Genomic DNA, 72089 nt, shown 5'->3' with positions numbered 1-72089 from the left:
ATAAGAATTCATTGCTGATTCAGTTAATTACTGAACAAGTGACCTAAAAGCAGTACCACATATATACTGCCTTTGTTGCAAAGCTTTTTTAAAAAGAATGTTTTTTTTTCTCAATTGCATGTAAAACAATTAGTTTAATTAATTAATTTTTCTAACATTGATTTTTTATAATTTTTGAGATCCAAATTCCCTCCTTCCCTTCTCCCTCTTTGAGAAGACAATTTGATATCAATTATACATATGCAGTTGTGCAAAACATATTTCCATATTAGTCATGTTGCAAAAGAAAACACAGACCACCTCCCCCCCCCAAAAAAAAATAAAATAAAGTTATGAAAGTATGTTTTGATCTGTGTTCAGACTCCATCAGTTCTTTCTCTGGAGGTGGATAGCATTTTTCATCATAAATCCTTCAGAATTGTCTTGTATCATATTGCTGAGAATAGCTAAGTCATTCACAGCTGATCATGGTACAATATTGCTGTTACTGTGTACAGTGTTCTCTTGGTTCTGCTCATGTCACTTTGCATCAAATCATATATGTCTACCCACATTCTTCTGAAAGCATCCTGCTTGTCATTTCTTATAGCACAATAGTATTTCATTATAATCATATACTACAACTTGTTCAGTCATTCCCCAGTTGATAGACATCCCTTCAATTTCCAATTCTTTGTCATCGTGAAAAGAGCTGCTATAAGTATTTTTATACATATAGATCCTTGTCCTTTTTATTTGATCTCTTTGGGATACAGACCTAGTAGTGGTATTGCTAGGCCAAAGGGTATGCACAGTTTTATAGCCTTTTGTGCATAGTTCCAGATCAAGATCACTCAATGTCCCAATTTTTCCACATCTCCTCCAACATTCATCATTTTCCTTTTCTGTCATATTAGCCAATCTGATAGGTGTGAAGTGGTTTAATTAAAACAACTTCAGAGTTGTTTTAATTTATTGCAAAGCTTTTGACTCAGTTCTGAACTCATGGGTTATTTACTCCCTCTCAAAACTACCTTGAATTCATTTTGTCTATACTTCTATATTATGTACAGATTATGTACTCTGTTAGAATGTAAGCTCTTTGAGGATCTGTCACTTTTGTCATTGTATCTCCATTTTTTTTCCTTTTTGGAGGGCAGTTGGGGTTAAGTCACTTGCCCAAAGTCACACGACTAATAAGTGTGTCAAGCATCTGAGGCCAGATTTGAACTCAGGTCCTCCTGACTGTAGGGCAGATATCTCTATTTTTTTTTTTTACCATGCCTGACAATATATTTTCATTGATTGATTGTGGCTTTGCTTGGTTTCCCACTGTGCCTTCCCTTTTAAGGTTAATTTGTATCTATGAATGTACCTTGTATGTTCTTACATGGATTGTCTCTATTCCTGCCCGATGATCACATGAGAGTTTGGGAGTAGATAGGCTTTCTTGCACATATGCCCACTGTTTGGGGCTCCTGGAGACCTCTTCTGTTTTGTATTTCTTACCCTGAACATGCATGACCAAATAGCAGTCCTGAGATGGACATTTCCAAACTTGAGGCCAACTTCATGAGTTTGAGAGTTTGGGGGTTCTAGGTTCCTCAATACAAACAACAGCAGCAAGAGGAGTCTGCTGAAACTGTATTCCCTGCTTGGAGAAAATGACCACTGTAAGAAAGATGGACACCCCCCCCAAAAAAATAAATAAAATTAAAAAAAAAATAATAAAAAAAAAAGATGGACCCAAGCTCTGGTCTGAATGACCAGAAGACATGGACCTTGAGAGAGGTGCTCAGAAAATGCCAAGCCAAGATCAAAGTAACATGTCTATTCAACTGTCTCTCTAAGTGCTACACATTTTAAGGTTTTAAGTAACCCTTTTATAGATTGTGAATTATAGATTACTGTATCATGCTTTAATTCTTTGTCAATGGGTACTTATGAGTCTTCTGTGTTTTAAATTCTCTTTTTGTAATGGAGAAAAGAAATGGTTGTCCTTTAACTTACCTACCTTGTACATTGAAAACCTTTCTTATCCTTTTTGGGGAGACTCTAGACATGAGTAAAGCCTGAGTTTAAGTGATTTCCATCAGGATTCTGGGGTGGAGGCATAAAGAGCCAGATACAACAAGAAAGAGCCTGACCCTTCTCTGTAGACTATTTTTAGGAAATGTCCTTTTGCTTCAGTATGATCTCATGTGTATAATTCTGACTGGCTGCAATCCAAGGGGAAATGGGAATTTGTGGTCAATAGAATGTGCACTCCAACAGATTTTAGATATACAGATAGCATACAAGGGTCTTTCATGCGTTTATTCTGAAATTTACACTCTGTGCCCTAGCCAAGGTCAGGACCTGCAATGGGGTTCTGTCCAGTGAGTTCTTTGGCACTGATTTAAGCCTCCAAGGTCAGGAAGGGCCAGAAAGCTCTTGTGCAGGTAGGGGAGATAAAGTAAAGGGTGCTAGTAAGAGGTCATCGATCTGATCCTAGAATTAGGAATTGGAAGGAACCTTAGAGAGCACAAAATCAGAGATCTAGAGCTAAAAGAGATTTTTGAGGTGAGCTAAGCCTTTTTTTTTTTCTACAGAAGAAGGAAACTGAGATGTTAATTGATTAAAACCTGTCACACAGGTATTAAAGTCCACATATGCAATTCTAGTTCGAGTTTTTTTTTAGTCCAAATAGAAGGCTTTTCCCATGATGCCATAGCTGGAAGAAGAGAAGTATTATTATTCCCATTTTACAGAGGTGGAAGAAATTGAGACTCAGAGGCTGAAGTGTCTGACCTATGATCACACACTACACTGTGAGTGCTGGATGCAGGATGGCTTTTTCCACAATACTTCAATGAGACAGGATGCAAGCAATAATATGGGGGTGGACAAACAGGGGTTAAAGTTGGCAAAATTCTCCCATGTTGCTGCATTCCGTGGGTATAGGCGTGTTTTTAGAACTAGCTAACCTCACCCTTCAGCTTCCTCTGAATTTTCCTCAGCTGGGGAATTCTTGTCTCTAGCAGGTTCCTCTCCATGACAACTGTTTCTAAGCAGCAGTAGATAGTGTCCATAGGCTGTTCCAGGGCAGGGACTGAAGCTTCTGTTTCTTCTTTTAATTCCTTTCTTAAAAAATCATTTAATTTTTTAACATTAATTTTTAAAATTTGGGTTTCAAATTCTGTCTCACCAGTCTCTCCCCCTACCCATTGAGAAGGCAAGTAATATGATACCCATTGTACATGGAAAGTCATGCAAAACATATTCTACGATTCCCAAACAGAAAACAGTGGAATATTGATGCACCCACAGAGAAACGGCCATCAATGTCATTAACTGGATAACTATTTCTTGTCTTCTTGGAGCCTGCCCTTTGCAGCAGAAATATCTATCTGAAAGCATCTTTCAATGTCATTGCTGGCTTTGGTTTCAGCTGTTTCCTGCCATGGATCATCTCTCTTTTCACCTAGAAATTTCCAGTCTGTAAAGAGTCATGTTCATTTTTCCTAAAATCTATAATAGAATTTTGAAAGATGAACCATTGTGCCTCAGTCTGGCTAGGAGGCACTTGTATAATGGAAAGAGAAAACTGGAAAGACAGAACATTTAGGCTCATATCCCAGCTCTTGTATTTTTCAGCTGTGTGATCCTGGTCAAATGAATCACTTCACCTTGTTTTGATGTTATCATCTGTAAATGAGGGATAATAAGTTGGATTATATACTTAGATGATTGGATTGCTTGGATAATAAAACATAGATGATTATAATTGTAGAATTGTAGCAAAAGCACATCATAAACCTTGAAGTGCTAGCAAAATGTTTTGTTCAAAATGATATATATTGGAATTTCAGAGAGGCCAAAATATTGACTTCAAATTTTTTTCCAAAGATCAGTATTACAGCTTTGGTTAAAAAATTTAAAAGCTCATCTTCAAATCTCAATTTCCCATATAAATAAATTCTAATCATCTAACTATGATTATATAAGAAAGTGAGAATGAATGGATGAACAAAAACAATCCCAAATGACTTGGAGTTACTAGAAAGTTGTATATGTTGAAATTAACTGAATTAAAAGCAAAAAGTTACCGAGCAAATTTAGTTCATTGTACTGATGTTCAGTACTAAGTTTTTAATAGTTTAATAATAAAAGAGTAGCCAGTCAGGTTACCTGATATTAGTAAATAATAATAACAATAATTATCTGTACTTTGATATGAGACAGTTCAGTGGAGGAGTATTGTATTTTGAAGAGACACTATTTTGAAATTTTTATTTTATTTTTTGTTTTTACATTGCCTTTTTTTCCTCAAATATATTCCTCCTCCCTCCCCTCCCCAGTGAGCCATACCTTGTAACAAAGATTTTAAGGAGACAGAAAGACAGAGACAGAGAGCAAAAGGGGAGAGGGAGGGAGGGTGAGAGGGGAAGAGACAGAGAGAGAGAGAGAGAGAGAGACAGAGACAGAGACAGAGACAGAGACAGAGACAGAGAGACAGAGAGACAGAGACAGAGACAGAGACAGACACAAAGAGAGACAAAGAAAGAGAGAGAGAGAGAGAGAGAGAGAGAGAGAGAGAGAGAGAGAGAGAGAGAGGAAATGCAGCAAGATTAACCAAAAGACTAACCAGCTACAAGAGTATGTATATGTAATGTTCCACACTCTTGTAAGTCAGCCACCCACTTCCGCAAGGAAGGGCGTGAAGGAGGGACATTTTCTTAATCTCTTCTCCTATGCCAAGTTTGGTCATTACAATTATATAGCAATTAGTTTCGGTTTGTATGTTCTTTTCCTTTCCATGCTGTTTATTGTGTATATGTTTTCCTGGTTCTGTTTGCTTCACTCTGAGTTCATATAAACCTATCTCTGAACTCTTCAGTCATTGCTACTTAGGACACAGTAATTAATATTGCATTATATTTATTGTACTTTGTTTAGTCTTTCCCCAATGGAGAGGTATATGTTTTGTTTCCAATTCTTTAATAAAATTAGTTTTCTTTTTGGGGAGAAGGGGGTTAGGGAGAGTGGTGCTAGTCTGTGGTGAGTAGACATGTGATTTAACTCAGGGAATTTCCAGTAAGCAAATGCTACCTACCAGGGAAGATTGGCATCTTTTCTGAAATTTATAATCATAGTTGTCTGGGCACTGAGAAGTTGATGACTTGTTCAGGGTCACACAGGTACTGTGTGTCAGAAAGGGAGCTGGAACTATGTCTTCCTGACTCTGAGGCTAGCTATTTCCCCACTTCTCTATAGCTATCTCTCTTTAGCAATGCTTTTTTTTTTTTCCGACTACCAGCAAAATGTCATTTAATGTAGTCAAGGGCTGGTCCAGAAAGACTAACCAAAAAGCTGGTAAAAGCTTTGATCCCTCTTCTACTAAGGGGTCACATCTCTGGGTTCAGACACAGATGGGGTTCAGTCCTAGAGGGAGCCCGGGCTCTAAAGACTGAAGTGAGATTCTTTCTTGTTGTCTCTGTTCCTTTACCTCACTCCTCACCCCCATCTAGGAGTTCTGGGTAAAACCATTTAGAAACTTAGGTTTGGTTCATCTAGGATCTTTCCAAAATGCATGTACTCAATGTACAAGGTAGGTCAGGTGTCAGAGACTATTTCTTTCCTCCACTACAAAAGAAAGGCTTAAAACACAAAAGAATGCTAAGTATACATTGACAAAAACTTAGAACATGTTACAACCCTATAGGAGGAGCTATGTGAAACAGTGGATAGAGTGCCTGACCTGGAGCCAGGAAGATTCATCTTCTCAAGTTCAAATCTGGCCTCAGACACTTTTTAGCTGTGTGACTCTGGGCAAATCACTTAACCCTGTTTGCCTCAGTTCCTTCATCTGTAAAATGAGGTGGAGAAGGAAATGGTGAGCCACTCCAGTATCTTTGCCAAAAAAAACCCAACTAGAAAAAAAAAATACAGGGGGTTAGGTGGCACAATGAACAGAGCACCAGCCCTGGAGTCAGGAGGACCTGAGTTCAAATCCAGCCTCAGACACTTAACACTTACTAGCTGTGTGACCTTGGGCAAGTCACAACCCCAATTGCCCTCCAAAAACCAAAAAATAAAAATTAGAAAACCCCAACTGGGGTCAAGAAGAGTTGGGCACAACTGAAAAAATGACTGAACAATCACCTATAATTCCTTCTATATTATTCTAGGAGAATGATTCTTAAATCACTGAAACATGAATTACTTAGTGAGACTGTTGGATAGACATCTCACCTTGTAATGGGAATGCAAATTTGGAAGATCTTCCCTGCCCCTAGGCTAAAATGCACCAGAAGCCTGGGGAGGGAGGTTTGTTTTTCAGTAGATACTTCTTGATTGGCCAGTGAGTCAATAAGGTTGTTACATTCTCTGAGCCAGGAGAAGGCTATATAAGCCCTGATATGTACCTTTGTTTTGGGACTCACTTTGAGAAGTGTTCTGTGATTTGATCTGAATTCTGGGAAGCCGTTGTTGAGAGTCCCCCGGCTTTGAAAAACCCAGATGTGGAAACCCAGATGTTGACTGGGTATGGATGTAATGGTTGGACAGTTTGGAAAGCTGTCTACTTTATCTGTTAATGTCTTGATAATTCTGTCTGTACATTTTGAAGTTTGGGGTGCTGACCTTTTTCCCCTGACTGATTAAAGTAAGCTTGTTAACCCATTTTGAGTTGCTTTCCTTTAACAAAGCAGATCCAAGAACCTGTATGGGCAGCAAACCCTGAGGACACGCTTGGGGTGCTTGCTGCTACACACCTTTACCTTGACTCTGTACTTTCTGAACACCTCACTCAAACTCTGTCTTTTGGCCAGCCAGGCATCTTCCTTAGGGTAGTGGTGGGAGGTGGGGGGGAGGGGGTTCTATTTGTTTGTTTTGTTTTGAGAAGGATATATGTAGTTATAGAAAACTCCTGATGACAGTCAGCCCTGCTTGAGGAACCCAGGGATTTCCAAATTCTCTAACTCACCAAGGCTCCATTCAAAGCTAGAAACATCCATCTCATCCATCTTTTACTGTGGTTTGCTCTTTGATCCCTTATGTTCAGAGAAAGAAACACAAAACAGAAGAGGCAGCCAAAGCCCAGGATCTGTAGCCTAAACAGTACATGTGCCTGCTGCCACTAAAGCTTTTGGGAAGGAGAGAGACCTTACTCTACTGCCCACCCATGGGAAGGAAGCCCAAGAGAGAGGCTCTGTAAAGTCCCCACACTCCAGGCACGGAGAAGGCCAGAGGCTGGATGTGAACCACTTCTTTCAAGGTCTACTGAGCAGGCAATTCTTCCTAGCTCTTTGTACTGGCTCAGTGGTCAATACTCTTTGATGCATTCTCCCTCCCCCTGGTGGTGTCACATCATCCCCAAATCCTTTGGTGATGAGCAGATGGATCCTTGGAAATGGACAGGACAGTTCAATTCAGTTCCATGTATGCTTCAAGAGAGGTGTGCTCTAGCTAGAGCAGATCAGGCAGGGGCCTTGATAACTCCCCCTGTGATAGAAATGTAAGAAAAAAAGGAAATTATGACAACAGCAAACATTCTTCACGAGTTTTCATGCAATCACCCAATTAAAAAAGCAAAAAATAACCAGCCATTTAACTTTCAGTTCATCGATTGAGATGTTTTGATTTTTATTTATCACTAGCTATCTGAAGAAATGTTTCATGGCGTAATTAATAGTTTTGTTGCTCAATCATTTTCAATTGTGTCTGACTCTTCATCATCCCGTTTGGGGTTTTCTTGGAAAGGTATTGGAGTGTTTTGCCATTTCCTTCTCTAGCTCATTTTACAGATGAGGAAACTGAGGCAAACTGAATTAAGTGACTTACCCAGGGTAACATAGGAAGCATCTGAGGCTAGATCTGAACTCAGGAAGACATTTCCTGACTCCAGGTCCAGTGCTCTATTCACTGAGCCACCTAGCTGGCCCATGTACACATATAGTGAATACAAAATAAAAATAATTTGTAGTGGAGAAAGGAACAAACAACTGAGGGTCCTATATTTTTGTGTAAATCTCTTTATATCTCAGACATCAGAACCTTATCAGAGATGTTTTGTACAAAGATGTGCTCACGACCTCCTCCAATTCATGTAAAAGGTGAATCTAAAGAAACTTTGGAGCTACAGAACCTACAAAATGACACAGAGAAGCTAGCCTCCCACTGAGGACAGCCTGGTGGGGTGGCAGCGGCCAGCACAGCACTCTGGGAGCCAACACCAGCCTTGAAGGAGCCCGAGGGTTTACCCCAGGGCGGGCCTGACCAGCCACCTGCTAGAGGGACTTCAGATCACCAGCAGCTGTGGCGGTTTCCAGAATTATCAACCCATAGATGCTAAGGACACAGTGAGAGGTCAGTGCAGTGTGGACTTTGGGATCCAGTAGTTGGGAGAATGGTTGGCCTCTGCTCCCAGGGCGAGAAGCCGCTGAGGAGTCAAGGCTGTGCAGCTGCTGCCATGTGGCAGCTTCAGCTCCCGGTTGGCAGTTTGCAAGGGGACCAAGCAACCAGTCTAAGGTGTAATCACTCTTGCTTTAACCTGCTTGGATCTGGATTGCAGTCTAGGGTGGAAGTCCTGGGGTGTGTGACCAGCTTGCCAGAGTGTGTGGAGGCTTCAGAGAGGGCACCTAATACCTTCGGCAGCTGAGGAAACCCCAGCATTTGGGACAAAGCTCCACTGTCTGGTAGCAGAGTCCTACTATGGCAAAAAGCCCAAAAGTCAAGTAATTGAGTGGCAACATGAGCAAACAAGGGAAGCAAAGTAAACAGAGCAACCCAACATTAGACTCCTATTTTGGGGACAAAAAGGATCAAAGCATGGAACAGGAGGAAGACAGTGAAGTCAGAACTCCTGCACCAAAAGCTTCAAAGGAAAATACGAGCTGGTTACAGGCCATAGAGGACCTTAAGAAGGATTTTGAAAATCAAATAAGAGAAGTGGAAGAAAAATTGGGAAGAGAAATGAGAATGATACAAGAAAATTATGAAATGAGAGTCAACAACATGGCTAAAGGAAATAACACCTTAAAAAATAGACTAACTCAAATGGCAAAAGAGGCTCAAAAAGCCAATGAGGAGAAGAATGCCTTAAAAAGCCAAATTTGCCAGATGGAAGAAGAATCTCAAAAGCTCACTGAAGAGAATCATTCCTTCAGAATTAGATTGGAGAAAATGGAAGCTAGTGACTTTATGAAAAATCAAGATGCTGTTAAACAGATCCAAACAAATGAAAAAATAGAAGCCAATGGGAAATATCTCACTGGGAAAACCACTAACCTGGAAAATAGATCCAGGAGAGATCATTTAAAAATTATCGGACTACCTGAAAGTCATGATCAAAAAAAGAACCTAGAAATCATCCTTCAAGAAATTCTCAAGGAAGGGCGGCTAGGTAGCTCAGTGAGTAAATCACTGGCCCCGGAGTCAGGAGGACCCGAGTTCGGATCTGGCCTCAGACACATAACACCCACACACAAAAACTATCTGTGTAACCTTGGGCAAGTTACTTAGCCCCAACTGCCCTCCAAAAGGCAAAAAAAAAAAAAAAAAAGAAATTCTCAAGGAAAATTGCCCTGATGTTTTAGAACCAGAAGGCAAAATAGAGGTTGAAAGAATCCACTGATCACCTCCTGAAAAAAGATCCCAAGAAGAAAACTCCTAGGAATATTGTAGCCAGGTTCCGGAATTCCCAGATCAAGGAGAAAATATTACAAGCAGCTAGGAAGAAACAATTTGAATATTGTGGAAACACAATCAGGATAACTCAGGAGCAGCTTCTACTCTGGGAGATCAAAGGGCTTGGAATATGATATTCTGGAGGTCAAAGGAGCTGGGATTAAAACCAAGAGTCACCTACCCAGCAAAACTGAGTATCATGTTTCAGGGGAAAATATGGTCATTCAACAAAATAGAGGACTTTCAAGCATTCTTGATGAAAAAACCAGAGTTGAATAGAAAATTTGACATTCAGATACAAGAAGCAAAAGAAGCATGAGAAGGTAAACAGGGAAAAGAAATCATAAGGAACTTATCAAAGTTGAACTATTTACATCCCTACATGGAAAAATGATAATTGTAATTGATGAAACTTTTCTCAGTATGAGAATAGTTGAAGGGAATAGAAATGTGTGTGTATATATGTCTATATACATATATGTCTATAAAGGAGGGTATATGGGCGTATGTATACATATGTGAATGTGCGTATATATGTTTACAGGTATACATTGATAGAGGGCACAGGACCAATTTAATAGGAAGGGATGATACTTAAAAGGTCATATTAAGAGGTGAGAGAGGAATATAATGAGAGGAGATGGGAAGAGACAGAATAGGGTAAACTATCTCATATAGAAGAGGCAAGGGAAAAATGATTACAATGGAGAGGAAGAATAGGAAGGCAAAAGGGAATGTGTCAACCTTATTCTCGTTGAATTTGGCTTAGGGAGGGAATGACATACACACTAAAAAGGGTATCTCACCCTACAGGAGAGTAGGGGGGAAGGGGATGAGAGGGTGGATGATGGAAGGGAGGTCAGACTGGGGGGGAGGGAAGTTGGAAGCATCCACTTTTGAAAAGGGACAGGATCAAAGTAGAGAATAGAACAAATGGGAGGTGGGATAGGAGGGAGGGAAATATAGTCAGTCTTTTGCATTATATATACACTATGGAAATGTTTTGCATAGATATGCATGTATAACCAATACTGAGTTGCTTATCTTCCCAGTAAGGGTGGGTGACAAGGGAGGAAGGGAATAAATCTGGAATTCAAAGTTTTAAAATTAAATGTTTAAAATATAAATATATTATTAATATTATTTTACAGGTAACTGGGAAATAAGACATACAGGCACTGAGGCACAGAGATCCACTGTGCCCTACTGGAAAGTCAGAGGGGGTATAGGAGAAGATATGGGAGAGAGCAGATTAGAGGATGGGATATTTTGAGGTGGTGGGTAGGGGAAAAAAGGGGAGAATATTTGTAACTCAAAATCTTGCAGAAATCAATGATGTAAACTAGAAGTTAATAAAGCATTTCATTAAAAAAAAAAGATGTGTTCACAATGTACAGTTTCTCTATTTGTCCTAGCTCTACCGTTGACTTTATGCAAAAGTTTCCAAAGGGTTCATGTAATTGAAATCACTTGTTTTACCTTTTGTGATCTCTAACCTTTATTTGTTCAGGAGGACCTGAGTTCAAATCTGACCTCAGCCACTTGACACACTTACTAGCCATGTGACTTTGGGCAAGTCACTTAACCCCAATTCCCCTCCAAAAAGAAAAAAAAAGGAATTCTCCCATTAGCTATAGTTATGAAAGATGCTTCCATTCCATTTTCCTCCAGTTGTTTTTTTGGTTTTTTTTGATGATGTAACTTTTTACATTTGTCAAGTGTCCATTTGGAACTTCCCCTGGTATACAGGATAAGCTGCTGGTCTAAAGCTATTTGTCACCAAGCTGCCTGCTGTCTACTTCAGTTTTCTCATTGCAAAATGGGGATAAAAACAGTATCTACCTCATGAGGTTGTTGTGAGGATCAAATAAGATCATATTTGTAAAGGACTTAGCATAATACCCAGCACATAGTGTGCTTAATAAAGGCTTATTCCTTTCCTTTCCTTATATTTTTTTCTCCTAGAATTTTTTTTTGTTGCTTTTTGGAGTGGGGAGGGTAGGGCGATTGGGGTTAAGTGACTTGCCCAAGGTCACATGGCTAGTGTTAAGTGTCTGGGGCCAAATTTGAACTCATGTCCTCCTGACTCCAGGGCCAGTACTCTATTCACTGCTCCACCTAGCTGCCCCTTTCTCCTAGATTTTGCTGATGATTTTTGTGGGTTAATTTTGTATTCTTCTACTTTACTGAAACCATTAAGGGTCTCAATTAGTTTCTTTTCTGATTCTTTGGGGTTTTCTAAGTAGATCATTTGTAATGGGAATGCAAATTTGGAAGATCTTCCCTGCCCCTAGGCTAAAGTGCACCTGAAGCCTGGGGTGGGAGGCTTGTTTTTCAGTAGATACTTCTTGATTGGCCAGTGAGTCAATAAGGTTGTTACATTCTCTGAGCCAGGAGAAGGTTATATAAGCCCTGATGTGAGGCTTTGTTTTGGGGGCTCACTTTGAGAAGTGTTCTGTGATTTGATCTGTATTCTGGGAAGCCGTTGTCCAGGGCCCCCCCTGGCTTTGAAAAACCCAGATGTGGAAACCCAGATGTTGACTGGGTATGGATGTAATGGTTGGACAGTTTGGAAAGCTGTCTACTTGATCTGTTTCTGTCTTGATAATTCTGCCTGTATACTTTGAAGTTCGGGATGCTGACCTTTTCTCCTGAACAAGGTAAACGATATATGTCTGACTGATTAAAGTAAGCTTGTTAACCCATTTTGAGTTGCTTTCCTTTAACAAAGCAGATCCAAGAACCTGTATGGGCAGCAAACCCTGAGGACGTGCTTGGGGTGCTTGCTGCTACACCATTCTGTCACCAAATATGAATAACTTTGTCTTTCTTTGTCAGTGTTTGTGACTTTATTTCTCATAAAATTGTATTAGATAATAGTGGGGAAAGGAGACATCTTTGTTTTCTATGCTTTATTTCTTAGGCCTGCTTCTCTTATTTCCCCACTGCAAATAATATTAGCTTTGAATTTTAGATATGTATTTTTATAATAGTAAAAATGGTCTTTCTATGACTATACTTTTAATGTGTTTTAACATAAATTAGAGTTGTACTTTGCTAATTCATGTACTATGTTCCTTCTTTATTCTCTGTTTTTCTCAGGATGGTAGAGTTTCTGCAGTACTAACTTTGAAGTCCTTCTATTTTATTTTTATATCACTGCATACTGCATGTAGAAATATACTGGTAAATGTTTAACAATCAGTTCTCTGGGACAGTGGTGGGAGGTAGGGGAAAAGTACCATTGACATACTTTTAAGTTTAATCTGCATCATTCACATTTTCTCCATCACTTTTTTATGTCTAGATAATTTACAAAACAGTAAATCAAGTTCTACTTTATAGTATTTGCTGATTTGGGGGGTGTGAATGTTCACGCTGAAAATTTAACAATCAAGCTCTCTCAAATCAGTATTAGCCTACCTGCAGCACACCGCTGACTGTGTTTTACCCACTATTGTCTCCTTTAAGGATGTGTCTCATTCTTAGAAACATCAATTCACGAAGGAAGCAAGGCTGAAAAGGAGTGTCCTGAGATGGGTGTAACCCTGAGATCTACCCCTGACCTTTAACAGGCACAGCTCATAAGACTTTTCTCACTTTGAAAAATTGCTCATTTTTCATGTGCATACCCTTTGATCCTGCAATACTACTACTGTATCCTGAAGAGATTATACAAATGGGAAAAAAACCCACATGTACAAAAATATTTATAATAGCACTCTTTGTGGTGGCCAAGAAATGGAAACTGAGGGAATGACTATCAATTGGGGAATGACTGAACAAGTCGTGGTAAATGAATGTAATGGAATACTATTGTGCTGTAAGAAATGATGAGCAGGCAGCTTCAGAAAAATCTGGACTTATATGAACTGATGCTGGGTGAGGGGAGCAGAACCAGGAGAACATTGTACACAGTAACAGCCACATTGTGCAATGCCTCCCTTTTTTTTTTTTTGCTTTTTGGAGGGGGGAAGGCAGGGCAATTAGGGTTAAATGACTTGCCCAAGGACATGTGGCTAGTGTTGTGTCTGAGGCTGTATTTGAATTCAGGTCCTCCTGACTCCAAGGTTGGTGCTCTATTCATTGTGCCACCTAGCTGCCCCTCAATGACTAACTTTGATAGACTTGGCTCTTCTTAGCAATGCAAGGTTCTAAGACAACTCCAAAAGATCCATGATGGGAAATATCATCACATCCAGGGAAAGAATTACAGAGTCTGAATGCAGACTGAAGCAGTCTACTCTCTCTTTTGTTTTGTTTCTTCTTTCTTGTGCTTCATTCCATTCTTCTTTACAACATGACTAATGTGAAAATATTTAATGTGAATGTATATGTAGAGCCTATATGAGATTGCATGCCATCTTGGCGGGGGGGTAGGAAGGGAGAGGAAATTTGGAACTCAAAAGTTTGTGGAACTGAATGTTGTAAACTAAAATTAAATAATTTTTTTTTCTTTTTGGAGGGCAATTGGGGTTAAGTGACTTGCCCAAAGTCACAAGGCTAGTAATTGTGTCAAGTATCTGAGGCTCGATTTGAACTTAGGTCCTCCTGACTCCAGGGCTGGTGTTCTATTCACTGTGCCACCTAGCCACCCCTAAATTTTTTTTTAAATAAAAATTGCTTATTTTTCTTTGAACATAATAAGAAACAAAGAGACTCGTGACTTTTACCACATTTGGCCTATGTGAATACTTTTTTTAGGTTGAACTATTTTCTTTTCCTTTCGGGGCAAAGCTGCCTCCTATTCCCCATACCTCAGTCTTCCCCCACTGTTATTTTCATCTTATCCTACTACAACCCCGCTCTTGTTCCGAGACTAAGGAAATTACTATCCCTTCCAATTGTCTCTTAGCTCTTTGTATAACTTCCTATTGTGCTATCTCTCCCACAAAAGAGATCCATTCACTTACAAGGGATCATGGGATTTAGTTCATGGGGTATTAATCCATCTCTTCCTCAATATCTTTTCCTGATTATGTTCTTAAATTTTTAGCCCCTTAGGACTTAGCTTTCTCTTTGTTAAAGGGCAAATATATGTTTTATCAATACCAATATAGTCCAATACTTTAATGGGCCATTGTCTTCATTAATTTAGTTATAGAGCAATTGATCATCTGTAAATAGAAGTTCTTGTGCCCATGGAAAATTCAGTTGAGCAGGGAGAAGGTAGAGTTCAGAGGGCAGTCCACTCAGGTCAAGTGTAGTCACAATTGGAGAGGGGATGGCTCATTCCCCAGAAACTCCAACCAAAGCCTTCATGGCCATAGAGCCATGGAAATATTTGAAACCTTCAGCTATGTTTACAATATTTAGGCTATTTAGTCTTCTCCATGTGTGTATATCTATACGTATGTATATTGCATATATACATATATCTGCAATGTGTATGAATATCACATGTGTACATACACATGTGTGCAATGTTACCTCTGTTTCATTGTATTTTTATTTTGTTACAGATTTCCTAAATACATTTTAATCTGATTCAGGCTTCTACCTAGATTTCTAGGTAGGGGGAAATATTTGACTTCTTCATTTAGATATAGAAAATTTTAGCTATCTAGAACAATGCAACATGGTTTAGAGCTTACCAGGTAGATTTATTGCTATGTAGTTATATATTTGATTTCTACTTTCATAGTGATAATAATAGAGTGATTCCCCCAGTTTGATTCTCACTATTTAGGATAATACTTAAAGAATGTGAGTGATCTAATTGTTTTTTTGACAATGTAGTTATAACACTGATTTCAAGTTAGATTTCTGTCTTCTGAAAAGTAATATTGGGTTTCTCAAGTTATGTCTCTAGTATTCTAGCTATCTGTATCAATCCAAAATAATTGGAACTGACTAGGAGTGGTTTGACATTTCCTTCTCCAGTTCATTTTACAGATGAGGAAATTGAGGCAAACAGGAATAAGTGACTTGCCCAGGGTCACACAACTAGTGTCTGAGGTCTGATTTGAATTCAGGTCTTCCTTACTCCAGACTCTGGCACTCTATCCACTGTACTACCTTAACCTCTCTGAACATCAGTTTGCCCATCTATAAATTGGGAATAATAATAATAAGACCTACTTTAGAGAACCAAATGAGATAATAAATGTAAAGAGCTTTGCAAACCTTAAAACTATTATTAACACACTCAGGAGGTTCTTGCAGTATGTCCATTCTCTTCTAGAGGTTACTATTTCTATCTTGTTCTTTCCTCCTAGAGATTCTGCTTCATGTTTTTCAGTATTTATTATATTGGGCCTTTTTTTCTGACTCATTTCCTCAGATTTTTCTCCTTTTACCTGGTGATTTTTCCTGTGAGATTTTCTTTTCTTTTCTCCCTTTTTTGTGCTAGTTCTGGTGCATTTATTATTGTTTTGAAAGGTACAAGGCAGCTGACACTTTCTTCCCAAGCCCTTTGAACTGGAATAAACATCTCAAAGGCTGAGTCAGGGCCAGTGCCAGCAGGAAATACAGAATTCTTTGAACACAAGCCCTTCCCATCACTGTACAAAAAACCTAAATTAGTCATTTTAGAATGACATAATTGAGAAAAAGATTCGTTCAAATATTCTCTAGAGGGGGCACAAACTAAAATAGACCTAAACAGTTCAAAGATTTCATAATTTCATTACTGCCGGTGCTCTCTGATTGTATAGATCACAACCACCAAGGCTAGGGTATAAACACATAAGGGCCCGGGATCAAAGTTTCTTTTAAACCACAGGCTTTTTGCATGAGTATATTGGAGACTGATAGCTTGGGCACTTCATCTGAAGAATTAACAAATGCCAAAAACAGCTGTTGTCGAAACGTTTCCTGTAATGTAGCATGAAAAACATTAATGACAACATAATGGTAGAACCCTAAATAGTAAATTTAAAGCAAAATAGTTAACATAATCTCTACTGATGTCCTCTTTGGGTGCCTGTCTCAACAAGGCATGGAAGCAACACTGGGGCTTTGAAAGCTATGCTAGTAAAGTCAAGTTACAAAGGACATGAGTGTGGGCCCAGCCACAGATTGTATGTATACTGACATTGAGGAATAGCCTGGTTAAATGGAGATAGGCTTGTCGCCAGAGGAGTGGTCAGCAGGACATGATTTTGGCAGGGTCGTATGGAAACTAACATTTGGAGTAGCTGAAATTTGAAATGGTAGGATCAAAGATCTTTTGAAGTATTGAAGATATTGAATATAGGGGGCTATTGTTATTGTATTTGTATCTCAATATGATATATCTCACTATGAGTCTATCAGACCATTTTATACCTTTGGAATCTTTTGATCAAATTCTGAATTAAAAAAATTTTTTCAAAGTGAATGCCAATTTGCAACACTTCTTTTGGGTTAAATTATTATTTTTAAAGCAGGGGATCTATATATCCTACACACACACACACACACACACACACACACACACACACACACACACACACACACACACACTACACTACACAAAACAACAAAAATTTAACCCTGCAAAGAGACTGAAATAAGATAACTGTGTGCAATAAGATGTGCAATTCTGCTACTTAGGTCATGCAGTGAATAGAGCACTGGCCCTGGAGTCAGGAGGATGTGAGTTCAAATCCGGCCTCAGACACTTGACACACTTACTTTGGGTAAGTCACTTAACCCCAATTGCCCTGTCCTTTTCCCTAAAAAAAAAAAGAAATATATAAAGGAAACAGGATGTTATGAAGGTCCAAACTCATAGGGGTAAAGTTGGTAAAACCTGTCACAATATTAGAGTAGCACATTTGTGAGAAACTGATTGTTGTCAAGAGACGGAATATATTCTTCTAGAAGGTAATCCTCCAGTTACCCAGGGTGGTGACATATACAGATCCTCCAGCATTTGGCAGTGCTCTTCACACAGTAGGCATTAAAAGTATGCTGAATGGATGAAAAGGTATCAGTTGTATATCTGACCATATCTGTCATAACATGTGACCCAGAGAAAGATTTTTCATCGAGAGAAGTCCCCAGGACTCCATTACAAATATGACCATAAGCCTGAGGTGCAGGACAATTGCATCACAAGGAATAGACTGTTAGTGGTATGAAGACATTTTTGAGAGAGTGAAACCAGATGGAGGAGACACTGTAATGACAATATCTGGTGTGTTTCTAAGAGCCACGAAGCAAGAAGAAATAGCTACCCACAGAGGAGAGTTGAGTCAGAGGTACCTGATATCAGCAGGCACAATCTTCAAGCAAGGATGCCTACATTGAAAGCACTTCTTCCACTCTGATTCCAGAAAGAGAGAGAGAAATATCTATCCTCATTTGGGAAGCATGAATACTGGGGGATACTGATTCCCATTCTGGGGAAAATCAGGAATGAATTTGTACTCATTGGGAGTGTTACTAAGGTGTAATTTCACCTTTTCCCTTGCATTTTAGTCCTGATTAAACGTTTTGCTTTTAAAATGCATATTCCTTGCCTGATTCAAACTAAGGGTCCCCAACTAAATGAGATAGGAATTCAAGTCAACTGAAGGTCACATCTTCCAAAATATCTCACATGGAAACCTGTGGTCCTTAGGAGTCTAGAGTCAAGTGAAGCACAAACAGCACTGGTGAGAGATAGTGAGATACAGGGGAAAAAGTACTAGATTTGTAAACAGAAGCCTTGGGTTCGAATCCTGACTCTGCTTTATTACCTGTGTGACCTTGGGCAAATTCTTTCACCTCTTTGGGCACCATCAGTAGGGGCACAGGTGGGGAAACATTCATCTCAAAGTTCCTTCCAATTCTTGATCCTGTGATCCTAAGAAGCATAGGTAAAGTGCTGTGGAAACCTTAAATGTATTAAAATAAGGTGAAATATCACCATCATAAACAGATTCATACTGAATCCACTGTGTGCCTTCCATTGGATTGGGCCCATGAGAAGAGTCACCAAAGACACATTATTTTTTTTTTGGAGGGCAATTGGGGTTGTGACTTGCCCAAAGTCACACAGCTAGTGAGTGTGTCAAGTGTCTGAGGATGGATTTGAACTCAGGTCCTCCTGACTCCAGGGCCAGTGCTCTATTCACTGTGCCACCTAGCCGCCCCCCAAAACACATTTAATACAAGAGTACACTCAGAATGGTGCCTGTCATCTGGGGCCATTTAGTGAAGGCCATGAGTGAAGCCATCTTTAAATAAGCTTCCATTGTCTCGGTATTTGCCAGAACACCATAGTACTTAAGTCATTGCCTTTGCTGGGGCCTGGGAAACGAGCTTTCTACAGAACTTTACAGGGAACAGTCATAACATGCCACTGCCTTATCTTCTACAGGTGGATTTTTCCAACATGGTGCTTATTTGGATAAAAAAGAACTTAAATTGTGCACTTATCCGATTTTTGCTTTTGGAGATGGCATGGATTGCCCAGAAGTAGCAAGTTACCCTTTAGTTTTTGCTACTGTAATAACAGGCACTGTACTAATAACTTCTGAGAATACAGAGTTTTATAATTAATAAGGCCCTTCATGATTTACAGAACACTGAACAGGAGAAGTCCAGCTGGAGAATTGCTGGCTGTGAACACAGCAGATGTGTATTCTAGCTATGGCTCTGCCACTAACACACTAGGCTGCCTTGGCCAAGTGCCTTTTCCTCAATCTGGGTTTGCTTCCCACATGAAGGGGTTGAAGACAGAATATTAGATTATGTCATGAGGACGTGTGACATAAATAAGGGGTCTGGCGTATGGTCAGCAGGTTCTTTCAGTGGACATTCTATGGCTCTACAGGTCCATGGTCCTTTCCAGCTCTGATTCTCAGCTCAGGCACTAGATCCCTTCTATCCTGGACATGCTGGTCCTCCCCAACTCTTTTACTTTGGATTCTCACTCTAAGGTAGGCAGGGAAGACTGTCATCTTCACTATAGTTTGATATTTGCAATTCCTTGTTACAAAAGCAAAGGTGAAGTGATCTCTATAAAAACCACCAAAAATAAGAAATGGAAAATATAGAATTTTTAATTTAATTTTTTAAAAGTGCAGATAACAGAATAATTTACACCAAATGGAAACATATGGGTAAAGCCAAAATGGAAAATAAAACATTTATAACCATGAACAAATATTTAAAAATTCAAGTACTGACATAACCAAAATTAAGTCCTAAAATCCAAAGATGGTTATTTATGATGCTACAGAAAATTGAGAGGAAGATTTTCTTTTAAAAAGAATGATATAAAAAAAACTTTTTTGTGTGAACATATAGACATCAGGGTCAGTTCAAAATGACCTTGAAATTATTTGCTTCTGTTTATCTGTGGCATCGGATAACATTAAAATGATTGCTTAGCTCAAATATTTATAATTCAGGAAAAGATCAAAGCCTCCTCATTTCCTATCAATTCTGTCAGCACATTTATACCTCTAGTAATAAACACAGTTGACAAGAATCAAGTTAACATTTGGCATTAAGACGTGACCATTATTTTTTAAAAGCTGATCTGATCGATTTTGATTACAGTAATCACATTTATGTATTCAGTTGCTAAAAGTGTCCTTGTCAACAAAAGCTCTATAAAATGAAAAAAGATATTGAGAGCAGTATTCTGGAATATAGATCCCTTAGAGAAACCTGAGATATAGAAAGAAGTGACTTTCCTAAGATCACACAAAGATCAAAGGTCAGAGCCAGAATTAGAATTTCCCTCTCAGTTTGGTGCTTTCCCCATTACACCATATGGTCTTTCCTCAAAACCAGATGTCCTCAACACAGATGACAAAGGCATACAAATTCAGCAGAGGTTAGGACTAAAATTTGTCCTAAAGGTGAAGGCACAGATCTGCAAGGAGCTCTTCTCAATAAAGCTCCAGAACCCTTGACCAGAATAGTCAAGGGCTATGATATTTTAAAAACCAGCTCCCTTTAACTTCAACCTTCAAAGGGTCCTGACAATAAGCTTCAACCTATTGTGAAACTGGAAACATTTTCTTTCTTTCGTGAATTTAAGCCAGATGTCTTGAATTTTTCAACATATGTTCTGTAATTTTCTTCTTGAGAAGAACACAATATTTATATGAAAACTTTCAATGAGCCAATACCAGAGTACTGGAACTCTTCATTCTTACTTTCCAGGGGTTCATGTTGAAAGCCCAATGACACCTTATTTGGTAGCACTGCTTGGCAACTATTAATCAGTGCTGGTCTGTCCCCTCACCACTGGGATGATTTAAGCCAGTAAGATAAAATAGCTTCTTTTACTAGGTCAACATGCATGTTGCTGTCACAGCAGCATGGAGATCACAGGCTATTAAGTAATCTTAATGGATTAAAGAGCCCTGTTGAGGCTTGCAGGTGATCCAGGCTTTTCAAATGCTATGCTAGGGGAACATAAGCCCTGGCAAGCCTTAATAGGCTGGAATGGTTTCAACAACAAGTAACAGATCTGTTTTTCTGCTGTTTAGTTCAGAAAGACTCATCAAGCAGCAGTTGGATTAAATGGCCACTGGGTAATGAATTTTTCAGCCACCCCAACTCTCCAGTGCCAAACTAAGGCATAAAAGAATTGTGATGTCCATTACTAGGAGGAAGGCCCACCTGAGAAAACCACATGTCATTAAAATATTTAATGCAGAGTGGATTAAGATAACATAAAACACGTGATGGGAAGCAGCAAGATATGACAGAAAATAGAAAAATAATGGTTCATGAATCTGGTCACTGGGGTCTTGTCCTGGCTCTGCCACCAACATATTGCTCGACGTTGAGCAAGTCCTCCTCTTTGGACCTGTTTCCTCACTTATAAAACAGGAAGCTGGACTCAATCTCTAAGGTCCTTTCCAGCTCTGACACTCTAATGAATATGGATTGAACTGAATCTTTGAAGAAAAATGTGATTTCTCAGTTACATTTTAAAAATAAAATAACCATTTTTATTTTCTCTGCCTAAAGATAAATATTTAACTACTTCTTTTAATTAAAAAAAGAAAAGAAAAACCAAGTAAGACAAACAAACAAAACCCTTCCCCAAAAACCTTTCCTGGTCTTAAATTGCAAGCCTTAGCAGCAGAGAATAACAATGCAAAGTCCTCAAAGCTCTCAATATCTGAATCTTCTGATCATCAGTCTTTTCATACTTCCACAGCTAAAAAACACTCCTTTTCCACTGCCCTTCATAAACACCCCATTTCTTCACACCTGCCAATCATTTGCTCTCTAAGTGGAATTTAACAACTAATTCTACAGTGAGAACAAATCTATGTCTCTGAAGCAAGGACTATATGTCTACCTCCCATATTTAACATTTACCTCAAAAATATTTTTCCTTTCTTAAAATCTATTTGCCCTTTTCTGGGCTGTAGAGGAAAAGAGACCAGAGGAATATAATCATGCTGTTAGTCACCATGTCAGTCAGCTGGGAAGTTCAATTCCTCTGCTATCTCCATACTGACTAGGGTATGGAAGGGTCTTAAAAAGCCCTGCAGACAGGCAGCAAGTGGAATGAGATGGTGACAGAAATTATGGCAGTCTGAGAAAAGTTAAAACCCTCTGCAATGTGCTTACAATTTTGAATGGTGTTATGGTATAAGAACACTGATGATTACCGTAGCCTTTACTACAGGTTTTAGCCCAAAGTGTAATTTTAAAGCAATTCGATTAGTTGAACTAGCAGACCAGAATTTATGAGTGTTTCCTCTTTTCAAAGTAGTCATCCTTAGACAGATAACACTCATGGCTACCATTTTGCCCTTGTTTAAAAACACAGGAGCTCAGAGTTAAAAGGAATCTTACAGGCAATTCTAGAAACCTCTTTTGGGACACTTAGGACCAGATTAACCAGCTACAGAAGAAAACCACTTATTATTTTAGAATCACAGCTTGTTTGGAACTCAAAACTGTCCCAACAAGCAGTATCACCCAACTTCATTTGCTAGACATGGCTCTCAATGTTTCAAAAATTCCAACTACCTTTCAAGGGTAATGATATGCTACAAATGAAAATGTTCAAAAGACTAGGAGGCAACTTCTAGAGAGGAGTTCCAGAAATATTTTGAATAGCAATACTTTCACTGGGAGTGTACATTCTTTTATATTTGTTAAAAAAAAAAATCCCACAACTTTTTAACTATAGCACAGTCACACTTCAAACTTTTGTTTCAAAGGATATTCATTTCAAAATAAGTACTAAGTATCTCTTTAAAGCTTTGGCAACCAACATGATGTCTGATTAGCATGTGAATATATACTCTGGGGATAGTTATCATAGCTTAATTACCTCAGAATGTAAATGATTACCTGACAAGGGAAATGCCAGTTACTTTAAAAGTATGTGCTGGGGCAAATCTGGCGCAACGAATTATAGAGTATCTTCTTTGACCCCCAAATTGCCAACTCAGGAATTAAAATGACCATAATACTTATCTCCATCAGGAAGAAAGTCAAGTGGAGCAAAAGCAAGCTGAGACCTGTGAGTTCTCTGGGCCACACCTCTGCCCCAAAATATCTCTTCTGCAATCTGTTGCAGTTCATGTAAATTACTTTAATTGCTTGGGTTGTTGTGGGAGGGAATACAAAAGTGACCTTCAATGGAAAAACTTCTGAAAGACTTTTTGTTACACTCAAAAAACATTTTTTTTAATCATCCACTTATGCTGAGTTTGTGAGTCACTTCCATATGATACAATGATGTTTGAGGTAAATAGGCTATCACAGTCACAACAGTCCCTGATCCTGATGGCCAGCACGGGAGCTGGTGAAGGCAGAAGTAGATGTGCTTCTAATCTTTCTTCACCTGTTTGAATCCAAGCTTCCTCCAAATTCTTTCTAGGGCCACTCTTCCCATGAACAAGGTGATAGTAAAATTACGTTTGTACCAGTCTCTAGATTTCACCACAAGAAAAAGAACAAGGAACATTATATATTATATATAATAGTAGCTTATGATTAATATTCTAAGCATTAAAGACTCAGCACCAAATAAAAAGAGTTCAGCTTACCATCCTCTTTTGTTAATAATTTTCCCCTTTCCCTAAAATGCCCAAAACACTGAATATTTATTACAAGACAAGAGGAAGGAAATGGAAGGCATTTATCATGAAAGAGGTCTTTTTTAATCACCTAACATTCAAAAATAATATTTTTGAAAAAAATAATTACAGGGAATCACAGAATTTCACAGCTGGAAGTAGGTGTGCTAGAATACCTAACAGAATATCCAGCTTCCACTCAAGCACCTCCAGTGATGGGAAGTGACCTCCTGCAGGGGCAGCATTTCTTACTCTGAAGCAGAGATTTGCCTTTAAGCCTTTAATGACTTGGTAGCTACGCTGCTGATCCCATGGAGCTTGCAGTACACTAAACCCCCCAGCCTTTGTTCAACTTTAGCTCTGTATTCTCCATCCTGTATTTATGCAGTTGATTTTTAAAAATCCAAATGCAGGATTTTACATTGACCTTTATTAAATTTCATTTTATTAGACTTGGTCCATCATTCTCCTGAGAACTTTATTAGCTTACAAAATGAAGCCGGGTTAAGCCACTTGTCCAACTATCTTTGCTTATTCTGGTGATGTAAGCTCCATTCCTGACTTGGGTTTCCAGGAAAAAAGGAACATTTGTGGCCTCTGGAGGAAATGAAGAAATTCTATGGATTTTCTATACACTTTAGAAAGCTTTCTCTGGGAAAAAAAGACTCTGGAGATGAATGACAAGGGGTATGTTGAATAGGCAACGAAGTGCTTGGACGAGCTCTGTCGGAGTTGATGGGGGATGCACTGCGTGCATCCACAATGCCTGATCCTGGCACCCTATTTACAGAAGCAACACATTTCATACTCAACGAAGAAAAGAAAGGGTCCACCTCCTCCCCAATAATGGTCAGAAAAGTGCTTAGATTCATTTATCACTGATGCTGACCTGAGAAAGATTATAGAGGTCCTTGTTTTCATTTACTGGTTTCTCAATTTTGAGTTTTTCTTTCATTTTATTTTCATTCCCCAAAAGGCAATCTTGAAATTGCCTAAATACAAATAATACTGATGCATTTCATACACAGTCTTATTTGACTTTAATGACAGATGCAAATTTTAGCATATTTTTGAGGGTTATCTAGTTAGTTCCCAATTTCAACTGGTAATGCTCATATAGAATCCATAGCTCAAGGAGAGGGTCCCATATTCTGAAAGCTAAGCCTTTCAGAGCCAGAATGCTAATAAGTATGTAGGTCATGCCATTACTTTCAGCCAAATGAGCTGATGAGTGAACACAGGACTTCTGTTCTGGAACAGACTCACAGTACTTTATCAGCACTTGGGACAGAAGGAGGAAATAAAAACAAGGGCTCAAACACAAAGCAAAGAGATGGCAAGCAGATGATATGAAACAACACATTACATAAAGCTTTTCATAAGTTACTCTGAAAACTACACAACCACCCATCACACATGAGAACAATATTTAAATTTCTATTACTTCAGGGGAGGGCCTGGGAACCTAACCACAACTTGTAACATCATTTCTATGAGAAAATGTGCTCTGAATTCTAAACAAATGATGTGTAAACTTTGAAATATGTTGTAGTGAACAGCATATGGGGTTAAGAAACTGAAAACCTGGACTCTATCATTCACTCACTATGTGACCCTGGGCAAGAAGCTTCCTCTGTCTAGGAGAACATGGGCTCTGAGGCTCTACCTGTTGTGACATTCTATGTCCTAAGGTCCCTGCCAGTTCTAACATTCTAGGATTATGTAAATTTGTGAATTTATTTATGGATGACCATTTAAAGGGGAAGCAGTGCCTTAATGAAACTCAGTATGAGAAGACACTAAATATTTTGTCTGGATTTATTCAGAATAAGTCTGTCACACATGAGACTGACTTTTACATCACTTTTCATCAGAAGATCATACAAATGTAAAATGTGAAGTTATGCAATTGCTGCTAAGACTGCATTGCCAATGTTCCCTGTCACTTCATGCACATAAGTAATAAACAGTATTACATTATTAACCTACTATGAAAACTAAGCACACATGGATGGGGATTAGTATGGTAATAAAGACTTAAAATTATTTAATAAAATTCATGTGCATTATTATGTCTAATTGCAAGGACATTAGACATAATTACACGTAGCTCACATAAGTGACTATGATTAATGAAGGCTGACTTGAATTCACAAAAGGAATCCCACCAACTTCACAGTGAGTTGTGGGGGTTAGCAGCAAAGCTTCACTCTCCTGCATACTATATGACTAACAGACACATCCCTCAGCTTCTGCAGACACATTTTCTTTATTTTGCTAGAGAATAGGAGGAGAGAGCAGGAAAATACTAGGCCCCTAAAAAGGGAGGAAATGTTACCAAATGGGTAAAGAGATAAAGAAGAGATTCAATTTCACTTTCAACTTTCCATAAAAGCTTTACCCAGAAAGATTTTAGGTCACTTGGGATCATACATGCAAGTGACCGTGGAGAACGCTGCTATGTGCACAAATCAGAAACTGAAGACAGAAATTAAGTACAACAGATACTCATTTGACTAAAAATCTGTTTCAAATCCTGGCTTTGCTACTTTAGCCAAGTCACTTCACCTACAGCAGCCTCTGTTCCTTTATCTATAAAACTGAAGGGTTGGGCTGGAATATTCCTAAGATGCTTTCTTATCTGATATTTCTCAGACCTTTAGTCTTTTTGTTGTAGCATAAAGAAGGCCAAAATAAGATTGTTTAAACAGATCATTTCATTGAAAAATTCTGAGAAGTAGGTTGGCAGTAGTATGTCTCTTGCATAAGATGAGATTATTAAGTTTAAAAAGACTATTTAAAAAAAAATTTTTTTTAAGCAATTGGGGTTAAGTAACTTGCTCAAGGTTATACGGCCAGTTATTTCTGGGTGTGGTGCTGAGTATCGCCCAGATTTGATCCCCAGGTCATCCCGATGCTGGAGCCAGTGCTCTTACTTGCTGAGCCACCTGGCCGCCCCTAAAAAGACTATTAAACTGTGAAGTAATACCGTGTTTCCCCGATAATAAGACACTGTCTTATTAGTTTTTTTGGACAGAAAAACATCAAAGGGCTTATTTTCAGGGGAGGGCTTATTTTAATGAACATTGACAGCAATTTTAATAAACAGGTAAATGTGAACAAAAAAATGTACCTTTATTCAATAAGCAAATCACTGGGGAAGAACAGGATGACACGCTCACTGCTGCAGCTCTGATTGGATGCAGCTTGGAGCACGGCGTGCGTTTCACGGGGGGGGGAGATGGTGCATACAGAGGGTACCGTAATGTAGCGTGTAGCGCAGGGGATCACCTTCACTACAGTAGCAATCTCAATAGGGCTTATTTTCAGGGGAGGGCTTATTTTAGAGGAATCTTACACAGTAAGGGGAGGGCTTATTTTCGGGATAGGTCTTATTATCAGGGAAACACGGTATGCAATCATAAACCATTTGGATTTAGTATTCCTCAACGGTGTTAGAATAAAAAGGATACACCTACCTGTTATAGTACATATGCTTCTGAAAATTTTTACTTAAGAATTCCTTGTAAAAATCAGCCATTTCTTCTGCATTCAATGTTATTTTTTTACCTGAAAATTAATTTAAACATAAAACAATGGTACAGGTTTAGGGAGAAAAAGATTTTACTACTGTAACTGGGGTGTAGGGTTCAGTTTTGCTTCATTTAAAGAATTATAAGGAAAATTTATAACTTTAGATTTATATCTCTACCACATAAACTTTTTACTTTTTAAAGACCATGAAATAAGAAATACAATGCCATTATGAGAATGTAGTCACTAGATGAGACTCTGCCCTTTCAGGCATCTTAGTCTGAAATTCACCCTTGTGTACATACAGGGTTGTGTACATATCATACAGGTTTTTTATCTTATTAGAAACAACTGTGGTTTCAGGCCATTTCTCAGGGGAGAAGTTACTGTATCCCATCAAAATGACTTCCCAGTTGCCAATCCTTATTGGCCACTTTATTATACAACTCTAAAACTGAAGGTACCTTCAGTATTTTTATCTCTTATTGATAGTAGACCCTTCCATCAGAATAGAATTAAGATACACTGAGTGGGGAAGAGCAATTGTTTCAGGATACTTACACTATGTGTCTGTGTGTATGTATGTATACATACATATATAACATATACATACATACACACATACATATGTAACTAGATAAATCCCAAAACATATATATATATATATATATACACACACATATGAACTCTAGAACTAGAGTTGGCAAACTATGGATCTTGGACCAAAACTTGGGGCCTGCAAAAACAGGTGAGTTTTTACATTTTTAAATAAAGTCTTATTGTATTAAACAATGCAAAAACTATTCTTAGTTCATAGGGCACATAAGAAGCAGGTCTGGGTTGCAGTTTTCCAACCCCCGTCAAGAGCCACACAAAGTGTTCTAAAAATAATAGTGACCATATGCTTTTCTGTCTTTGGTATCTTTCTATTCACATCGAGTCTAGGGCTCTGCAAAGGTCAGGTGTTTTTGTTGGACAAGGTGTGTATTGGTTTGTTGGAGATGGGGAAATGACAGTACTGTGGGAACAGTAAGCATAATAAAACAAAAAAATAAGATTGGAAAGGCAGATTGGAATCACACCCTGGAAGGTCCTATGTAACAGACAATGTATATTTTATCTTAGAGAAAATAGGAGATACTGAAGATGTGGGTTGTTTAATTTGGTAGGATTTCCAACCAAGACAGCTACTGGAATGGCCTACCTACTCCAGCATAAAACCTGATCTGTAGCAGATCAAATAATGACCAAGAAATCAAATGAGAAATTACAGTGCTTTCTATTCTAGAACTTCACCAAAAGACAGCCAGTAGCCCACGAGTGACATAAATGAGGCCAGTAGCAAAGCTGGCACCAGTTCCAGCACAGGCAAACAAGCCGGACACTTCCCAGTCAGATAAGAGACTGCCCAGAGACAACACCTATAGAACGCAAGTTTCTGTGTTCTGAGATAGCAAGAGCAGAGGATTCTCCAGAGAAAGCCCCAGGGAGGCTGGAAATCCAAACTGTGGAGGTGGGAAGCCCACATGGTAGACCCTAGCCGCCTGCAAGGTAGGGAACAGTGCAGTCATGACAGTACTCAGACCAGGCCAACCTAGGTACAGGTGATCAGAAGGCCCTAGCATTCAGTCCTACCAAAGGTCCCTCAAGATCGAGAGCTCCGAAAAACAAACATCCAAGAAGGCCTGTCCTCTGGAGGTAGAGTTTAGGACAGGAATCCAGGTGACCTAGTGGTGACACTGAGCAGTACCCCAAACTGAATCGGGGAGCCCTACATGAAACCTTAATTCAGGAACTGAGGCTGGAGAGATGAATAACCTCAAGCAGATACAGATTACTCTACAGGCATGACCTGCATGAAAATCCAGCCAAGGAGACTAAGGAGTGGTAAGATAGGTAAGAGGAGAACCAGGAAAGAGCAATGTAACAAAAACCTAGAGAAAAGAGGGTATCAAGGGTAAAAGGACGAAAGAGGTCAAGAAAGAGGGAGACTGAGAAAAGGTCAACAGATTTTGCAATTAAGAGATAATTGGTAACTTTGGAAAGAACAGTTTCAGTTGAAAAATGAATGTAGAGGGCAGATCCAAGATGGCAGAGTAGAAGCACAAATCTGGTGTGAGCTCTTGCTCCAATCACTTCCAACACATGTAAAAAAAAATGACTCTAAACAAGTTTTAGAGCTACAGAACCCACAAAGTGACAGACAGAAACAAATCTCCCACCGAAGGCAGGCCGACAGGAAGGGGCTAACGCACCGAGGTCCCACGTGAGCCGGGTGGTTCTGGCCCCAGAGTGGCCCCAACCAGCAGTGGCCAGAGCAGATTTCAGGAGTGAATCACCAGCAGCTGTGGGTTTTCCAGACTTCTCAACCCATAAATGTCAATGATAAAGTAAAAGGTCAGTGTGCACCTCTGTTAGAACAGGGGGACAGAAGAGTGCGGTCCAGCCCCTGCCCCCAGGTGAAAGGTGGTGGAGGCATGGCAATGACTGCAGCTGCTGCTGGTGTGGCTGCTTCCCGAGTTCCTGGCCTGCAGATTGTAGGGGGACCAAGAGACTATTCAGAAGGTAATTGCTCTTGCTTGGTTTAACCTGCTTGGGTCTGGATTGCGGTCTTGGGTGTTGGTCCTGGGGTGTGTGGCCAGTGTGCAACAGCTTGTGGGCTGCAGGGAGGGTGCCCTGCTAATAGCTCTGGCAGCTGCAAAAACCCCAGCGATTTGGGACAAAGCTCTCTACAATCTAGAAGCAGAGTTCTACCGTGGCAAAGAGCTCAAAAGTCAAGTAATTGGCTGGCAAGATGGGCAAGCAGAGGAAATGCAATCAGACCATAGATTCAATTTTTGGGAACAAAAAAGATCAAAGCATGGAATGGGAGGAAGACAACAAAGTCAGAACTCTTGTATCAAAAGCTTCCAAGAAAAATATGAACTGGTTACTGGCCATGGAGGAGCTGAAGGAGGATTTTGAAAATCAAGTAGGAGAACTGAAGGAAAAATTGGGAAAAGAAATGAGAATGATGCAGGAAAATCATGAAAAGTGAGTCAACAGCCTACTAAAGGAGACCCCCCAAAAATAATGAAGAAAATAACATCTTAAAAAAACAGACTAGGGGCGGCCAGGTAGCACAGTGAGTAAGAGCACCAGCCCCAGTGTTGGGATGACCTGGGCATCGAATCTGGGCTCAGACACTTAGCACCCACCCAGAAACACCTGGCCGTGTAACCTTGAGCAAGTTACTTAACCCCAATTGCTTTAAAAAAAAACCAAAAAAACGGACTAACTCAAATGGCAAAAGAGGCCCAAAAAGCCAATGAGGAGAAGAATGCCTTAAAAAGCCAAATTTGTCAGATGGAAAAGGAATTTCAAAGACTCACTAAAGAAAATAATTCCTTCAGAATTAGATTGGAGCTATTGGAAGCTAATGACTTTATGAGAAATCAAGATACTATAAAATAGATTCAAACAAATGAAAAAATTGAAGGCAATGTGAAATATCTCATTGGAAAAATCACTGACCTGGAAAATAGATCCAGGAGAGATCATTTAAAAATTATTGGACTACCTGAAAGCTATGATCAAAAAAAAGAGCGTAGACACCATCTTTCAAGAAATTATCAAGCAAAATTGCCCTGATATTCTAGAACCAGAGGGCAAAATAGAAATTGAAAGAATTCACCAATCCCCTCTTGATAAAGATCCCAAAAAGAAAACTCCTAGGAATATTAAAGCCAAATTCCAGAGTTCCCAGGTCAAGAAGAAAATACTGCAAGCAGTCAGGAAGAAACAATCTGAGCATTGTGGACACACAATCAGGATGACCACAAGACATAGCAGCTTCTACATTAAGGGACAGAAAGGGCTTGGAATATGATATTCCAGAGGTCAAAGGAGCTAGGACTAAAACCAGCAAAACTGAGTATAATGTTTCAGGGGAAAATATGGACATTCAATGAAATAGAGGACTTTCAAGCATTCTTAATGAAAAAGCCAGAGTTGAACAGAAAATCTGACTTTCAAATACACGAAGCAAGAGAAGAATGAGAGGGTACAGAAAAAAAAAATCATAAGGAACTTATTAAAGTTGAACTACTTACATTCCTACATGGAAAAACAATAATTGTAACTTATAAGACTTTTCTTGGTATGAGGACAGTTGAAGGGAATATATATCTATATCTACACATACACATATGAATATATAGGAGGGTGTATGTGTCTATAAATACTTATGTGAGTGTGGGCATATGTATGTACATGTATACATAGACAGAGGGCACAGGATGAGTTCAATATGAAAAGATAATATCTAAAAAAATAAAATTAAGAGGTGAGAGAGGAATTTATTGGGAGGAGAAAGGGAGAGATAGAATAGGGTAAATTATCTCATATAAAAGAGGCAAGAGAAAACTATTACAATGGAGGGGAAGAGCAGGAAGGTGAAAGGAAAGGGGACAACCTTACTCTTATTGGATTTGGCTTAAGGAGGGAATTATACACACACTCAATTGAGTATCTTACCCTACAAAAAAAATGAGGTGGGGGAGGGGAGGCAGCTAGGTGGCCCAGTGAATAGAGCACCAGCCCTGGAGTCAGGAAGAACTGAGTTCAAATTCAATCTCAGACACTCTACACAAAAACTAGCCGTGTGACCTTGGGCAAGTCACTTAACCCCAAATGCCCTCCAAAAATAAAAAAAAACAAACCGGGGGGAAGTAGATAAGGGGGAGGGATGATAAAAGGGAGGACAGATTGGGGGAGAGGGTAGTTAGGAGCAAACACTTTTGAAAAGGGATAGGGTCAAAGGAGAAAACAGAATAATTGGGGGGTGGGATAGGATGGAGGGAAATAGAGTTGGTCTTTCACAATATAACTACTATGGAAATGTTTTGTGTAACTACACACGTACAACCTATATTGAATTGCTTATCTTCCCAGTGGGGGTGGGAGAGAAGGGAAGAAGGGAAAAAATCTGGAATTCAAAATTTTAAAAACGTTTAAAAAAATTTGTTTTTTACAGGCAACTGGGAAATAAGATATAAAAGGCACTGGGGTACAGAAATCCATCTTGCCCTACTAGAAAGTTGGGGAGGATATAAGAGAGAACAGATTGGGGGAAGGTAGGCTTGCTATTTTGGGGTGGGGGTAGCGGAAAGATGGGGAGAAAAATCTGTGACACAAAATCTGGTGGAAATGAATGCTGAAAACTAAAAATAAATAAATAAGTTGAAAAAAAAAAGAAAAATTAATGTAGAAGCCAGACTGCAGAGAGTAAAGAAGAAAGTAGAGGCATCAATTGTAGATAATCTTTTCAAGGAATTCAGTCACAAAAGTAAGGAAAGATACAATAGTTAACAGGGTAGAAAGATGAAGTGGGGTTTTTTTGAAAAAAGGAGAGACGTACATGTTTGTAGGCATTAGGGAAAAAGTCAACAGAGAGGGAGAGACTGAAGATGAATGAGAGTGGGGATGACAGAGGAGGTAAATCTGCTGAAGAAGATGAAGAAGTTGCAGGCAGAGGGATTAGCTGTGGCAAGGAGATGGTGACCACCTTTTTCTGGGAGACAGAGCTTAAGGAGATAGTGGCAGAAAGCATCTGAGTGATAAGAGATGAGGGAGAGGAGAGAAGAGTGAGCTCACAGTGAATGGCCTCAATTTCTTTTCAGTAAAATATGAGGGTTTTCAGCTGAGAGGATGGGAGGAAGGGAAGCCTGAGGACGGATGAAAAGGTTTAGAAAATCTGTTCCTGTGAGTTCTTTGCCACTGACAACCATAGGACAGAATGTATGAAATCACTAATAACAAGACACAAATACAATGTCTGAGTGGCAAAGAAGTAAAAAGACAAACTGGTAAATGCTAGGGGAGCTATGGGATGACAGGAACAGTAATGTATTTGGTGCAGTTGTAAATTTGATTCAACTGTTTTGAAAAACAATTTGAAATTATACCTTTTGTATAAACCCTTTGACCCAGCAATCTCACTCCTAAGAGGCAAAGATTCATATACACAAAAAGACTGGTACCAGTATTTTTGGTAGTGGCAAAGAACTAGAACCCAAGTAGATGTCTCTACCAACTGGGGAACAGCTGATCAAACTGGTATATTATTGTGTTGTAATAAATGACAGGCATATATAAAAAATTTAGAGAAATTTGGGAAGATGTAAAGATTGAAGCAGAATGAAATAAGCAAAATCAAGAAAATAATTTATATGATGACAATAACAAAGAAAAGGAAAATGATACTGAACTGAAATGCTTCAGAATTCTGATCAATTCGGCAGCCAATCATGACTTCAAAAGACTGATGGTGAAGCTTTTGGACTAGAGATGTAGAATGAGGCACCTATTTTTAGACATGATTTATTATGTTTGATTATACTGGTTACAAGGGAGCTTTTGGAGGGAACAGTCCAGGGAAAATGACAGTAACATTAAAAAGAAACACCAACAAAAGATTTTTTAAAAAATAAAATAAATAGAAAAACATCTGAACGCTGGTCAGTCGTTCCCTTGAACTCAGAGAACTCAAACATGCCTCCCTCCTCCCAATAGAGGTGATGGACTTCCAGTGCCGAATGAGACATATGTTGCTAGATGTAGTCGATATATTGGTTTGTTTTGTTTAGCTGTACTTCATTGGCCATGGATGAGGAACAGAGAGAGTCAAAGAGAATTTACACTGATGTCTATTAAGGCATCAATAAAACATTAAAAATAAAAGTAGGGAGGGGTTGCCAGGTGGCTCAGCGAGTAAGAGCACTGGCTCCAGAGTCGGGATGACCTGGGGATCAAATCCGGGCTCAGATACTTAGCACCACACCCAGAAATAACTGGCTGTGTAACCTTGAGCAAGTTACTTAACCCTAATTGCTTTAAAAAAAAATAATAAATAAAATAAAAGTAGGGGTGGCTAGGTGGTGCAGTGAATAGAGCATTGGCCCTGGAGTCGGGAGGACCTGAGTTCAAATCCAGCCTCAGACACTTGACATACTAGCCATGTGACTTTGGGCAAGTCACTTAACCCCCAATTGCCCTCCAAGAAGCAAAAAAATAAAATAAAATAAAATAAAGTGAGGGGCACTTTCAACAATTACAGGGTTCTCCTCAACATAAAGCCTTAACTTCCATGGACCTCAGTTTCTTCACCTGTAAAATGAGGCTGTTGGACTAGCTGGCCTTTGAAGTCCCTTCTAGCCAACCCTATATCCATGAGCCTCTGATGAAAAACTCCTGTTAAACACCATTACTCTGACAGTTATGGTAATATGACCATGAATTATAAAACACTGTTGTCTCTGAAGTATCAAAACTGTGGGTGATCTAACAGTTTGGGCATATATAAATAGTCTATTGCTTATAATTAAAGAAGACTTGAGTGCATGAAATGGCCTAGGCAATATGTGATCAGAAAAAGTCATGTATCGAGAGCAAGGGATGTCACTCTGATATCTCCGTAATGTTAAAAGACCTTAAGAAAGACCTGTAGTACATTGAGTTTATGGGAAGATATGGACAAAAGCTGCACAGGCTGAGAAAGTTTGGAGAGATTACATTCTGAATCATTTGAGCCATTAAAGTATCACTGAGCATAATCCTAAAAGTGCCCTCCCAAGAACGCAAGTCATAAATAGTTGCCTGATAATACTATTCATTTAAAAGTTGGCATAGCAGACAGAGCATTGAACTTAAGAGTCAGGAAGAGCTGGGCTCAAATCCTATCTCAGACATTTACTAGGTGGGGGACCTGGGGCAAGTCACTTGAATTCCTGTAGCCTTAGTAAAATCAGAATAATAATTATACCACTTACCTAACAGGATTATTATGAGAATCCCAATATGTTGTAAAAAGCTTTGCAAACTTTGAAACACTATACATCAGTATTATTAAAATGGCATCCTTGTAACAGAAAAAAAGACCATTGGACTAACCTGTTTCATGTTTCAATCCCAGACCTCTAGCTTTCAATCTTGAGTGAATAAATTCTTCTTTTTCCTAAAAGATGATAATTGTCATTTTTTGAAATTGTATGACTTTGTCCTTAAAGACAATCATTGTCTCACTGGCTCCAATTTTTCTTCCCAGACTTATTTTCCTCTACTTCCCTTCATGCATTGTTATATTGAAAGGTGTGCCCAAAGCCTGGGCCAGGTGTGCCAGCACCCTGGGTTCACACTCAGATGGGCCTAGAGTAGTACCCAGAATGGAGGACTAATCACTCCCCTCTCTTTCCTACTTTCTCCTACCTCTTGAGCAAACCATTCCTCATACCTAGAAGCCCCTTCCTCCTCATCTCCACCTAGAGAAATCCTGCTCTTCTACTTCAATACGCTGCTTGGGTGCCAAGCCATCATCCCCAAAGAAGGGACCCCTTCCTTCCCAATCTCTCTCTGGTTGGCTTGTCCTATGCACTTAGCACACTCTGACTGACAGTACAGTTATTGGTGTATGTGTCCTGCTGCTCTGCTATATCTTTAATATCAAGGATCATAGAGCTTTTATCTTTGTATTCACAGTGTTTAGCACAGGGCCTAGCACACAGCAAAAGTCGAATACATAAGTGATGAATTGTGTGGTACCAGCTCAGAGCTAAGTTACACCACTAAACGACTTGTACTGAATCTGCCTACATATCTGGCAGTATCTTTCATTACTTTCTATTTGTTTAAAGATTTTTCATAACTGCTTTTCTTGCATAAATAATTTATACTTAGTAATACAATGAAAATAATTAAAAATGTTAATAATCACCATACTGGGTTGCTAATTACTGGTTATTACTCATGTCCTAATTCTTCTTCCCCAACTCTCCATTGCTTCCTTCTCTTTTTGATTCTCCACACTCCCAAAGAGAACATAACACAGAGAAATATAAGAAGTTTGAGACCTGAATTTCCTGCTTATCCCCTTGCATATTTTCATGCTACCAAAATTCAGTTCAGTTTCATAGGCATTTAATTGGGACAGAAAGCATAGGAAATTCTAAAATGAACTTCTTTTTGGTTGTATAGAGCTTGCTTATAAACTCACAGAATAGGATAATACCACCCCAATTTAAATATGAAAATTTGTATTTCTTTTCAATTGTGTACAAAATGTTATGGTAAGAAATTTGAAATCTTAGAATGTGGCCAATTTATACAAAAACAATTCTATACACACATTCGTATTCCTTATGTGTAATGCGTGCATACAATTTCAAAACTATAATACAGTAATAGTACCGCTTTTCAAACTATTTTTACACAGTGAAATGACATTTTAAAAATGTAATCGACCAAGTAGCCCAAGAAACAAAAGTACATTTAGCACCACCAAGTGGCCAAAAACCTGACTTGCATTTTGTTAAAATCTAGACTCGCCTTAATAAATGTCTGATTCTGGTTTGCCCAGTATTGTTGGTTCCATTCTTGTGTTTCTTGTCTTAATTTCCTAAGCTGCTGTTCCAATGGAGATTCATTTTCAGGGATGTAAAATTTGATCGGTCGAAGGTTTGAATATCTATCTGGGGGTCCAATCCAATCATTGCAAGATTTTCTGGGTGGGCAGGATTCTGACATCTTTAAGAAGAAAAAGAACATTAATACATAACTAAAGTATATCAACAATGATTTAAGTTTAACAAAAAAACTGTATTCACCAAATTCCCTTATTAATTTTCTTTTTAAGCTTTAGTGGGCATAAGCAGGGTACAGCATGTTACCAATGATTCTCTATATATTCAAGTAGTGACATAAAAGGTATTATTGAAAACATGACTACAAAAGGAACAAGCCTAGTCATATGTCAAGAATAAAAAACATCAGATAGTAAGATGAGAAGCCAAAATGCTACACTGTTACTCACTAAATATTAAAAGAACAAGGTCATCAGAGTACTAGGTAAATCCTTTACTATGTAGTATTTATATGAAAGCATAGATAAGAATTGCACAGAAAGAGAAGACATGGTGTAAGGAACACTTACATAAAGGAAATTATGAAAAAAAACCATAGATAAGAAATGCACAGAATGAGATGACATGGTACAAGGGAGCTCACATGAACAAATAATCTTCATTGTCACCATCATCATAGTTAACATTTATATAGCATCTTCGTTCCATGTACTGTGCTAATAAGCATTTTATAATTCTTATCTCATTTGATCCTCATGACAACCCTGGGAGGTAAGTACCATTATTATGCCCATTTTAGAGCTGAGGAAACTGAGGCTGATAGCAGTTAAGTGACTTACCCAGGGTCACACAGATAGAAGTGTCTAAGGCTGAATTTGAATTCAATTCTTCCTGAATCCATGCCCTACATGCTATCCACTGTGCAACCTAATGATCCTGGATGAAAGCACTGACTCATAGAAATACCAACTAGAAGGAAAGGTGAGCATGTAAGAAACGCTCTCTCTTGGTTCTCTTCTGGGCCCTCCTCTAAATATTCAATCAATTTCCAAATCTTGCTTTTTTCCCCTTAGAATCTCTCTCATCTGACCTATTCTCCATATTCACACAACTACCACCGTAGTTCATCACTTATCACCTATTACTCTAACAGGTCAGGATATTTTGAATTGCTGCCCCAACCTTCTCTCCACTCCAATCAATCCCCCACAAAGCTGACCTTACCATTACCGCCAACCCTTCAATAAATTCCACTGGTTCTTTTAAGCTCTATAATCAAATTATATACACACACATACATACATATATATATACATGCTCTATAATCAAATTATATATGCATATATGTGTATATACATATATAAAGAATGAAAGGCTGCAAATTCTTACCAGAGAAACTCTTATCTAGGGGAACTGAAGATTCAGCACTCTAAAGGACATTGTAGGGCAATGGTTCTTTTAAAAAAAAAACAACATTTTTTTTCCAGTTATATGTAAAAATTTTTAACATGTTTTTTTTTAATTCTGAGTTCCAAAATTTCTCCCCTCTCTCCTGTCATTTTGCAGTTTGCTATAGTTTATACATGTGCAATCTTACGAAACATACTGCCATATTAGGTTGTGAAAGAAAACACAGACCATAAACAAAACCAAACAAGAAACATAAAGCAAGTGAAAAAAGTATGCTTTGATCTGCATCCAGATCCCATCAATTCTTTCTCTGGAAGTGGATAGTATTTTTCATCATGAGTCTTCACTGAAAATAGCTGTCATTCACTGTTGATCATCATACGATGTTATTGTTACTGTGTACAATGCTCTCCTGGTTCTGCTTACTTCACTTTGCATGAGTTCATGTAAATCTTTCCAGGTTTTTCTGAGAACATACTACTCATTTTTTATAATACAATAGTATTCCATCATAATCACATACCACAACTTGGCACCCAGAACTAAACACAAAACTTTAGACATGGTCTGATTAGAGTAAAATACATACTGAGAGGGCATCTCTATTGAGATCTATCACAATTATATACCAAAACTTGTTCAGTCATTCCCAATTGATGGACATCCCCCCTCAATTTCCAATTCTTTGCCACCACAAAAAGTACTATACATATTTTTGTATACAGATATCCTTTTTCCTTTTTAAATCTGTTTGGGATATAGACCTAGTAATGGTATTGCTGGGTGAAGAAGGTATGCAGAGTTTTCTAGTATTCTGGGTATAGTTCCAAATCGCTCTCCAGAATGGCAAGATCCATTCACAACTCTACCCAATACCATTAGCGTCCTGATTTTCCCCCATTCTCCCCAACATTTGTCATTTTCCTTCTGTCATATTAGACAGGTATAAGGTGGTACCTCAGAGTTGTTTTAGTTTATGTTTCTCTAATCAATACTGATTTAATTTTTTAATATAACTACAGATAGCTTTGATTTCTTTGTCTGAAAATTGCCTCTTGATATCCTTTGACCATTTATCAATTGGAGAATGACTTGTATTCATATAAATTTGACTCAGGGCAAGGGTTCTTAACTTTAACCTGCTACTCTGGGGCAGGGATCATGGACCCCTCTTGGCAGAGGTATGGTGAAGCTTCTAGACTCCTCAGAATAATGTTTTTATATGCATTAAATAAAATACAGAAGATCATAAAGGAAACAAATTATAATAAAACAAAGATATATTTTTCCCATCCAAGTTCATAGATCTCCTGAAATCCATTTTGCAGGTATATGGACCATAAGAATGGTATCACCTTCTTTGTGCATGGCTGAGGTGGAGTGGAGGAGCAGGTTGTAGGAAATGAATAAATTAAGGAACTAGTAGGTGAGGGTGTTTGAAGGAGTATGTATATTGAAGTCCTGTAGTATGAGGACTGGTGTTAAGGAGGAAAGGCTGTGAGCCAGGCACCTGATTCACTGAGGAAAGAAAAGGAGTGTCTGAGGTCATGAGACAACAGTTACTGGAATTCTGAGTGAGTAGTAGATAGGGATGAAATGAACCTCAAAGGAAGAAAGGTTACTGAGTACTAGTGGTAGGTGGAGAACTCAAAAAATAGCAGTGGGGAGCAAGGAGCATTCTAATTCCTCGATTTCAAAGAATGAGTGAACATGCAGCCAGTGCTGTGAGTAGAGGGAGTAAGTTCAATCTACAACTGCATGAGAATCTTCTCATTAACATCCTCGACAGAAGGATATCAAACCTTTGTCAAAAAGTTTTCCCTCTCTCTGCAACTCTTCAGCATTGGCTCTCTTCAGTTATTGTTCCCAGATCTGTTCTTTGGGGATAGGAAGAACAAATTTAATTTTACTTCCTTGTGACTATCCTTCAAATCCTTAATGGCCACTATGATGTCTGACCCTCATATGTCATGATTTTGAGGTGCTGCACCATCCTGTTCACCTTTTTCAGGAAGCACTCCATTTTAGTCAAAGTCCTTCCTAAAACATGGCACCCAGAACTAAATACAAAACTTTAGACATGGTCTGATCAGAGTAAAATACAGACTATTTCTTTCCTCTCTGGACACAATTCATCTCAAAACACCCTTAGAAAACATTAGCTCTTTTGGTTATCATATTTTAGTATTGATTCACATATTAAACTTGCAGTTTAAGAAAAGAACAGGATTTTTCAAGACAAATAGCTTTTTTTGCTATGACTCCTCCTCCTTCTCATCTTTTCTCTCCCCCCCATCTCATTCTAGCCTTGCCAGATCTAGTGCTCAGAAAGCTGATTTTTTGAGATTATGTTTTATCTTTCTTGATTCTTCCCAATGTTTATGATCTTATCTTACTCTAACTCTGTCATCTAGTATGTTACTTACCTTCCCAGTTGCGCTAGGTGCAAATTTGATAAGCATGCTTTCTATGCCACTATTAAAGCTGTTGGGGGAAAAAAAGATTAACTAACATAGATGGAAACACTATTCTATAGGTCTAGCCATTCCACAAAATAGTCCACCTATTTATAGGTAACAATTTTTATCTTATCCACAAGGAGAGCTGGGAGGCTTGATCCAAACTTGAAGATAGATAAGACAGCATGGAAGGGTTGTAAGAGAGGAATTGAACTTCTGTTTCCACAAGAAAATATGTAATATGCCAGAAATCTTGTATTTGCTGGGTAACACAGGGAAATAAATGGATTAGAAATGCTGATTCTACTTCACTCACTCAAGGGGGATGTGGAAGCCTGATTATTAACATATGTAAAGGCCAACAACTCCTCCTCTGCTTTAGATAAAATCCACAACTTTAAAGGGTGGAGAAGAATTTCATTACTCTTCTTAAGTTACCTTAAAACATCCAGGGTTCAGCCTCCTATCAATCCAGAGAATTCCTTTAAAAGAATTTATAACATGTCGGTCATTCTATAAAGAAAATGAGGAGGGGCGGCTAGGGTGGTGCAGTGAGTAAAGCTTTGGGCCTGGAGTCAGGGGGACCTGAGTTCCATTGTGGCCTCAGACACTTAACACCCACACAAAAAAAAACTAGCCCTGTAACCTTGGGCAAGTTACTTAACCCCAATTGCCCTCCAAAAGGCAAAAAAAAAAAAAAAGAAAAAGAAAAAGAAAAGGAGGAATGTGTCAGGAGTGCAGACCCATGTGGGGACAGGTTTTGGGTGTTTTTCAAACAGGCTATGAAACCTGAGGTGCCTAGTCAATGAAGGAATGAACGTAAAAATTAATAAAACCTTTCCTGGCTTCACATCGAGCAAGTATTGTTCTTTGTTTAGAGTGGGCATGTTTCTCACAGGGTCAAGATCCAAAAAAGATCTCAATGAGCTAGAAGGAGGGACTAAATCAAATAAAGTCAAGTAGAATCATGGTACAGTTAGAAAAATGCTGGATCTGCAGTCACAAGATCTGGGTTTGATCTTTGCTTCCGCCACTGACTATGCGTGATCTTAGAAAAGTCACTTTCACCTCTGGGACTGAAATTTCTTGTTTGTAAAATGAGGGTTATGAACTAGATGATATTCTAGCTCTAAATCTATGATCTGAAGACATATTTTAATAGAGGAAAAAAAAGTCTTATACTTGTTTTTTTAAAAGTCATCCACAGATATAAAAAAAATAAGTTGCAAGGGACTGCAAGTTTAATATGTTAATGGAGTTATAGGGTAGCCACAAAGTCCTCTTTTGATGCCTCACTGTATAAGAATGTACACTCCTGCATACACTGAAGGGCTTTGTGCCCCATAAACCAAGTCAGTCTGTTTCCTGAGGAGAAAACTAGCTAACTACAGAAAAGCAAACCACCAGTAGGCTGGCCACCTGGTGATAATATTTTTTTACCATGGCAACCTATGAAATAAAGAAAAATTTTAAATGGTACTCTATTGCTTCTATAGTGACAGTCAGGAAAGGGAGCAGAAGGTGCTAAAAGAATCACACCCCACAATTTGTTGGGCATATTATGGTATAGATTCCTTTTGTATATGGGTTGAACTAGATGGCCTCCTTCCCAACTCTCAAATTCTGTAATTTTGTTATAGAAAGGTTTCCTATGTCCAAAATATCTATCTCATCAATTTTTGTGAAGATTATAAGCAAAGTTGGTGCCTACTAACGTGAAAATTGATAAATAAATGGGGGTACACAAATGTAATGGAATATTATTTCACTGTAAAAAAGAACAAATATGAAGGATTCAGAAAAACTTGACAAGATTTACCAGGAAGATAATTTATGTGATAAACATAACAATGAAAAAGAAACAACACTGAAGGCTTCAGGACTTGGACCAATGCACTGTCCAAACTTGATTTCAGAGGACTGATGGTGAAGTGTGGCCTCTTGCTTCTTGGCAGAGAGATGGTAGACTACAGGTGTAGAATGACACATACATTTACAGACATAGTCAGTGTGTTGAATTGTTTTCGTATACTGCTTTTGGTATACTCCCCTATGGTGTAATGCCATGCATGAGCAGCTTTCCAAAGGAATGCTACTGTGAACAGCTTTTAAGGTTCTGATTACACAGTATAGTGAACACTCTCTTTATTCCATAACAAATCAAGGTAAAACATTCACAGAAAATCAAGGTACAGCATTCACAATATTACAACTCATCACAGAAAATCACAATATAGTATTCACGACAGCTTATCATTAAAATGGCCAAAGTGGTCACAATAGTTTTCAAAAAAGTACAATCACTTGGTACATTCAATCATCACTAAGGAGGTTTGCCTCCTTACTCAGTCATTCAGTCATCTCAGAGGACAATAATCAAAGTCTTCCACTCATGGGGCACACTAAGTTAACTCAATCAGTCACTTATTCAGTATCAGTAATCACTTACTAAGTACAGTCATTTAGTAGTTCATTCATCCTTCATCATTCATTATTCAATCATCAGAAAATACACAGACCCTCCACCCCTAGGTCACTAGTAAATTTACAATTCCTCAGTCAGTATACAGTATCCAAGTAAAATCTTCTTTCAGCTTGACTCGGGATGGTCTCTCAGATTCCCTGGATCCCCTTCCATGGTCCCAGCTCTTACCTGAATCCACCAGTCACCTGGATTCAGAGGCAGACAGCTCCCAGGTCTTTGTCCAGTTCTCCGGGCAGTTCCTGCTCTGTATCTGGACATCACAGTATCCAGTCCATCTCAAATCCTTCACAATTTCTTTTCCCAGGAATTCAAGGCTCAACCAAGCCATAAACAAAGTCTTAGCATCCCAGTCATGCTTCCTCAGTCTTCCGCAGCTCGTTCAAAAAATCAGAATCAACTTATCCAGTCTGGGGGAGGGGGAGCGTGTCTCTCCAGCCTCCTCGGCTCCTCCTCAGCCTCCACCTCAGCCTCCACGGGGCTTGCTCCAAGATCTGACTCAGTTCTCAACTCTCAATTCTCTTCTGTAGCTGCTCTGCCTCCAGATGCTAATCCCAAGAAATTCTGACTGTCCCTCCCTGGGCTTTTCCTTATATACACACACAACATCAGCTTCCTGTTAAGTCAAGTCCATACCTTCAGTTTCCCCAACAGAGGCTTGATCTTAGCACTAAGTGCTAAGTACCTGCTACCTTTGCTTAACATGAAACAAGGTGCTAAGTACCTGCTAACTTGTCAATACAAAAAGGAATCTTCAAATTCAAATTACATTATCATTTACATATGGGGAGAAGTCATTGAAAAGTGACAGTAGTATAAAAAAAAGAATCAATAAAACATGTAAGGGGGTGAGGACAATGGTAGAAAATGAATACCTTTACCCTTTCACTTTCACACAGACCATCTGCCACAGTCATTTAGAAGCCTCTTTTTAAGCTTCCTTTATTAGTCAGGCCAATTTCTCACACACACACACAAAATCCTACCAGTTTCCAGGTCATTTTCCTTGCTTTCTCAAGGAGTTAAGTTCTTGAGTCAATTTTCTTCTTCACTACAACCATACCTGAGGATTTCAATAAATACATATAAAACATATATGTATGCATGCATGTATATGTATATATGATCCTGCAAACATTCTACTAAGCGTGGCTGTATGTCAATGAAACTGAGAATACAACAGTCTCCAAAGAAATAAAAATGAGAATCATACAGGGATGCTATATTTTAGAAAAGACAGTAAAGTCAGCCACTTAAAACCTGTCTGACTCAACCTCTTTAGGCTTCTGTTTTCTGGTGTGAAAAATGAGGAGATAGGGTTAGAAGACTTCAAAGGTTCTTTCCAACTCTAAATAGGAGGCAATTAAGACCATGAAATAAAAGAATAAGTTAAAGGAACCAGCAGAGTGGTTAGCCTGGAGGAGAGAAGTAGGGGGGGAGAAAAGGAGGGGAATAAAAGAGGGTCATCATCAAGTATTTGAAAGGCTATTTCTCTGGAGGAAGGAGGATTTGAATTGTTCTACTTGGCCCCAGAGGGTAGAATCAGAGGCAATAAAGGTAGAAGCTACAGAATGGTAGGAAATGAATAAAGAAGCTACAAGGACAATGGATGAGAAGCAAATAGGTAGGAAGAGGACCAGGAAAGCACAAGATCATGAAAGTGGAGGAAAAAAAGAATATCAAGGAGGTAGTGGTGAGTAACAATATCAGAATCTCCAGAGAGGTCAAGGAGGATGAGTACTTTGAAAAGGCCATCAAACCTAGCAGTTCAGAAATCATCATTAATCTTTAAAAGAACAGAACCATTTCGGTACAATGCGGAGGTTAGAAGCCAACTTGTAAAGCTTTGAAGAGTGGGTGGTGAGATAGTAGTGGCATTAAGTATAGATGTTTTTGCTTTTCTGCCATAATATGAAAGCAAATTTAAAAATGGATCTTCAGATCTGTGGTACAAAAAAATGCCATGGGGTCAGCCTATCTCCTCACCACACAAGTGTCTGCAAAGTAACATTTTTTTTTCCTGACACTTTTTCAAAATAAAAATTATACTGCATAGCCTGTATTATTCACAGACCCAGAAATTCTATTAATGTCAATTGAGCAGTTAATTCTAATGTAGCTTTAACATGTAGTTACACAGCTGGGAGGAAACATAAATAGCATTCTTTAGTTAGCATTTCAATGCTGAAGACTGTAATGGTATAGTTATATAAGGTCATATCTACACTGTACCAAGACAATAAAATGGGAGTTGAGGGGGCAGGGGCCAGTAAATTTGTGAACCTATTTTCAATAGTGAAACTTTCTCCCCATGTAACAAGTATGACTCCTTCAAGAAATTGAGTTCTGCTCTTACAGAACGATGCTCCCTAAAGCTATTCAGTTACCTTGTGTGTGGGATAGGGAGACCCCAAAAATCCCCTACCCAGATTTCATAAAAAATCAGAGGTGTCTCAAGGTAAGAACTGGAACCATTATTCAGTTCTCATGAGAAAAGGGTGTCACCTCCACTAGGAGAGACTAGTGGAAGGAAGCTCTCAAGAGGAGACAAAGCAAAGTTATATACCCTAGTGTAAACAAGCCTCCTCCCACCACTATCCCTCACCCCCATTGGCTGAGAGGTGGGTTTACAATATAGGCGTGAAAATCTTCTCCAAAGACAAGAAACAAAGAAACAACCCATCCCTATCCCTCATTCCCATTGGCTGGGAGGCTGGCTTACAATCTAGGTGCAGAAAAAGACAAAGAACAAGGAAACAGGGCATGGCCAATCCAAACATACATATTCTTATTTGGCAAACTTAAGGCTGAAATGGCACTGAGGGAGGGGGAAGGGTCTTAAAGGACTTAATGCTGATGTGGCAATAAAGGAGAAGAAAGGGTGAAACTGAAACTCGGGCCTGTCCAATCTTACCAAAACCTGTCTCTAGTTTAGAGACAGTCTTTCTACCACCACTCTTGAGTTTTTGAGTCCTTGTAAATCATGTGATTTCCGGTAAAGGGGACTCAGGCTTGTTCCCACAAGAAACCTTACTAGATTTTAGGATATAGTCTGAGAAGTTTTCACCTCTCTCATTCACTTGTAAACATAAATTCTTGCTCTGAAAGGGCCCAATGAGGTATCTAGTGAAATCAGTGGAGATCTATCACCATCAATTTTCTAATAACTAGAATTATAATGCAAGGAAAAGTCTTCTGAAAGTCAATCAATTATATAACATCCTGATGTAATAAGAGGAAATAGCTCTATTAAGGCTGCTATTACTCCCCTCTACCTCTGCTCCAGAAGCTATTTAGTCCTAAGTTTTCAGGAACATAACATAATGGGAAAAAAGCATCCCTGGGGGAAAAAAAAATTTTCAAGGGAAGAAATGCCAACTACTAATAACTCTTAAGAAAAAAGCTCCAAATCATTAATAAGAGGAATACACATTAACCCAACTTTGAGCTTTCACCTTACAACCATCAAATTCAACTCAGATACCTCACTATAAATGACATAAGGTTCCCACACATACCAAACTATTTAGAGCAGCACTTTCTGTGGTAGCAAAAAATGGAAATAAAATGTGTCTACTACCTGGGGAATAAACTGAACAAATTGTGGTATGTGAACGTAATGGAATATTACTGTAATTTCATTGGTATTAAGAACTCAGAAGTGAGGAAATTCCCCGTACAAAAGCTACAATTTATCATCCAAATTATGGCCTGGAGCTTCTTCTCATTGTTGAGTAGTTCCAGTCCCACCTGACTCTTCCTGACCCTATTTAGGCTTTTCTTGACAAAGATACTGGCCTGGTTTGCCATTCCTTCTCCAACTCATTTTACAGATGAGGAAACTGAGGCAAACAGGGTTAAGTGATTTGCCCAGGGTCACAGAGCTAGTAAGTGTCTGAGACTGGATTTGAACTCAGGAAGATGAGGCTTCCTGACTCCTGGCCTAGTGCTCTATATCCATAGTGCCCAGGGCACTAAAAGGTCGGGCACTTGACCTGGGGTCATAGCCAATTTTAGAATGTGGTTGATTATATCTCCAGAGAAAATGGGTAGGGATGAAAGTTGAAATCTGACAAAAGATGACATCCAAACCTCATTTCTCCTGTACTCCCCACAAAAGACTTATGAAAGATTTAGTTATGCCCCTATGTATCAGGGAAGATAGGAACAGAAAGGAAGTGGTCCTGGCCAAGGGTCACTCTACCCCCATAACTACATACACACATCTAAGGCCTAAGTCAAACAAGCAACCCACCCCTCAGACACAGAGCAAACACAGTCACAATCTGATCATTTATTCTTTGTTCTCCACCCTAAGCAAATTCACAGGGGAGGAGCTGAAGAATTCCCTGGGGGATCAAAGAGGACCTGGCCCTTCAGGGTCCCGAAGCATCGATGACAAATGTGCCCGTGATTTACTGACTTGGCCATAATTCAGGAATATACAGGCAGTGATTTAGGAACTTGAGGGGTATATGTAAACGTGAGGTTTAGGGGCACACCCACACACACCCTGTACACACACCCACCAGGATTCTGTAAAACACACACACCAAGGTTCAGTGACACAGATAGGGGTTTGGTGACATTTCCCCTGACCTTCACACCCAGACGTCAGGGTCAATGTCACTTCCTACCCCGCCCCGGTCCTGCAGGGCCTGGTTATAGAGACAGACTTAGTCGGTGTTCAAAGTCACTCTCCAATTCCGGGTTAGGCGGAGCAACAGAGAGACTCGGCGGTTCAGCGACTAGTCCGCGTCCCTCCTCCCAGTGGGCCAGGCTCGGGGACAGACACACGTCGGGGCTCAGCGACACTCCCTCTGCCCTTCTCCCCCCTTCCCCCCCCCCCCGTAGGTCCCAGCTTAGTGACACGCTCTCCGCCCCGCCCCCACCAGGCCGAGGCTCCGAGGCAGACACACGTCGGGGCTCAGTGACTCTCTGCCACTCCCATCAGGCCGACGCTCAGTGACTCACGTCGGGGTTCAGTCACTCACACTCACACACACACACACACACACACACACACACACACACACACAGTGACACCACCGTCGCTTCAGTGGGTCACGGCCGGCCCGTGTACTTGCCAGGCCTTCCCACTTCGGGGGCCCGGGCCCGCCCCGCTGACGCCCTGGTTACCCGGCTCCGCGTCGAGTCCTCGGGCTCTGCCCCTTTTTCCGGGCCGGGCCGGCGGCCGTGGCAAGCGAAGCCGCGGCGGGCCGGACACAGGAGCCCCGGTCTCCAGCCCACCCGAGTAGCCGCCGCGGCCGCCGCCATTGGCGTCCTTTCAGCCCCGCCTCGGCCGCGGCGCTTTACGGCAGTCTCGTAAAATGGCGGCTGCGGAGGAGGAGCCCGAGAAGGAGCCGGAGCAGGGGAGCCGGGGGCCGACCATGTACTCGCCCAGAGGTGACCAGCGAGCGGTGGAGGCGGCGCGGCAGGGCTCCATCTGGCAGCCGGGGCCGCCCCCGCCCGGCGACTCGGGGCAGTGCCGAGGCTCGGCCTCCCGGCTCCAGGAGGACTCGGGGCGGAGCGACTCCTCTCCCCGCAGGGGGTGGGTAGCGCTTTCCCGGGGCGTGGAGACGTTAGGCCGGCCCGAGCCGGAGGAGGTGGAGCTGGCGGGAAGGGGAGGAGAGAGCGGAGGGAGGAAAAGGAGAACTAGGCCGGGCGGAGGCGCCGGGCTGGGGAAATGGCTACGCCCGGGCAGGTGAGGGGCCTGCGAGCGAGACGGGGCGCTTTCCTTTCAGGGACCGGCTGGAGGTGATAAGAGCTAGGGTGAAGGACTCGGCGGTGGTGACCGACTGCTCCCTGTGGCCCCTCCGGAGCGGAATAGGGGGGTATGTATCCCTCCACCGGGAGCCCCGCGGCGCCCTCCTCCGCTTCCCCTCCGAGGCCGGGTCCCCCCTTTCCTGCCCCCTGCCCCATACTCAGCCTTCTCCCCCCCTTTTTTACGCCCCATTCTCTCACAGGCCGTTTTCTCTTTTCATCACCCCCCCAAAAAAACTCCCAAAGGCCAGCCTCCCCTGTTTTTACCCCCTTTATGCTCTTAGAGGACGAGTCCCCATTTTTTCGCTCCCCTCATCCCAGGATGCCCCCCGCCTTTACTCTCATGCTCGGGCTTCCCTTCCCATGCCTTCAGAATCCAGGCCCCCTCTTTTTACTCTTCTACTCAGGTCAGGGCTCCCCACTTTTCCCTGTAGCCCCCATCCCTCCTCCAGGGGTACCTTCCTCTTGCCCCCCCCCAGTCCTTGGGCCTGTTAGCTTTGGGGGGCCTGTAAGGGGTGTTTCCTTACTATTGAGGCTTTTTTTCTCAGTAGCCCCTCCCCACACAGAGCCATTCCATTCCCCGAGGTTGGCCCCCTCTTAACATCCCCCTTGGGGTCATCGATTTTTACCTCGCCCTTTCGGAGCCCAGCCTAGAGCCCCAGGAAAGTCCGAGGTCTCCCCTCCCCCATGGCCGACCCTATTGTGAGGTCAGGGCCAAGTCAAGGCCCGCGATTCCCTGGAAGCCGAGCAGCCCTGCCCGGGAAGCAGGCCGCAGAAGGTGGCCGCAGTGGCCGGTCCCCTGAGCCCAGTGCTCCTTTCAGAACTAGCTGGGGCAGGGTGACACAGGATGTAGCTTTGGACTTTAACACCTAACCCATAAAGGGGCTCATCCATCTTAACGTAACAACTTCTGGAAGCAGGCGCTGGGGCCTGGCCAGTTCCAACACTGCTCAGCACTTTAACATCATTTCTTTCCTTCTGGGTAACTCGAAGAGACCATTGACTGACAGTGGTGACACCAGTGGAACTCAAGGTGGGAGGTGGAACCTGGTCCAGATCCTCATTCACTTCTGCATCCTTAAAGTTTTTTGGTAGTTTTATGATCCTGCTATCTGTAAAGCCAGAAGGAAGTTTTGAGACCAGCATTTGTGAGTGAAGGTCTTTATCAATTGACAGAACAGAGGAATACCACTAACAAATTGTCTTTAAGCTATTCTGGACTCTTGTAATGGAGAGATGATAAATTAGTTATGTTTGGATTGAGTAGCAGCGCTCTGTACCTTGTGGATCTGTTTTGGAGGAAGGGGGAAAATGGCTAAGTGTCATGGAATTTAGAGCTGGAAGGGACCTTGGAGATAGATCACCTAGTCTGCCTTTTCTCCTTTGCATTTTTTAGATGAGGAAATTGAATGAAACCCAGAGAGGGAAGTGAAGTAATTTAGCCAAAGTCTCAGAAGTAGGTAATAAGTACCAGAATCTAGGATCCAGTCCAGCTCTGCTGACTTCCAGTATCGCCTGCCTTTCCACTAGTGCTGAATGTCTCAGCCCCTGTATATCCCAGTAACACTCCTTGTGGAATACTTGCCAAATCTTTAAAGGGAAGGTTTTTGAGATTTTGGAGTGAAGACAGAAAGAAAACAAAATTTGTAGATCAGCTAATGATCCTAGGGAATGAGAACTTAACAGATCTGTTGTAGGTGTTTGGTTTTTCTTTGGGTGGTGGAGAGAAGGGGTAAGACTTTCTCTATATCCTTGCTTAAATAGCCTAGTTCTTATCGTTACATTTCATTTCTTGGAAAAAGGAGGGCAAGGGATGATTAGGTCAGAGAAGGAGAAAAGGAGTTTTACTTATCTGTTCTCTATTTTCAGCCATTAAACTTTTTAATATTATGTAAAACAAAAGGAAAGACCAATTTGATGGCTTAAAAAAAACTAAGAGTAGAAACTAAAAGAGTAATGATGTTAATTCCAAGCTTTTTGTGACCTTTTTTAAAATAGGTTGTGTCTTGGTTATTTATTACAGTTAAAGATATTTGAGATACATGGGCCCAGAGCCACAGCAAACAAGTGTCATAGAATCCAAGTCTTCTTGGTTTCTAGGCTTGGGCTCATAGTATATAATGTAGTAGATGATAATTTTTCCAATTTTAGTTATTTAGGTAGTTTGATAGGTCTTCCTCTGTTTTTCTCATGGCATAAAAATTTTCCAAGGCAAACTGGCAGGTTCTGCCAAGCAGGAATATCTTCAAATATGTACCAGGAGAGAGACACTCTCTACCTTTTATCTGAGGAACATCCTTGCTAAATTCAGATTGGCCTCAGAGTGATGAATTTTGAGTCTTTAGCTCTTCTTGAAGACTTTCTGCTTAATCATTGAGGGATTACTATGTGTTGATGAAGGAGTAGCCATGTCAAAGGTATGGATCCTTGAAATGTACTGTTGTGAAATGTCGCCAAAGACTTAATGCAACTTTTGAAACAGAAAGCTAACATAATACTGCCGTGTAAAGAATAATGTGGAAGAAATGAAATTATTTTAAAATGAATTAATTAATGCATGACAGCTATTCTTGTTCTGTAAAGACATTATACTAAAATAATTACTCTTCTCATTTTTTTAGCTCTTGTGGAACTGAACCAAATAAAAGTATGGATATGGGAAATCAACATCCTTCTATTAGTAGGCTTCAGGAAATACAAAAGGAAGTCAAGAGTATAGAACAGCAAGTGATTGCCTTTAGTGGTCTCTCAAATGACAAGAACTATAAGAAACTGGAGAGGATTCTGACTAAACAACTTTTTGAAATTGACTCTGTAGATACTGAAGGAAAGGGGGATATTCAACAAGCCAGAAAAAGGGCTGCTCAGGACACAGAGCGCCTTCTCAAAGAACTGGAGCAGAATGCAAACCACCCACACCGAATAGAGATAGAGAATATTTTTAAGGAAGCTCAGTCACTTGTCAAGGAAGAAATTGCTCCACTCTGTAGTGGAGATAACCAGGTAACTGATGAATTTGAAGAAGCCATCCAGGATGTCATACTGAGACTGACACATGTGAAAACTGGAGGGAAAATCTCTTTGCGAAAAGCAAGATATCACACTTTGACCAAAATATGTGCAGTTCAAGAGATTATTGAAGATTCCATGAAGAGGCAGCCTTCCTTGCCACTTTCTGAAGATGCACATCCTTCTGTTTCCAAAATAAACTTTGTTATGTGTGAAGTGAACAAAGCCAGAGGGACTCTTATTGCTCTTTTAATGGGAGTAAACAACAGTGAGACTTGCAAGCACTTGTCCTGTGTGCTCTCAGGACTGATTGCTGATCTGGATGCTTTAGATGTTTGTGGACGTACAGAAATAAGAAATTATAGGAAGGAAGTAGTGGAAGATATCAACAAATTATTGAAATATTTGGATTTAGAAGAAGAAGCAGATTCCACTCATGCATTTGATCTGGGACAGAATCAATCCATTTTAAAAATAGAAGGGGTCCTCAAGAAAATGAGAGAAGTGAAGAATGAACTTCTTAAAGCACAAAATCCTTCTGATTTATATCTAGGATCAAAGACAGAATTGCAAAGTTTAATTGGACAGTTGGATGAAGTGGACCTTGGGAAGAACCCATGTATCCGAGAAGCAAGAAGAAGAGCTGTAATAGAAGTGCAAACACTTATCACTTTTATTGACTTAAAGGAAGCTCTTGAGAAAAGAAAGCAGGGGGTTGCTGAGGAACACCCATCCCACAGATCCATCTGGAACGTTCTTGGAAGTTTGTCTGAGATCCAGCGAGAAGTTCTTTCATTTGACGGAAATAGAACTGATAAGAACTACATACGACTGGAGGAGCTCCTCACAAAGCAACTGCTAGCCCTAGATGCTGTGGATCCTCAAGGAGAGGAGAAGTGCAAAGCTGCCAGAAAACAAGCCGTGAAACTGGCACAGAATATTCTCAGCTATCTCGACTTGAAATCAGATGAATGGGAATACTAAGATATCAGAGGTCACATATTTGATATTGCTTGTTTTGCACTTTATGTAGATTCCTGTATATTTATATAGAGCTCTTTCAGTCTGCTGAGGCATATATGATTTAAACATGCATATTTCAATACCAGTATTTGTTTATGATCCCTGACTTGAGCAGATTATATCTCTACCATTTTTCACGATGCAAAAACAAGTGTATTTACAATCCATTAGCGTTTCCATTTGGGTTGTATTATCTGTGTGATGTGTATTTCTATTCTGGAAAAAAATGAGTTCTGTCAGAAGCAGAGTTTATAGTAATTGATCTATTTTTAAAAATGAATAGGGCAAAAGCAAAAAATGCAAATGTTCTGAAATTTAGATAGACTGCTTACACAGTACTGGAAATAATTATGAAAATGAGAAACAGATTAATTATTGGCCTGATAAAATTGAGATCCAAACACTAGAGCAGCACAAAAAAGTTTTTAATATGCTAAATAAAAGCAAAAAGGAAAACCAGTTTTTAAAATTTAGAAATGTTGATTTGTTTTTCCATTTTACTATTTGTTGTTGTTTAAACTACTATTTTTTCCCTTTTGGTAAGAATTTTATATTTAGGAAAGTATCTTTTCCCATATGCTATGCATGGGGGACGACAAGGGTGGTCAACAAATAATTTCCCTTTTTTGTTATGAAATTATGAAAACTAATAGCAAAAAAGAGAACAATTACAAACTATTGAAGAGGAAATAAAGTCCTCCATACCTCTAAGTTTTTATCTTTTTGTAAAGTTTGTGTGTTAAATCTGAATTGAACTCTAGTAATTTGTATGGATTTGGATTGACATTTTTTGGTTAAGTTTTCGATCTTTGGGGGGAAAATAGAAAGTTTAGGGAGACTAGAAAATGAGTAACTTGTTATCAGTCTAAAGTCACACTAAGTATCAGAAAACATATACACACATATACATATACATATATATATATATATATATATAGTATGTAATGGTTTTCTTTTGTCTGACAGTCAAGGTTATGTAGCGGACAAACTTAGTAAATGAACCCAATGTTGTTTCACAATAGATAATTGCAAAACACAACCACTAAATTGGATTTCCCTTGACTTGTCATTATAAGAAATTAATTGCCTCTCCAGCATTTTGAGCTCCAAACTAAATGGAAGAAGACATTGAAATAGTGATGCTAGGTAGTCATTAGATTGCTGGGGGTAACTTTATTCATATATGGAAGCTTTTTTTTACACTGAAATAGACATTGAAACAGTTGCAGTACATGAAAGTTTTTGTAATATTCCTTAAGTATTTTTCTAAATTTGTTTTTTTGTTCTCTGCTAGCCCAAACAAACAAATTTCTGAAAAAACTCTCAAGTGCCTTTTTAGCATCTTAAAAGTAGTTTCACCTTTCTAGGTTCCCATATTCTGTATATGGGACAGCCAGATCTGTATATCATTATCCCTCAGAAAATATTAAAGCCTGTTAGGCTATATAGATTGAACCATTTGTTAATATTTACTTTTAGGTGTTTTTGTTAATTGAATTAGGAAAAAACTGATGGCAAAGGACAAATTTTAATAGATAAAGTACCACTCTAAACAAGTGGTTAGCTTTTTAGCTTTTGTTTTTGGTGGTTACAAAAAGGTTGTTGATACCTGTCTATCTTCGTGCTTCATTTATATTTTCCATTTTGTCAACATTACATTAACAGGAGCCTGGAAGCCAGCAGTAGAAGCAATCTATGTATGATAGCTTCTTTGCCCAGTGTTCCCTAGCCCATCATAGTATTTCATTTAGTTTGTATTTTCACTTTTTTGCTAAAAACTTGAATATTGTTACATCACTGACTTTTTTAATGATCACTTTAAACTTTAACGGGACTATAGTCCCTGAACCATAATATTGCCTGTTAATTGAATGTGACATTTTCAACCTCTGAGAAATAAGATGTGACATAATGATGCATTTAACATCACCCCAGTTTTATTTTTTTAATTTTGCAATGTGTCTTAAAATAAAATGGAGGGATTATTCAAGAATAAAATATATCCACTAACCATTAGAGTATAACATTTTTTGATGCAATTTTTTTCCAAAACTATTTCCCATGACTTATTAAAGAAACATCTCATTAAAAACTGCTTAGTATTAGGCACTGCTGTATGTGGTGCTAAATTTGCCAGTTAATTTGAATTGATCACAGGGTTATTTTGTACTGCCAGATCAACCTCGAGTGATCTAATAGATTAGCTATTTTGGTGGTGGGGGAAAAACTGAAAATGGTTTGTTTGGTCAAAAATGTTCAAGCATGCCTTTTGTTTCTTTATTTTAACCTATTATTGCCAAGGACCCATTCCTATTGTACTTACTGGTATAATTAACTCCAGTAGCATACAAATTGGTTTTTCTATTTTACTTTTTGAGAACTGGTTTGGGTTGGAATGGAATTTACCGGTTAGCTCATCATACTGTATTTTTATAATTTTTGCATGAAGAAATATTGTAAACTAAGGACAGTATACAAGAAAAAAGTATGTCCTGTATTTGTGTTACTGAATAGTCATAAAACATTTATATGTCATATATAATCTGTGTCCATAACTAGAATGGCCAGAAAGTGTTTGTTTTCTTTAGCTTTTTTAGATCTTTTATTCAAATAAGTCAAAATGGACCAGACCATAATGAAGTAGTTATTAGAAATAAATATACCTACCAAATAGAATTTAAAGGAAATGCTTTAATTTTGTTAAAGTGATGTGATAAAATATATTTGTAGTGGCAATACAACATACATTTTGTGTGTTTTGAGAAAAACATGAAATAATTTGTGTGTGTGTGGTGGGGTTCCGTTTGTCCTACTGTTTTTCTGCATCTTTCTGCAGGTTTGTGATTATCTTGAGTTTATTCTGCAAGTTCAGGATTTGCTTAGGAGTCATTTAAGCATTCAAATGACCAGATCTTTCTTTTTTCTTCAAAAAAAAAAATCCATTGGGAAATATTTCCCATTGATTGTTAAAATGTTTAACTAGACCTAAGTATTTCTGCAGTATTTGTTTCCTACCCCCTCCTGACTGTATAAAAAATGTAATAGTGTGTCAAGATAGTTTAAAATTGTTTTGAATTATACATATTCATATGTACATATTCCTATGTGCTTAATTGCTAATGAAATAAAATCTCTTAGCTTTATCTTTGAATGGAGGAAGGGCATAAGCTAATCCAGAGTGTGTTTTTTGTTTTGATAACTAACTGTATTTAAAAATTTTTGTTAAACATGATTACCCTCCTTAATAGTGATTCCTCAGTTAAATGTTTTGGAAACAAAGATCCTTTTTAGTAAAGTTGATTCAAGTGGGGAAGGAGTTGGGAGACCAACAAAGCATATAATGGTGCCAGTTCTCAGGTGCAGGCCTGTTGTAACTTCATTCCTGGGGGTTAGAGAAGTTCCCTTCTCAGCCAAAATCATGTTTTTTGTCTTGAATGGGGGTTGAAGGCAGGTGTCATTGTAAGCAAAAAGAAGGCATATACTTTGGCAAAGAGGGATTCCTAGATTCTAGTACTGTTAATCTGACATTCAAAGTAACATTGATATGCGTGTATCCTCTTCACAAATGGAGGTATGACTATTTTGTCCCTGTAAGTCTTCTCTTGGGTATATTTGGGATTCTTTGTATTTAGGATTCTTGAACTATCCAAGTGTGGTACTTAGCATACTAAGTATATAAAATTGGAGGGCTGGATGTATGTTTGCAGATATCTGCATCTATTATACAGCATTTTTATTGCTATCTTTAAGTGATTTCCCGGTGGGTTTTTTTTTTCTTCCTCTTCTCTGTTTTCCAGGTGACTCAGACCAGAAAAACAAGGGCAGCTTGTTCAGCCATGCAAATTTAGAATGGGCCTAGGAACCAAAAGAAATTAGTACAGGTGGAAAATAAATCATACTTTGTGAGGAGTTAAGAATTTTAGTAAAAATGGAAAATTTTATTCCAACCAACCCCTATGCTGCTTTGAAGCTATTGGGACTTATGACCTAATTTAGATCATAATATGTAGAGCTGGAAGGAACCTTAAAATCTCTTCCAAACTCTCACTGTAATGGTCAATTCAACAGATTTGAGTGCTTAATTTATGCATGGTTTGGGAGTCCAAAGAATGACCCCTCAAGGAATATAGATAGAAAAGTCACATATATGCGAACAGGTAAATAATACAAGGAAAGAGTGTCTTGCATTAGTTATAGATTGTTTTTTAATCTTTATTCCAGGTGTCACTCTTTAGCCCGGTGTTTCTTAAACTTTTTTTGTGACATGGACCCTTTTGGTAGCCTAGTGAAGCCTGTGGGAACCTTTCTCAGAATAATGTTTTTTTTTAAATGCAAAAAATAAAACACATGGAATTAATAAGAAAATAAATTCTTTTGAAATAGTTGTCAAAAAATTGTTTTTAAGTTTGCAGAACCTAGGCCAATAATACTGTTCTAGTAGCCCTTTGTCTTATAGCTCTCACTTAAAATAATCTGTAATTTTAAGTTGGAGAGCCAGTTAGGATTAAAATATATCAATAAGAGTCTCAGAATACTTATTTGATGTATCTGGTTGCTGGATGGCAGATGTAGGAGAACAAAGGCAATGATATCTAGTTGCTATTACTTATGTTGAGAAGCATTCATTTTTTAAGCCATATTTTAAAATATCTTGGAATAAGAGTCCACTAAAAATCCTGTAGTGCTTTATGATGGTGTAGAAGTAACCTCAAATGCCTACAACTCACAAGCTCTATTAGCTTCTGCTAAACTGAAAAGATTTAAAGTAGTCCAGTGACACAGTATCTGGCTTCTTAGCAATGACCAGCTCATTCCAAAGAGGCTCAACACCAGAGGGTGAATCTTTTTTGGCTACAAATCATTACACTTAAGCATAGAAGGGCCTGTGAGTAATCAGACAGATGAAATTAGTCTTGAAGCATGCTATAGAAAAAAAAATAATTGTTTTATTGAAATTTTAAATCACACTATAATGAGATCTAGAATGTCAAATTTGAACCAAAAAGAACCCTAGCTGTCACACCTACAATCCTTTTGCCATGAGGATTAATATGTAGTTTTTGCACCGTTTTAGGGGATACCAAAAGCCTTTTACTTTCTCTCACAAGGTTTGATATGGCTTCTAGAGAGTCTGGCTAAGTTGCTATAATGACCTTGAAAGACAGCAATGTCTCACCTGTCTAGATTGATTGGTCTTAGCCCCTGACTAGTAGTCTGTATTTGTCTTGATTATGAAATAGACAGATTCGGCTCAGCACATCATGGCTATGGTGTGATGCATTTTCCACACCCTTGTGAGGTTAGTTTTGGTCTGTGAGCACAAGATCATCCACTATGATTTTGAAACACATAAGCCTGTATGTATCTGGATAGTGTTCTGCCATGATAGGCTATAACCTGAAGACAACCTAAAACTTCCCTCATGTTTATACAGCACTTTAAGCACTTTTCTTTACTCAACATAACTCTAGTACAAAGGTTATCTCCATTTTACAGATGATGAAACAAGCACTGAAGTTGTGACTCCGTTGTTCACACAGCTAATAGCTGTGATGCAAACCTAGGATTCTTCACTCCAAGTTCAACATTCTGCTGTACCCCATTGCATCTGTCATGTGATGTAGGACACAATATCAGAGTTGAAAAGACTTCAGAGGCCATTTAGTACAACCCATACTTGAATAGGAGTCCTCATTCATCTAGCCTCAGCGGGAAGACCTCTAGCACTTGGGATCCCACTCTAACAAGAGCTGTTCAACAGTGGTAAGGCTACCAAAGTGGCAATGTGTTTTATTACATTGAGCCTAAATCCGCCTCCCTGTAACTACTGCTCTCCATCTGTAAAATGCGGGTGGAGGTGGGGGTGGGGGAGAACTTGATCTGTAATAGTTCTTTGGGTCTAAATCCTGTCCTGTAAAATGAGAATTACAGAATGCTAGAACTGAAAAGAGACCTTAGAGATCATTGAATTTACCCCATGCTTTTACAGATAAGGAAAACTAAGGCCCCAAAAGGGAAGGTGATATATCCTAACCCTAACCCTGAAGTTCTATACAGGTGTTTTGTTTGTTTCCTGGTCAAAATCCTTCAAAAAGGCTTGAAAAGATTTGAGAACATGCATTTTTAAGCAAAGTACTACTGCCCCTAATCTCATGCAACTTATACTATATAGTAAGTGAATGAGGTATAAATATAGGTGACATACCTATATATAACATTAGATGATTAAGTGCTACATAGCTTATCTGGGGGAAGATCATTGTATATCAGAAGGATTCAGGTAATACTTTATGGAAAAGCCTTGAAAGCAGCCTCCTGTTTACTAGTGAGCCACTCAACTAACTATTATGCCTTTATCAAGTTCAATTCAATAACCATTGATTAAAATGCCAACTTTGTGCAAGGTACTGAACTGAGCACTGATGATACAAGTATATTTTACAGGCCTAGCTTTAAAGGTTACATCCTACAAAACTGGTAGTAGGGAGAAGTACAGAGATGTCTAGGCAACATGCAATGAAAAATTTGAGGTGAGAGACCACCTTACCCTAGAAGGCAAGAGGGATTCAGGGAGGAGATAATACCTTAATGGAAGGAGCTTCAACAGAAGGAAGAGTAGGAAAAGATGTCTGTCCAGGTATGTCCTAAGGTTAGAAAAGACATGGAAAAAAGAGCTGAACAGAATGGGAAACAGGATCTTCAGGAGTAGTTATTTAACTGGAATTCACAGTATTTGAAGGGGAATAGTATAAGACTGAATAAGTGAGGAGAGATTATGGACAATCTTAAATACCAGAGGCAGAAGATATTACAGTGTATAGTGGAGAACTACTGAAGGTTTTTGAGTAGATGATGGCAAGATCAGAACTATGTGTTATTAGGAGGCTTATTCAGTCATTCTTATAATGGAGAGATTGGAGGCAGGAAAATCACTTAGGGAAGCCTATTGCATTAATTCAAGAGAGAAGTAATGGGGCTCTGAATTATAGTTGTGATAGTGAAGGGAGAGCCGAAGAGGGAGAGGTACTTCAAAGAGAGAGCTAACAATTTGACTGATGGCTGAGAGTAAGAAGACAGGGCAAAATCAAAGATGATTAAACTTTCTAGCTTTGGCATCAGGGAGATAGTGTTGCCATTAGCAAAACAAGCTATGGGGAGGGCAGGTTGAGGGCACTGGACTTAAATTGTTTTTACAATCCTTTCTAGCTTTGACATCCTGTGAATCTCAAATGTAGGTTTTCCCCTTTGGAAGAGTATGCTGGGATGATTGGGAATGAGATCCTTTGTCATACATCTGGTCTGTTACTAGTGTGATAAAAATCACCAATGTGTGTTTCTTAGTCATGAAACCTTGGAATTACCTTTGATAAGGGTGATATTAGATACTAGATTTGGAGTAAGAAGACCTGAATTTCTGTCTTAGCTCTGCTGTTTTATGACATTGGACAAGTAATTTAAACCTTCTGGGCCTCAGTTTCTTCATCTATAAAATGAGAGCATTGGAATAGATAATCCCCAAACTCCCTCAAGATTCAAAATCTATGATTGCTTTTCTCTGCTGAGGTTTACAAAGCTTCAGTTATCTAAAATAAAACCTATCTTGCACTAGAGTGTAGGATACACTCACTTTTAGACCCAGGTCCCTATGTCTCCCAAGTCTAAGCATACTATAGACTATGCCTAAGGCCTCAAAAATGATATATGTTCTCCCATCTGTGGGAAGAAGAATCTGAGTTGCTTCTTCAGCTTTAGGGCCTTTTCTACCAAGAATTAGGAATTAGGAATAATATTAACAATCTCATGGACCACAAAGAGGATTATCTCATTGTGACTTCCTTCCTCAAAAAGTATAAGCATTCATGGAATAAGGGAAGAAAACCGGCATAATTGGCAAGTGACCTCACTTAAAAAAAAATTAGGGGTGGCTAGGTGGCACAGTGAATAGAGCACTGGCCCTGGAGTTAGGAGGACCTGAGTTCAAATCCAGCCTCAGACACTTAACACTTACTAGTTTTGTGACCTTGGGCAAATTACTTAACCCCAATTGCCCTGCCTTCCCCCCTCCAAAATGCAATAAATAAATAAACGATTTATTTGGTATTTTATTTTTACATGTAAAAAGAATTTGTAACATTTATTTTTAAAACTTTGAGTTCCAAATTCTCTCCATACCCCTTCCTCACTGTAGTGCCAATGCAATATTCATGGTGCTCACAGTCACTATAAATATACCTGCATGGTGTTTGATCAAAAATATAACAGACTCTCCATATAGAAGACAGAAGCAAAATATTTATTCAGACACCAGAAAACCAAATGCCAAAACCAGTAAGCCAATTCCATCACAGTAGCAGAGACATTAATAATCCACAATAGCACAGAGAGCCACAGCATCCTTTTGCCTTCCCACAAACCAACTTGAGACCAATATTTACTCACAAGCCTGTCTGTCTCCCTCAGAAGTGTCCTTTCCTCCCAACTGTCTAGGTTTCTCTGACTCCCAGCTTCCTGTGGGCTCTGTTCCACCCTTCAGCAAACTCCTTCCACGACAAGCTCCATGTGATTGCATTCAGCCTATTAGAGGGAAAAGTTTATTTTCAAAGCAGGGAAGGTCTTCAAATTCCCTTAGGCTTATTAAGGGACAGGGAAGATCTTCAGATTCCCATTACTATTACACTCACTGAGAAGGCAAGCAATTCAATAGAGGTTATACTTGTGTAGTCATGCAAAACATATCTATAATAGTCATGTTGTAAAAGAAAACACAGACAAGAGAAACTCAAGGAGAGTAAAGTAAAAAAAAGTATGCTTCAATCTGTATTCAGACACCATCAGTTCTTTCTTTGGGGATGGATAGCATTTTTTATTATAAGTCCTTCAGAGTTGTCTTGGATAATTGTATTGCTGAGAATAGCTAAGCCATTCACAGCTGATCATCTTACAATATTGCTGTTACTTTTTACATAGTACATTTCACTTTGCATCAGCCTTTACAAGTCTTTCCACGTTTTTCTGAACTCTACCTGCTCATCATTTCTTTTTTTTTTTAAAGCAATTGGGGTTAAGTAACTTGCTCAAGGTTACATAGCCAGTCATTTTGTGTGGGTGCCAAGTATCTGAGGCCAGAACCGATCCCGGGTCTCCTGATGCCGGGGCCAGCGCTCATACTCACTGTGCCACCTGGCCACCCCCTCATCATTTCTTATGAAACAATAATATTCCATTATATTCATATACCACAACTTGTTTGACCATTTCTCAATTAATGGGAATCTCCTCTATTTCCAATTCTTTGCCACCAGAAAAGATCTGCTATAAATATTTTTGTACATATAGGAGTGATCTCACTTTTACATAGTGTTTTGCCTATTACAAAGTAACGGTCTTTTTCCTCTAAATTTTAAATTTGTTGGAGGGAGAGAGGAAACAAGAATTTATTAAATGCTTACTATGTGCCAGGCATTAAAGTGCCAAACATTTTATATTATCTTTTGATCCTCACAGCAACTCTATGAGGTTGGTACTACCATGAGGAAACTGAAGCAAGACAGGTTAAGTGATTTGCCCAGGGTCACACAGGAAGTATCTGAGGCAATCCACTGGATTTGAACTTGGGTCTTTATGACACCAAGCCCAGCTCTCTATTCATTGTGCCTCCTAACTTCTATTGATACCTTTTGTTTTTATATCACTTTCATTTCCAAGTATATCCCTCCCCACTTCCCTACACTTTGAGGTATCTCCAGCAGCAATCGAAAGGAGATAACTGGGATTTATAAAGCATTTTTCCTAATAGAATCCTTGTGAGAGAGATCATACAAGTATTGCTACCCTGTAGCATGGTGGAAAGAACTGGGAGGCTTTTTGGTACAAAGCTGTAGCAAGGAACTATGCAGATAGCAAGCCAGTCCATAGCTTTTGTCCTTATGCCAACTCTGCTTCCAGTTCTACTTGCTCACTCCAGAACCGTGGCAGAATAGGTCATCTCCTTCACCAACTGCTTCCTGACCTGGCATTGCCACCGATGACTCCTAAACTCTGTGGTGGCCTCCATTGAGGGAGTTGCAGCCTGCAAGGAAACACATTGATGCTAATTAATAGTACAAAGGCAGAGTATAGTCAGAATTCCAAAGGGACAAGAGGTGCATGCCTTCTGGTAGGGTAAACTTTTCAAACGTCATCAGATATTTCCCTGCTCAGGCCCTTCACTTTGCCTTGAATGATAAATGCAAGCAGACATTTGTGGGGAGGAGTGGATAAGCCCACATGGTTTGGGTGGCATTTTTCCAGTAATCTTGCCTATGCTGGTATAGCTGGAGTCACTTGTGTTCTTTGTCTACCCCGTGAATTTTGTTGGAACCTACTTGCCAGCCAATGTTGAGAAGGTTAGCAGTAGTAGAAAATTCAAAACCTAGAAGCTACCGTTTGAAAAATCACCAAGTCTGATGGCAACTGGGACTTGTATCAACATCCCAATATCTCGGTGCCTGTTAGAGCAGCCTGCTTTGGAATCTATGACAAAAGAGCAAAAGACATGCTCCCAGATCCTTGGAAGGTGATTGCACAATCAGTGACCCCCTTGCAGGTGTGGTCTCATCCCTTTTGTGGGGGTGCTCCAATGCTCTTATTTGATAGGTGAAGAACCTGAGACCCAGACAGGTTGCTTAGAAACTTGCCCAAAGTCACACAGGAAATAGAAGTGTTGGAACCCGGCTCTTCTTATAAAATCCCTTACATGGTGATTGATGATGTAATTTGGGTGCAAAGGAGTTGGTATCATGTACAATGGGACAATTGACTTTGGGGTTAAGATTACTAAAGATGAAGTTGGCAAAACTTTCTTGGAGGGTATCTGGTCTAATGTTCTTAGAGGCATAGGCAGAGCTTTCATGCTTGTCCTAGATAATGAATTGCACTGAAGAAAGTAATTGAGATACATCCTAACTAAAAATGGAAACTGTAAAATGTACCAGACCAAGTCTGGATTAAGATAGGCAAGATAAAAAAAGTCATAATGAGTTACTTTTCCAGTCCAGGTCAGCAAAGGGAGAGAGAGAGGTCTATGGATGCTAGGGATAGGTTCTCATGAAGAAGCCTGAGTGGAGCATTCCAACAGAAAGGACTGAAAAGATGCATACCAGGGCAAGAAGTCCCATATTCAGCACAGAAGAGACTGATGCTATGCAGGGAACATTAATAGGTTCCAACTGGAAACTCCATCCTTTATCACATCCTGTTGGGGCATAGGTCAGTTTTAGACTAAAGAGAGGACCTGCACATAGGAGTGGTAGTCAGCTGTTTCATTAAGTACCTACTAAGGACCAAGCACTGTGGATATAATAGGACAACAAGAGGCAGTCCTTTTCCTCAAGGAATTCACAATCTAATGGTAGTCCAGGGCCTAGGCTGTGTACTCTGTATCAAATGAGATAACATTTGTATAGCACAGTGCCTGGCAAATAGGAGGCTCTTAATGAATGCTTGTGCCCTTTCCCTTCCCTTCTCCCCTACAGTCCCATTTTTTACTTCCCTGAGACTCTTATTTTTTGTGTGTGTTTAAAGCCCTTCATAATCTGACTTCCCTTCACCTTTCCAGTTTCGTTTTGGGGTTTTGTTTTTTTTTGGAGGGGGAAGGCAAGGCAATTGGGGTTAAGTGACTTGCCCAAGGTTACAGGGCTAGTAAGTGTTAAGTGTCTGAGGCTGGATTTGAATTCAGGTCCTCCTGACTTCAGGTCTGGTGCTCTATTCACTGTGCCACCTAGCTGCCCCCACCTTTACAGTTTTCTTACATCTTACATAGCACCACGTTCCCTTCAATATAATGATACTGGTCTCCTTACTACTTCTCACACAAGTCACTCAGGAGCTCTCCAGGCATCTTCACTGGCTGTCCCCCATGCATGGAATGTTCTCCTTCCCCACCTCCACCTCTTGGTTACCCTGACTTCCTCCAAGTCCCAGCTAAAATCATACCTTCTACAAGAAATCTTTCCTGATTCCCTTCGCTTCTAGTGCCTTCCTTCTGTTGATTATTTACAATTTATCCTGTATATAACTTGTTTGTACATAGTTATTTGCATTGTCTCCCTTCATTAGATTGTGAGCTCCTTGAGAGCACGGACTGTCTTTTAACTTTCTTTGTATCCCCAGTGCTTAACACAGTGCCGGGCACATAGTAGGTGCTTAATAAATATATATTAACTGACTGTACTGATCAAGAAGCAAGTAGAGAAACAAGCAACAGCTGTGCCACCCAAAAGTACAATGGAGTCTCAGATCCATCCTCCAGCCCAATCTGAAGCCTGCAGCAGAATAACCAGGGCAAGAAGCCCACAAGAAAGCCCACAGCTCCATCACGCTGAACCTGCAGAACTTTCTAGGCTGGTTGATAGTGACTGAGTCTAACAGCAGTCTACTGGAGCTTCCACTGGAGGTAAGCTCACAGTTGCATTGCTCAAAGTCAAACTCAAGAACTTGCAGAGCTTTGATTGGGAGGGTGGTGATCAAACTTTGAACTGCCTATCTGATCACTGAAAGCTTAGGTCCCCAGATTGAACTATTGTTGAGATCCTGGAATAAGACAATACTCAATACCTTGAGAAGGCAGAAATAAGATCCAAGAAAACACAGACAAGTCATTCCTTCCAGAAGCACATAGAGCCTTGTCCCTAACATGAAGTCCAAAGTCAGAAAGAATGGCTGGGAAAATGAGTAAACAAAAATAATCTGGGTGGAGCCAAGATGATAAATTAAGGGCAGCCACCCAGCTGAATTCTCCCAACTTTAACAACTTTAAAATAACAAATCAAATTTTGGAGTGGCAGGGGCAACAAAAAGTCAGGGTGAGACATTTTTCCAGCCTAAGAAAACTAGAAGTTGATAGAAGTCTATGACACCAGGGTAGAGGTCTGTCCAAAGCCCACATAGATGGCAGGGGTAACAGCAGCCATAACAGCTTCAGGAGCAACAGAGAGAGGGTCAGATAACTAGTCAAAAAGAGATTATAGGGGACAGTTTTCTGTCACTTGATACAGGTGGCAGTGATTGGCAATTCTTTGCCCATACATAGTTTTGGATCATAGTCCCAGCACAGAGAGGAGCACTGATGGTCAGTCATAAAGGAGCAGGGGCCCTGGTTACAGTTCTGACATTAAGAGGAGTGCTATCATGGGCAGCTGGAGGGTACCAAGGCCCCTCCCTTGTTAAAGACCAGAAGTACACACCAGGAGAGCAGTGACCATACTTCTCCCAAGATCACACCACCTTGGAAACACCAAAAGCTTGCAGATCTCTAGAACTAGCTGTGAAAACAGTAGCATAAAAAAGTCTGAAGCTTGGAATGATTCCTCTCCATGCCCAGGTAAACTGATCCCAACTTCAACACAAAGTTTGAAGTCAAGAAGCAGGCTGAAAAAAAATGAGCAAACAACCACAAAAGAATTTGACCATAAAAATATTCTACTATGGCAGGCAATACTAAGACATAAGCTTAAAAGAAGATAGCAATGTGAAAAGTTACCAAAAAAAGAAAAATGCTAATTGAACCCAAGCCCAACAAGAATTCCTGGAAGAGTTAAATAAGAGAGGTAAAAGAAAAAAATCAGAAAAGAAATGAGAGTGGTGCAAGACAATTATGAAAATTGCCAGCTTGGTAAAATTCACTGAAGAATTACTTAAAAAGCAAAATTAGGCAAGTGGAAGCCAAGGACTATGAGACATCAAGAAACAAAACAGTAAAGTCAAAAGAATGAAAAAATAGAAGAAAAATGGAAATTTCTCATCAGAAAAATAACAGACTGGAAAACAGATCAAGGAGAGATCATCTAAGAATTATTGGACTGCCTGAAAGCCATGGTTAAAGAAAAAACCTATGCATTATATCTCTAAAAATTATAAAGGAAAACTGCCTCAATATCATAGAGCCAGAGGGCAAAATAGAAATTAAAAGAATCTACTGATCACTTCCTGAAAGAGATCCTAAAATGAAACCTCCCAGGTATATTATAACCAAATTCCAGAGCTCCCAGGTCAAGAAGAAAATACTTCAAATAGTCAGAAGAAATCATTCAAATACTATGGAACCACAGTTAGGATCATACAAGATTTAGTAGCTTCCACTTTATAGGAGTGGGAAGCTTGGAATATGATATTCCAGAAAGCAAATCAGTTAGGATTACAACCAAGAATCACCTACCCACTGAAACCCAGTGTAGTTCTTTGAAGGGGAAAATGAATGTTTAATGAAATAGAGGACTTTTAAACATTCCTGATGAAAAGACTAGAGCTGGATAGAAAATTTGACATTCAAACGCAAGGCTCAAGCATAAAAAGGTAGACATGAAAGAATAACCATAAAAGGAACTCAATAAAGTTAAACTGGTTTACATTCCTATATAGGAAGATGATACATGTAACTCCCAAGACATTTATCATTATTAGGGCCATTAAAATAGTTTACATAAACAGAGGGTGTGGGTGTGTTGATTTTGTTGGAATGATCTCAAAAAAAGAAAAGGGGAGAAAAGGGATGCCCTGGGAGAAGGGAGGGCTATACTAGGTAGAAATTTCTTACATAAAAGAGGCACACAAGGAAGGACTTTTACAATGGAGGATAAAATGGGGGAGAATGACAGGCAGTGCTTGAACCTCTTATCAGAATTGATTCAAAGAGGAAAGAATATAAATATACACACACAATTAGTTGTTATAGAAATATAACCTACCCAATAGGGAAATGGGGGTGGGGGCGGGGAATGAGATAAGAGAAAGGGGTGTGTGTGATAAAAGGGAGGGTGGATTAAGGCAGGCAGCGGTTTGTAGTAAATTGACTTTTGGTGAGGGACAGTATAAAAAGAGAGGGTGAGGGAAGGAAAAACAGAAGAAAATTGGATGGAGAGAAATACACAATAATCATAACTGTGAATGTTAATGGGATGAACTCACCCATAAAATGGAATCAGCAGAATGGATCACAGTTAAAAAACTGGAACAGAATCTAATATGCTTCTGTGAAGTAAAGGTAAGGCTAGCAATCATGATCTCAGACAAAGCAAAAGTGAATATAGACTTAATTGAAAGAGATAATCATGGAAACTGCATTTTGCTAAAATTTACCATAGACAATGAAGTAACATCAAAAATTGTTTATGGCAAACTGAGTATAGAACTGAAATTCATAAAAATAAAAGCCATTCCTCAATTGATAAATGGTCAAATAATATAAACAGGCAGTTTTCAGAACAAGAAATCAAAGTTATCTAAAGTTACATGAAAAAATGCTATAAATCACTATTGATTAGAGAAAGGCAAATTGAAACAACTCTGAGGTACTACTTCATAGTTATCAGACATGACAAATGCTGGAGGGGATCAGAAAAAATAGGTACACTAATGAACTCTTGTAGAGTTGTGAACTGGTCCAACTGTTCTGGGGAACAATTTGAAACTATGTCCAAAGGGCTATAAAACTGCACATACCATTTGACACAACAATATACTAGTAAAGTCCATATCCCAGAGAGTTTAAAGGAAAAGGATCAATACGTACAAAAATATTTATAGCAGCAATTTTTGTGGTGACAAAGAATTGGACATTGAGAGGATGCACATCAATTGGGGAATGGCTGAATAAGTTGTAGTATATGATTATGATGGAATACTGCTGTGTTATGAGAAATGACAAGTGGGGTGGTTTCGAAAAACATGGCAAGGCCTGTATAAACCAATGTAAAATGAAATGAGCAGAATTGGGAGATCATTGTGCACAGTAACAGCAATGTGGTAATGATCACTGCGAAAGACCTAGCTACTCTGATCAATACAATGATCTAGGACAGCTCCAAATGCTCATGATGAAAAAATACTGTCCACCTCCAGAGAGGGAACTGATGAACTCTGAGTACAAATTGAAATATAATTTTCTCACTTTATTTTTCTTGCTTTTAAAGAAATATGGCTAATATGGAAATTCATGATTTCATATGTATAATTGACACCATATTGATTGCCTTCTTAGTGGGTGTGGGAAGGACTAGAAGGGAGGGAGGGAATTTGCAACTCGAATTTTTAAAAGAAAATATGTTTAAATTTATTTTTTAAATCCCACCATAAAGAGCTATTATGGTGATGATGAAACTCAGGACAAGTCTGGAAGAGAATCACTCCAAAACATCCAAAAAAGTTTAAAGAAAAAACCTACAGTGTTCTACTAGAATTCCTAGAAGATATGAAGCAAAAGTTTTTCTTAAAAAGAACTAAAAATTATTTTATCATTGAAATGAGAAGAAATGCTAGAGCAGTGGTGTCAAACTTAAATTGAAATGGGCCACTACTCCATACATCAGGATCTCTGTGGACTACATATTGACTTGATTTTAAAATAATGTTATCTATATTTTATTATATTTTTTATTTAATTTTATTAAAAGTAACACAAGCATAGGAATCAAGTGAAACAGGAAAATGTTAATATGAGCAAGTAATCATAAGAGATGAAACAAAGATAAACTCTTTACATTCTAACATGGAGGGAGGATGCATGTATCCCCTCAGAATCCTGTCATCATCAAGGAATATATAATGAGACAAATGCCTGGGAGTGTTTTTTTTTATGTTTTTGAAAGGAAAGCCTCTCTTGGGGGATGTTGGAGGAGAGGAGAGGAAGAATGAGAGAAATTATTGCACATAACTTGGGTGTGCAAATAGAAGACTATACAAATGAGGAAGGAATTGGGGAGGGAAGGAATAACATACCTCACTTTTATCTGAACTAGTTAAAGGAAGGAAGAATACAGACACACAGGTGCAGAAATGCATTTCAATCAGCAGGGAAACAGGAGGGAAAAGGGAAAAGAGGAAGATTAATGGTAAATTAGTGGAAGGATTAGTCCTAAGTAAAACAAACTCTTACCATGGTGGATGGATCTGGAAGAGGAGTTCAGGAGAAAAGGAAGGATAAGAAAATAAGACTGGGCTTTGGTGGAGGGAATTCAAAGAGACAAAGAGTAGAAGCAGATTGCATCAAACCTAAAGCCCAGGTGCTAAGCACACTCCTCTCACCATTCTCTTCTCTATAAAGACTTTGACTACAATGACCAGTCAGATTCCAAAGGACTCATAATGTTACCTTCTATGCTACTACCCATGTCCTGACACAGAGATGACAGTTTTAAGGTGCAGATTGATACATATTTTTCCATATATTACATTTTCAAAATATAATGGCTCATCAAACAATCAATAAACATTTATTAAATGCCTACTATGCACCAGGCACTATGCTAAGTACTGGGGATACAAAATGAGGCAAAAGGCAGCCCTCAAGGAACATACAATTTAATGGGGGAGGCAATATACAAGCAAATATGTGCAAAGTGAGTTATAGAAAGGATAAGTAGGAAATAACAGAGGGAAGGTACTAGAAGAGTGGTTGGGGAAGTAGAAGATGAGATTTTAGGTGGGACCTAAAGGAAGCCTCAGAAGTCTGTAAGCACAATGTTCCAGGCATAGGGGACAGCCAAGAAAAAGTGCCCCAAGCCAAGAGACAGACTACGCATATTTGCACAAGGGTTTTATTTTTATTTCAATGGAAAGAGTGGGGAAGGTGGGAGGTAGAGAGGTGGATTTTCGTTAATTAAAAACAAATTTTATATACATACATATATAATATGTTTATATATGTGTGTGTGTGTGTATGCACACATACACAACTATTTAAAGAGCATGGGGGGGGGCGGCTAGGTGGCACAGTGAATAGAGCACTGGCCTTGGAGTCAGGAGGACCTGAGTTCAAATCTGGCCTCAGACACTTAACACTTACTAGTCATGTGACCTTGGGCAAGTCACTTAACCCCAATTGCCCTGCCCTCAAAAAAACAAAAAAAAAAGAGCATTAGGTTTGGGTTCAAGAGACCTGGGTTCAAATTCTGAGTCATTTCATTTCTCTGAATTTTTTATGAAAAATGAGACGGGTGGGGAGGCTAGGTGGTGCAGTGAGTAGAGCACTGGCCCTGGAATCAGGAGAACCTGAGTTCAAATTCAGTTTCAGACACTCAACACAAAACTAGCTATATGACCTTGGGCAAGTCACATAACCCCAATTGCCCTACCTTCCCCCCTCCAAAAAGCAAAAAAAAAAAAAATGAGAGGAGTGGGTTCGATAACTTCTGCTGTCCTTTCTAGCTCTAAATCTATGATCCTACAATCTGTTACCTCTATGATTGTCTCCAGGTGCCCTTCTAGTTCCGAAGCCTATGAGGAACACAGCTTCTCTCTCCAGGTATGCTTTCTCAAAGTCACTCAGATAGCATCAGAGGGACCACAACCCAGGCTTCCTCACTGTGCAGCAAATAGGATGGGTGGGGATTATTGTTCCAAGTTCTGAAAATAATAGAGTACTACCTACCTTAGCAGTGCATGTTTGACGTGTTTTATTTTCAGAAACCTTGGCCTGAAATTTATGGAATTACTACATTTAATTCATCCTCCCCTCTTTCCCTTGTCAGGGAGCTGGACACAAGTGTGGATATCCAAGTTGGGTGAGATCCCTTTTGTTTTTATCATTCTCTAGCATAACTTTGGGAAGCTAAATGACACAGTGGATAGAGCATTGGGTCTGAAGTTAGGAAGGCCTGAGTTCAAATGTGATCACAGATGCTCACGAGGTGTGTGATCCTGGAAAAGTCACTTAACCCTGTTTGCCTTAGTTTCTCATCTGTGAAATGAGCTGGAGAAGGAAATGGCCAACCACTGCAGTATCTCTACCAAGAAAATCCCAAATGGGGTTATGAAGAGACTGAAATGACTTAACAACAAGTATAACTTTAAATCTTTCCCCAAGAGAGCCTAATGCTGGATGAAAAAGCAGAGCCTGGAGGTGTAGGTGAACTTCTCTAGAATATGAGATAGGTCTTTAATAGGCCTAGAGCATGGGGTATCTAGGTGGCACAGTGAACAGAGCACTAGCCCTGGAGTCAGGAGGACCCGAGTTCAAATGTGACCACAGACACTTAATACTTACTAGCCTGTGACCTTGGGCAAGTCACTTAATCCCAATTGCCCTGCCTGCCTCCCTCCGAAAAGCAAAAAAACCCCAAAAAACAACCAAACAAAAATAGGCCTAGAGAACCCACAAAATGACACAGAGAAGCTAACCTCTCACTGAGGACAGCCCGGCAGGCCAGCAGGAAGTGGCCAGCGCAGATCTCTGGGAGCCAAGCCCACCCCCCTCCCCAGGCTGAGGTTTTAGCCTCAGGCCGGCCACAACCAGCCGCCGGCTGGAGGGAATTCAGATCATCAGAAGCTGTGGCAGTTTCCAGAATTATCAACCCATAGATGCTAAGAACAAAGTGAGAGGTCAGTACAGTGTGGACTTTGTGAACCGGGAGTT

General features: G+C 39.4%; 2 protein-coding genes across 3 annotated transcripts; one reads left to right on the top strand and one right to left on the bottom strand.

Annotated features, from left to right (window-relative positions):
• Positions 1–19604: 19604 nt before the first annotated feature.
• Positions 19605–48829, bottom strand: COA8 (cytochrome c oxidase assembly factor 8). Its single transcript, XM_069103720.1, has 6 exons — positions 48703–48829; positions 48047–48519; positions 36522–36719; positions 35091–35154; positions 27107–27197; positions 19605–23480 (listed from the first exon to the last, which is right to left on the bottom strand). Exons 1-6 carry the CDS (start codon positions 48827–48829, stop codon positions 23378–23380), a joined length of 1056 nt encoding a protein of 351 aa, XP_068959821.1. The 3' UTR covers positions 19605–23377.
• Positions 48238–55853, top strand: BAG5 (BAG cochaperone 5). Of its 2 annotated transcripts, XM_069103777.1 has the most exons (3): positions 48238–48458; positions 48652–48741; positions 51292–55853. In XM_069103777.1, the coding sequence occupies exons 1-3, from the start codon at positions 48238–48240 to the stop codon at positions 52661–52663; spliced, it is 1683 nt and encodes a 560-aa protein (XP_068959878.1). In that variant the 3' UTR covers positions 52664–55853. The 2 variants fall into 2 exon arrangements, with proteins under 2 accessions (XP_068959878.1, XP_068959879.1); XM_069103778.1 differs by lacking the exons at positions 48238–48458; positions 48652–48741 and adding an exon at positions 48474–48611.
• The last annotated feature ends 16236 nt before the right edge of the window (positions 55854–72089 follow it).

This window comes from Petaurus breviceps, unplaced genomic scaffold, assembly GCF_028583685.1.
Source record: "Petaurus breviceps papuanus isolate PSGF00001 unplaced genomic scaffold, PetGlider_PUasm1.0 64, whole genome shotgun sequence".
Taxonomy (NCBI): domain Eukaryota; kingdom Metazoa; phylum Chordata; class Mammalia; order Diprotodontia; family Petauridae; genus Petaurus; species Petaurus breviceps.
Note: the sequence above shows the minus strand (reverse complement) of the source record. Positions and strands in the feature narration are given on the sequence as shown.

Coding starts and splice junctions, on each gene's coding strand:
- COA8 (XM_069103720.1), bottom strand. CDS start 48,829: ATGGGGCAGGGGGCAGGAAAGGGGGGACCCGGCCTCGGAGGGGAAGCG. Junction 48,520..48,702: donor GGGGCCACAGGGAGCAGTCG/GTCACCACCGCC, acceptor CCTTCCCGCCAG/CTCCACCTCCTCCGGCTCGG. Junction 36,720..48,046: donor AGGACTCGACGCGGAGCCGG/GTAACCAGGGCG, acceptor TTCTTCTTAAAG/ATGTCAGAATCCTGCCCACC.
- BAG5 (XM_069103777.1), top strand. CDS start 48,238: ATGGCGGCTGCGGAGGAGGAGCCCGAGAAGGAGCCGGAGCAGGGGAGC. Junction 48,459..48,651: donor GACTCCTCTCCCCGCAGGGG/GTGGGTAGCGCT, acceptor CTTTCCTTTCAG/GGACCGGCTGGAGGTGATAA. Junction 48,742..51,291: donor CTCCGGAGCGGAATAGGGGG/GTATGTATCCCT, acceptor TCATTTTTTTAG/CTCTTGTGGAACTGAACCAA.